At 31.8% G+C, this 72,089-nt stretch overlaps 1 protein-coding gene across 1 annotated transcript; it reads left to right on the plus strand.

The window, feature by feature from the left end:
• Positions 1 to 3,320: 3,320 nt before the first annotated feature.
• Positions 3,321 to 37,512, plus strand: LOC127702296 (adhesion G protein-coupled receptor B2-like). Its single transcript, XM_052206433.1, has 23 exons — positions 3,321 to 3,626; positions 5,400 to 5,702; positions 6,714 to 7,022; positions 8,665 to 8,994; positions 9,832 to 10,031; positions 13,475 to 13,663; positions 15,274 to 15,345; positions 16,141 to 16,249; positions 17,473 to 17,592; positions 19,942 to 20,014; positions 21,179 to 21,293; positions 22,688 to 22,734; positions 23,148 to 23,271; positions 26,296 to 26,399; positions 27,857 to 27,959; positions 28,967 to 29,117; positions 29,763 to 29,832; positions 30,264 to 30,330; positions 31,053 to 31,138; positions 33,288 to 33,414; positions 34,143 to 34,184; positions 35,424 to 35,495; positions 37,210 to 37,512. Exons 1-23 carry the CDS (start codon positions 3,386 to 3,388, stop codon positions 37,228 to 37,230), a joined length of 3,075 nt encoding a protein of 1,024 aa, XP_052062393.1. The 5' UTR covers positions 3,321 to 3,385; the 3' UTR covers positions 37,231 to 37,512.
• Positions 37,513 to 72,089: the final 34,577 nt, after the last annotated feature.

A 72,089-nucleotide genomic window follows, 5' to 3' on the forward strand; every position in this document is an offset into this window, starting at 1 on the left:
AACTTCCTCTTGAGTAAACACAAAAGTATTCCAGTATAAAGTCATCTTACTTTGAATTTAGCAAAATTCATTTGTAAGTGATCAAAAAGGACATGTATATCTTTAGTACGAGAATGTCTATGCGAATAACAGTTTTGAATTTTGAACTGCATGTCTTTTTAAATTATATATTTTCATTTTAATTATGCAATCTTCGAAAACATAAAAACGGTTTTACCACAAGATTACAGCCTGCTGTAAGCATTTTAGTAAGTAGAATAGCCTAGAAAAAAGGATTAAACCTCGATAAGTGAAAAACCAGTTTATTCTTTTTCATTGAGCATGATTTTATCTATTTTGCTGCATGCCATCTAGCATGTTCAGATTTATAACAAACTATGACCATGATGACAAAACTTATCGCGATTAGGTGTAAGTGCAAAGTACAATGAAACCAAACTGTGTTCTGAAATAATTAGCCGTAATCCTTGCAGCTTCAAATTTGATTCAACTAATTTAAACGCATGTTTTTATGTTGATATTATATGTGTTTTTACAAGTAAACATCAGTGTAGCTGATTACTTTTACTTAATATAAGTCAATTCACAAATAACTTGAAGTCTACATGTACATTAATGAACCGACGAAAACTGTTCACTTTGTTAAGACAAAAAGGTTATTCGATCGATTTTCACCACTTGATTTACGATACATGTATAACTGTGCCGTTTTAAAATCATTAATTAAATTTTGTACAGGCCTCCTACAAGTCGCGATTTTAAAACGGCACAAATTAAGATTCAGTTGGTAAATCGCGAAATAAAGACGGCGTAAAAAATTCCCCGTTTTAAAGTATCCTGAACATTCTGGAAGTTATGCAACAGAAAATTCTTGTTTATTTGCCTTTTTTAAATATGTGATCATTGGAATAACACAGATTTGTCAACAATTTGCAATTATTTGATTAATTTCTATTTATTCATATAGTTGATTACGAGACTAACCATCAGGACCACATGCATGACAAAATTCATGACATTGTATAGGTGATAAAAAATAAGTTTATATAAATGAATACCCAAACAGATTTAGTGAATAACATACATGACACATCACTTTAGATTTGACCTATACAAATCACTTACACGGTTCCTCACTGAAGACTAGCACATGCATGTGAATAGTATTTTTTTAGATTCATCCACTCATATTTATATTCACGATCAGTGTAAAAGTCTACTTTCTTATCTACCACTATCATGAATCATTCAATCTATCGACATACAATTCGGTCAATGTATACACTTTGTTTGCAGTCTTTTAAAAAATTTAAAATTTAAAAAAAAAAATATATTTTGAATAGCAAAGTAAAAGTATTATATCACATTCAATTGAAAACGAAATATTTTTTTTACTCCTATGAAAATTTTAATTCTCCTTCTTAACAATTATTTCCTTTTATTTTCATCTAAATGATTTGTAGTGATACCTTCGGTGAATTATATAAGCTCTCACAAAGATTTCAGATTAGAAACACACGTTTTCAAGTTTAAAAAAAAATAATCCTATGCCTTTTGTTCAGTTCATGTTAAAATGTTCTACCTTATACAACAACACAAATGTGTGCTTAACATTCATTCGGAGTTATAGAACATTAAGAAAATAAATAAATCAAGCGAACTAACACCTTCAAGTAGTAAAACATGTTGACTTAACAAAGATCTTATTATGCGGTGATTATGTTTTCTTTTAAAAGTTTTTGAAACTCACTGAAAGTTAATTCATAAATAACACCTATAAAGAGATTATAATAGACCGATTAAGTTTTGACACAGTTCACGACATAAAGCTTGACAGATCAAATCTTTTTGTGTGCATATGTTAATTGACCTGTCAATTCTCAGTTTAAAATGGCTGTTCATATCTATAAGCTATTATACATACCAAGATGAAAGGTGGATTCTTATATGAGTAGCAAGGATTTTTTTTTAAATTTTTGCCATATAATAGATGCTTTTGTATTAATAACAACATACTGATGTTGCCCCACAAGTTGTTAACAGTAAAATTCTGAATTCATATATTCCATGATCATACTTCTGTTGTACAATAGTTTTCCCCTAGTTCCAAGAACATGTGGCATTATGTAGATATGACAAATGGGTCAAAGATATATATACACAGAATGATTGAAAAAACTGTTTGTATATGTCAAAATACATATGTATGGCCCTCGGTTGAATTCTAACAAAATATAGGAATGTACATTCTTGACCTTTGACCTTGACTTAACAGAAATTGCATCATTTTATTTGTCTACAGAAAATAGAGATAATAAGCTTTCGAATGATAAATATTAAAGTCGTATTATGTGGGTGCATTACATTGCTGAACTAAGTGTCTTTTTGAAAAAAAAATCAACTATTCGGTGAAAGATTTATGTTTTCGTTCAGTTTTTTAATTTTCGAGTTTGGAGCTAGTATTTTCTAGTCTTAAAAGTATAACAACTGCAAAATATTGTTTTGATGAGCTTTTCACTTGACAGATCTTGATTACTTAGATTTTAATGCCAATAATAACATATGATTGGTGATTGAACTATAAGAGACGCATTTCTTTTTACTGTATAAGTTAATACCAATGTATATATTTCCTGGTGTTGATGTAATAACGTGCTATGTTAAATCTCTAGCATTCGTTGTTATTGACATCTGTTTACGATGCCGTTCCATTAGCTGGTTTTGTGGCTATTAGAACGAAGTAATTCTTTTTACTTAATACAAGTAATACTTCAAGATAGGTAGCTTATGACAAAAATAAACCACTACCATGTGCAATAACTGAACTATATACTGTGGATTCATTTATTTTCGTGGGTATCAATTTTCGTGGATTCAGGAAATCTTGCATTTTCGTGGGTATTTGATTTCGTGGTTTTGCCAATTTCTGCATACAAAGTCTATAGAAAAAGTGTAAATCGTTGAACATTTGAATTCGTGGTTCACCTGTACCCACGAAAACCACGAAAATTGGTATCCAACGAATAATAATGAATCCACAGTACTGAAAATATTTAGAAATAGGAGAAACATTTACAAGGGAAAAGAATAATATCACTCTCATTCAAATTTTTGGCAATTCTGGTCAGATTATTTTTTTGCATGGGTTTCTAGCAAAAGTATATATTGAAAACAATGAAAATACACTCTAATTTAAAAATTTTAAGTAAATTTCCAAAAAGGACAACAGAACTTCTGAAAATCTTTTTTATCTGGCAAATACAATATGCAATCGTTTTTTTATTGGTTCTTCATCAATTACATATACTCAATAGTTTCACCACAAGCCCCAACTTTGACTGGACCGACCACTTTGACACCAGGACAACAAGGCATATGGACATGTATGTCGGTCAATGGTTATCCAGCTGGTAAAATGACCATGAGAAATCAAAATAAAAGTACTCAATTTACATCTGAGTTTTCATCTACCAGTGTAATAGATCAAAAATCCTATGATGTGACTGGTACGCTGATCTGGATCCCAGTAATTGTTAACAACGGAGATACCATTTGCTGTGATGTTACACATACAACCACGATAGGCAGTACTCCACAGACAGTTTGCAGACTAATATCAGTTGCTCGTGAGTGTTTTTATTTGAATATTTTACAGCTTATTTATCCTGAGAAAAAATGGATCATTTAAGTTGGCTAGTTTGTAAGGTTGACCAATAACAATTATTGTAATATGTGTTCCAAATCTGTAAAAAGACTAAAATGTTATCGGTCAATGATTAGCAAACGTCACAAGGAAAACAAATAAATTCGGTCAGTAGATTTGTATGAACCGTCAACACGTGATACGATAGCATTATTAACTTAGCTTTAATTAAAGTCATGATTATCGTACTGACTTATTAAAACATATGTAAGTCAAAGTAAAACTAGCTTTTTTTATTTCCTTTCTGCAATTTTGTTACTAAAAATTCAATAACTATTCTGAATAACTAAATTGGTAACCAAGCAGTTTCGCTTTCATGTTTATTTGTTAAAATCATTGTCATCAATCTTTAGACAAGTAACAGTTTAAACAGTTATTTTCTTTATTCTAAATCTTTGTTAAAGAATGGATTTGGCTCACCATACAAATTGACAGGCTTAAATTTGAAAACACTAAAATAATATAACGGTTGAAGAGAAACATTTTTTAACATTCTATAACTACTGTATACAAAGATACTCACATTTTTGCAATCTTTACTTTTATTTTGCGTAATCTGGGATTATGCAAAAATTAAAACTTCCATTTTAAATCTTAATAGCTTTATTTGTCCGAGAAACCTTATTGATTACTCTCGCATATTTGATTATCGTTTAACAGTCGCAATAATATATGCTTGCAGCATTTGAAGTACTTATAATACAGAATAAGTTCTACTCTATACAAGTGAATGGATCCAATCATCTATCAGAAACTGTATGATGCATTTTTCAATAAATTAGCGATTAAAAGAAAGAAATCGTTAGTTATTCCCTCATTACAATTGTTTTCATTATCTTCCCTCGGTTTTGGTTTGTGACCCGGATTCGTTTTTTTCGCTTAATCGATTGATGACTATTGAACATTTCATATCGAGTTTGAGAACAGTTGCTTTGGCACCATATTAACAAAATCAGGCTTGCATATATTGTTCTATTTGAGATTCAAATACAATCGTGCGAAATCCGTATGCGCTAACATCGTTCAAACATCACAAACCTCAACAAAATAAGTAAATGTCGCACGATGTCAAGCGGTTTGTAATGATAACCACTGTGTCCATTTTAAGTGTATTTCTCTTGAAACAGCAGATGGATTTCAGTTAGAGTTTACACTAGGAGGTGTCACTAGTCTACCAGGAACGACTAACTCTTCCGGTGTACAGGAGGTACTCCCGGTTTTCGATTGGTCACGTGTTTAGTTTTGAGTGTAGTGCATCCTGTTTCTTGATGATGTTGTCTGTTTTTATTAGAGTTTTTTTTTTATTCCACTTGACTGATATCTTCTTTCTATTCTTACACATATGCAATTTACTTTATGAAATTTTCAAGAATTAGATAGTTTTTTTACTCATCTTCATATCTTTGAAAGAAAAACTTTTTTTTATATATTTTTAATTTGAGGGCAAACAAAAAAAAACGTTAGGTAAACATTAATGTAATAATGTTCACAAACTTGTCACGAGTATTATTTTACACAAAATTTTGTGTACCTAATGCATACATTGTAAACTAGTTCATTTTTTTCTGCACAATGTATACATAGTTAAATAGAATTGCAAAATCTGTCATTTCAACATGTTTAAGTACAGATATATTTGTGATAGCTGTGCAAATGACATCAGTTGATTTTTTTATCTATCACCTTGTTTTCCTAGGTTTGCCTCAAGTCGAAATTTCTCCTACTACCTATACTGCAGCAATTGGAGATCAAGTAATAATTTATTGTAATATCGTCTCTGATAGTGCTGGAGTTAATGAAGTCTACTGGCAGAGAAATTCTAATAATCAGCTACGTATAATTTACAATAGAGACGTAGGGTACCAAGGTAGTACTCCTTCAACACCTTCATTAACGATTAGTTTTGCAACGATAAATGATACTGGAACATACACTTGCCATGCTACAAATGTTCTAGGAACAGGAAACAGTAACACTGGAAATGTAACAATTACTGGAGGTTAGTACTTATACTATCTGAGGGGAATGTCATGACATGCTTATTGTGATTTTGGTGTCATAATTGTTCAATTCACCTCCATTTAGTTCAGTTGGACGGTTGTAGTACTTTCTATATTCACATCTCAATGTCTTTATGTACATAGTCATGTCCTTCAAATAAATCTGCATACAGCTGACCATGTTTCATATGAAGAATATACATGACCTTTATTTCTAAGATCATTTCATGATTGCCTTGGGTATCGTCCAACGTGACCCAATTATTGTTGCTTTATAGAAATATTCCGCTGAAGACAGAAATTGGGAATCATTTGATATAAAGTCGAAGATTTATGGACCTACATCATAGACATCAACTATTTGTGTGTGATCTCCCAATGAATTCAAGGTAGAATCCAACTGATGTAAAAAAATAAGCTAAACCCAACAGGACCATATAAGGAGACATGACCTACCTGTTTGTGAGGAATCTGGACTTAAAACACATTAGTTAATAGAAGATTGCCACTCATATCTAAAAGTGACATCGATACCTACACACAATATTTACCTAAAGGCCATGAGAAACATATGTAGATCCAAGTGATTGTAGTACTGAAGCAGCATGTATTTATTGCGAAAATATGATTGGAAATAGTCAAGCAGAAAATAACGAAATATAGGTTATAATGAACCAAATGTTGCTGTAATTTTCAAAGACGAACATAATACTTCTAAAGATTTGCAAAAATGTTTCCAATGATTTGCCAAAATTCAAATATTTTAGTGACACACCACTCGCGGGCTCATTCGGAACATTCTAATCGACCTGTCCCGAAACAAATCTATTTAACTCAGGTCAAAATAGTAAACGAAGAAATAAAACTGTTTTTTTTTTATTGCACCTTACAATCTATGTTAAATACATGTTAAAATGTTATAAATATTCTCAATGATGGATAACACGACCTTTCTAAAACAGAATTAATGGTTTCAGTGTCAGTTTTAACAACGTACCTTTCTTTCATAGGGTATTTATATGTTTCTGTAACTCCTCGAACTTCAAATGTTGTCCACGAACACAGTCAAAATATTTCCTGTAATGTGACTGGAACACCAACATCAACATGGATTACCTGGCTGTTCACACCAGCTGGTAGCATTCAACATGCAGTACTAAGTACAACAAACAGTAACAAATATACAGTTGGTACAACACAGGAACCTTATTTGACTATACTCAATTTTCAACCAGGTGATTCTGGTCATTATGTCTGCAGAGCAACAAATGCTGTTGGATCATCATCTAGTTATCCTGGTTCAACTTTGATTTACATAAGTAAGTACGCTTATATCGTTTATGTAACCGTACTTGAAGGCTGTGGCTGGTAGATTTCACTACACCACCTAAACTGATATTCTCCCATTGTCCTTGCATATTTCTCCAAGTCTAAATAAAACAATTAGTTACATATCTAGTATACATTTTATTTCGTTGGATTTACTATTGACAACATTGAAATTCTTGGACTTAATTAATCATATATCCGTGTTTTGCAAGCTTTGTCAAATCTTTAACAGGGGCCTCGGTGGCCGAGTGGTCTAAGTAGTTACTACTGTAATCACTAGCCATTCAACACTGAGACTGTGAGTTCAAACCCCTCTCGTGCGAGTGCACTCGACTCCAATCTTAATTGACTAGGATTGTCAGTTTTCCTATCGAAGGTCGGTGGTTTTCTCCGGGCACTCCGGCTTCCTCCACCAATAAAGACTGGCCTCAACGAAATAGCCCAAAAGCGGTGCTTAAAAGTGGCGTTAAAACACCAAAAATCAAATCAAATAAAATCTTTAAATGATTTTGGCTTGTTCTTGTATAATGTTGATTTAAGATTAACCTTGTGTTGTAGGGTTCCTTCGTATAGAAATTGTTTACTTTACATCTAACTTGCTGTAAGTGAGTGATTGCATCTCATAAATCCCGTTGAAATCAAGATTATGGATACTACCGAAACAAGAAGATCTGCTTCATAACTTGATCTTGACATAGATAAACGACTTCAAACTAGCATTTATGACATACGTTATAATTTCAACCGTTCCAATGTACATCATCCCATTCTGCAGCAAGTACATAACCTCTGCCTCGTCTTATGGCGCTGATACATGTATCTCAATAATGTGTTACGCGCTTTTGAAACAAAACTGCTCCAACTGTTTGAAAAAAATTAGCAGTAAATAACTTTTACACTCATCGTCACGAATTGGTTGACCGATACGAAATAAAAAAATTAAGAAGAATTGGTATGATGTTGATGATCGCAAATGAGATAATTATCCACCAATTACGTAATTGCAAGAATCTCTAACTAAATTTACGGACTATATAAACACTATCACTGTAAAATGAGAGCAGGACCTCCATATGTCTCTACTCACTAATGCCATGTTTTGGCGATCTTGAAATTTTTATGATACCAAAAACGTCGGATGATCTGTGGATTTACGGATTGTTTCCTATTCCCTATTGTGACATTTGAAACGAGTGTGGATTCGCCTGGCGGTTGATGCAATAATTGCAGTGGACGCTTATCCTGTCTACTCATATGATATTTCGTTCCTTCAACTTTACTTAAAACTCAGATTACAAAATGTGCGCTCGAAACACCAAATTTAGAAATGTGATTGGTTTAATTCTGAGTCTATATACAATATTGGAACTCTTAATTTTTATGTACGTACGTTCTGGTCATGCGACTTATTGAGTGCATGCATTTCCCTCTGTTTATGTTTTTTTTCCTTGATTTGTATCTTTTTTTTTGTGGGGGGGGGGGGGGGGGGGGTTAGAGACCTAAAAAATTGATGAGAGAGTAGAATGTGAAATTTAAAAATTTTAAAAACGTAAAGTAGAAATTCAAATTACAAATGTAAAAGAAAATAGAAGCAAGTATTATCATCTAACTAGTATCATTGATATCTTTAAGGTGCACCTATTACATTTGTTGAACCAAATCAATATGCAGCAATGGTTGACGCTGCTAGTTTTCAGATTCAGTGTAATGTTACTGCTACACCAGGAGCTTTTGATTGGTACTGGACATTCCACCCGGTAATTGGCAGTGTAGAAACTATAAGCAAAGGAACAAACAGTGAACACTATACTGTAGAAAATTCTGGTACAAACCCTCACTTGACGATTAGGAATATTGCGTTGAATAAAACTGGAGTTTACACTTGCTTTGCCCTGAATACAGCTGGAACAAGTGGTAGTGGTAGTAATGCTAATTCTAAACACACTCTGACAGTCACTGAAGGTTAGTGTCAAAATTCTGCAGCTAGTTCCTTATATTTGATGAAATAGGAGAAATATAAAGTTAAAGAGCATTGCAGTAACAAGTTAGCGAGATAGGGTTTAATTTCCAATGAGACAACTTTCCCCAAAAGGGCAAATAAAATGGATGTAAACAATGTTTGCAAAGAATAATTCCGATCTCATTTATACCAGTATTGTATGCACATGTGCTCAGCATGTATAGTTGCTAAAACAAATGTAAGTTAAACCTTTGAAACTAGAAGAGCCACTTGAAACCCGATTTCGTTTAAGAATTGTGCAAAGAAACATAAACATTCATATACAGATACACGAGGATTGTCCTAATATTTTCATCTATAATATGGAATCTAGCATACATTGAAAGTTCATGCTTCTTCGAATCCATTTTTGTCTATGTATTTATATTCCGTAGTCACAATCATGCGATCGGTGGTTGACGTTAATTTCAAAAATTGATCTTGCTTCAAACATGGTTTTAAGTAATTATGTTTTGCCATTTTTGTAGTTCCATCTTCCACCTATGAGTTTAGATTGTCTCGTTTGTCTTTTCTGTCTCTGTTAACAGAGAATAATAGATTATCTAAATAATGAAAAATACACCACCAAAAAAGATTTAAAAAACCATAAAAGACATTGTAAGTTATGTTTTGCGTCTGACTTGAATCTTCTCTTCAATTCTAATTTAAATACATTTAGTGAATAACAGGATGAAAATGAGTGTTGTATCATTATTTTGTTTATTCCTACTGCCTTTTAGTAATATAACGGAATGTTTGAGAACAAGTCTTGCATTTTATTATGGACTATCTTATTGCAGATTCAACAATTCTTTGTGGAGAAAATATAGATAAATTTAATACTAAATGGGGTATAACAGCAGAAAAAAACCTGCTTACTTTACCTTGCAATGGTTACTACACGGGTAGTGTTTCTAGATACTGCAGCAATGGTGGAAAGTGGATGGAACCAGATTACAGCCTGTGTACGCGTAAAGCAATACAAAATATCCATGCACAGGTAAACAATGTTTTCAGGTTGAATCAATTGTTTATAATTTCCAATATTGTCACAAGCGTGTGCATAGTCATGTAGAAAAACAACGATCAAGTGAATATACTATATGTAAAGCTATAACTTGTCCAGGGTATAGACAAGATGTGAATATACTGAAAATAAAGACAAACGTCCGCATCATGATCCATTGCACTGAAGAACGAAACGGAAATATGTTTTTACAGATAGGCAATGACTTGGTTCCCAACTTGTGACAGGTATAAATGTAGTACACCATATCGTTTTATTATGGTATTCAAATGGACAAATATATTTCTGGTGTTTGGTAAAAAAAAAAGTATTCTACAATGACAATGCTTGCCTGCAGAAAATAAGCATACAAGTCTCCAATTACGTATATTTTAGACGGGTGCCACATGTGGAGCAGGATCTGCTTACCCTTCCGGAGCACCTGAGATCACCCCCAGTTTTTGGTATGGTTCGTGTTGCTTAGTCTTTAGTTTTCTATGTTGTGTCATCTGTACTATTATCTGTCTGTTTGTCTTTTTATTTTTGGCCATGCAGTTGTCAGTTTGTTTTCAATCTATGAGTTTGACTGTCCCTCTGGTATCTTTCGTCCCTCTTTTAGACCATCGTATGTTCACTTATTGGTTTAACATTTTATAGTTAGGGAAGATGTTTTAGGAATAAAACTATTAATTCATAGCCCCATTGCCTTCTATGTTAAATTCTGCAGTTTCAAGCATTCATAGCTTTTTTGTATTAAGTTCAAATAAAGTGGCATTCATTTCATATCAAAACTATACCTTACCCTTACTTGTGCTGAAAAGTTCAGCATTCCTTTAATTTGCTTATTAGAACGCACATGTTAACGTTAGTTTGGTACTACAAAAACAGTTACCTCTGATTCGAACAACAGGGCAAATATGCCCTCCTATTTTAATTTCATATTTCATTTAATTATGTATAGGGATCATTCATCGAGTGTTCTACAGTAATCCCAATTCAAATTCTTTAGCTTTCATTGCATATCAATATTACACCAATATTTTACTTACTAGTATGCAAAGGAACCTTTTTGTTATAAAATATATCCTACTTTCATGTATGTTCTGTTAGACCAGGTCCGAGTTTATAGTTGTTTATACCTTATATATAATTACAGTAATTACTATAGTGTTTATATGACGATATATAGACATATCAGTAAATGGTCGGTTACATATTAATTATTCATCCAAAACTGTACGATGATCGATGATCCATCGCTTTTAGTGGATTTGACGGATATTATGTGATAGCTTTTGTCACAACATTCTGCAATTAAAAAGTCTATCAATTATATGCGGAAACATATATGAGTAAACCTCGTACCAATACCGATCATTTGAGATGAAGTTTTTTTTTTACATTCCAAATGAAAACGAAATGTACAAAAATAATTTTTCACAATGTTAAATGTACCGTAGTTTCATACACTGTTCGTGACGTTCCGCCATGAAATACAGGCATTGATTATAGAACGGCACGATGTCTGATTTTAAATCAGCTGATTTGATATTAAGAGTTAGTTTTCATTTACTTCTGATATTCTTCGAAGAGATTTGTTTTTTGGACTTTTTTGATAACAATTTTAAGGTAAGAGTTGAGAGCTTTTGTTTTTCTACTTTTTATTGTATGTTTTGCATGGTTCTGTATGTATTGGTCTACTTAATGAGATTAAAAGATTGATATTTGAGTTCTTAAGAATCAATTGAAAATGTTCATGAAACTGACTAAATTCAGCTTTACTTTACTTTACTTTCCGCTATAGAGATGATGTTCTATCACTAAATAATTCAAAATTTGGTGACTATGTTGAACGCATTTATCCCATCGAACTTGAGATAAAGGATACAACAGATACAGTTAAGTCTGCCTCATATATTGACTAAAACTGGTATTTTTTCGGGCCCTTTATAGCTTGCTGTTCGGTGTGAGCCAAGGCTCCGTGTTGAAGACCGTACTTTGACCTATAATGGTTTACTTTTATAAATTTTGACTTGGATGGAGAGTTGTCTCTTTGGCACTCATACCACATCTTCTTATATCTATTTACATCTAGAAATTGACAATGAGGGTCGGTTGAAACAAAACTTTACGATAAACGAAATGATTGCAGCTTCCCAATTTTGAACTTTCCATTTCTATGTAGCAACTTTCCAGCAGCGCCTGCATACGGAGTATATATCTCCCAGTTGATACGATGTTCAAGGGATGGTACAATGTATTTCCAATCATGATTTCCTTGATCGAGGGTTGCTGCTCACAAGGAAGCTATTAAACCAAGAGTTCCAAGTGGTGAAGTTGAAATCATCCCTTCGTAAGTTTTACGGACGCCATCACGAGTTGGTTGACCGTTATGGAATATCCGTTTCACAGATGATAACGGATATGTTCTAAATGTCGTAACTACAGAACCGTCCCCTTTTCCCTACCGAATTAGACTTATTACCGGGTTTGTACTAACATGAGCAACACGACGGGTGCCACATGTGGGGCAGGATCTGCTTACCCTTCCGGAGCACATGGGATTACCCTAAGTTTTTGGTGGGGTTCGTGTTGCTCACTCTTTAGCTTTCTATGTTGTGTTTTGTGTACTACTGTTTGTCTGTTGGTCTTTTTCTTTTTTAGCCATGGCGTTGTCAGTTTATTTTCTACTTCTGGTATCTTTCGCCTCTCTACTTCGGTCAATGGCTGTCTCTATCGTATTGGGATGTGATTTTGTTTTTTGTAGGGAATTTGGCGTTTGTAGATATTCTAAAATATCTTTTAAATGTACTATGCAAATTTTATTGCAGGTGCGATTAAGTGGCATATAGTACAGATACCGATCTATTGTTGAAAGCTTTATGTTGATCTCTAAATGATGTTTTGTAATTTTTGATATTAGATTGTTGTCTATTTAATGTATACCTCTAAGTTTCCTCTTACTCACAAATTAATTTCTTAATATTCCCGCCATTTTACAGCCAACACGTGTAGCGTTACCAATATCTTTCCTTCTGTAATTGCAAGGTCAAATAGTTGTCCCGTGTTTTTGGTTGTGCCTATACATTTTTAGCGAAATATTTGTTTATAAATTTGTACTGGTAAGTTACAACAAAGTTTCGGTTCAGACTTCATAGTTACATGGAACTCCGTTATTTTGCGTCTTGCAGACAGTGGCACACTTCTTTCGTCTCGACATATTCTGTTTTTGATAAAGTATCAAATGATAATAAAGATGGTTACAAATATCATATATTCATATATGTATTAAACCCTTCAAACATTCCCAGCTATTGAATGATTTTTTTTTATTTTTTTTTATGAATATCAAAATTTCGAGCATTCATCAAAAATTAGTATAAAGAGAATAAAGTTATCTTTACCGTACAATGTTTGAAAGGTATTTTTTATTATAGTCAGCTAAACTATTATCTGGAGAGAGTGTAGACACGGTTGTGAATACTATTCTTGAGAATTTAGAAAACACAACCAGTGAGAAAAATGAATTAAGGTCTGGTGATCTGGTAACATCATCAACTGTTCTGGATGACATTGTCAGATATGTAACAGATAACACAGAAAAACTTTCCGTTGATCAACTAGAGGTTAGTTTATTGATAAATTATTCAGATAAACATTAAAGATACTTCTCTAGCTGAATTATAAAAGGTAAAAGGCAAATCAGTAACTTGTTTTACTTATTTTTCAAGATACTTAAAAATCTTAGATACCAAATATATAGAACTGTGTTAAAAACCATGTGATTAAATGTAAGTGAGACAACAAATGAATACCCATATTTGATATCTTTAACTAAATTAAAAGATTTAAGAAGTCATTGTACGGTTTTCATCAATAGAAAATTGTCAATATTATTAATCCAAAATGTACGAAGATATAAGCAAAGAAGATCATGGATGAATATTTTAACATGGGACAGGTCCATTCATATTATGGCAGTACACACTTCTTTTTAATACTCAAAAGTTCCCACTTGATCTCGACCAGTGGAACAACGAAAGGCACTGCACTGAATCAAATCTGAAATAAATATTAGGAATGGAAATTACTATAATTGATATGGATATAAACAATAAAGTGCAAAGTACTTTTACAAATCACAAACGGCGAGATATTACTGTTATCTATGATATCAGCACATCAAAATACACATACGGAACCCTTGAAAGAGATGCTGCATACATGTAGCACCGTTTTAAAATGCTCGCAATTCCGTAAAGCAAAATTAATATACTGTTCAAAACACATAGCCTAATAAGACTGAGAAATAAAAGTAAATGTTTTGGAAATGACTCCTACTCATTCGTGACTTTTGCTAGTGATGGAACCGAAGGAAAATAAATGTAATAATATATATTAAGATGTCGCTTTTGCAAACACACATTACTTACATTTATTAACCAAGTAAATAAACAAAATGTTGTTTAACCACCTAAGTGCATTATAGTTAAAATGCAAAGATTTTGAATTTACTCAAATCGAAACAGTGCCTATAACAGCCAACAGGGCATTATAACGTGACCATTATGGATAAAACCAGTCATTATGAAATAATTTTTCTTTATAATTTATTCATACTTAAAACAGTTTTCACATTTTCATATCAGTAGGACTACAATTCAGATATGACATGAAATATGTTAATTTTCTGTGATCGATGATTACATATTTGAGTAGAGCGATCCATAAAAGCGGCCAGCATCTTGAATTTTTTGGAAATTCATAATGACTTGCTTTATCCATTATGTCCCTTATCAAAGCCCTGATGGCTGTAATAAGGACGGTTTCGTTTTATAAAACTGGGCATTTGAGCAATAATTCACTCGGTTGGTTCATTAAAAACATTAAATATTTTTGCCTTTTGCTGTGCTGCATTGAATAAAGTGACACAGTAAAAAAATGCATCATTTCATTTCTTCATTCGTACTGTGAAATGTTTTTCGGAAACTAAAAACTAGAAAAAAAATTAACAACGATATAAGGAATAGAAAAAGACTATAACTTCAATTAGAAGGAAGGTTTTCACGTGAAGTTTTGTATATAGATATTGGCTATCTAATACCATCATTTACATACAATGCATTATTCAAATACATCTTCTTCAAAAAACCTATGTTGTTCACTGCGAATATGTTTAAAATTCGAATCATTTGTATTATTTTTTTCAGTTTAAAGTTTATGTCGTGTGTTTCAGATTTTTGGGTCTGTCTGCAATAATATACTAGATGAACGAAACCATCAGCTGTGGGAAGAACTAAATGACGAGGTAACCTTCTTTTTATGATAAAAACATTTTCGTAAAACGAAAAAAAAAAGAAAAACAGAGTTACCAATGTTATCCTTTATTAAATGGCAATCATATGAAAATCGTCTGTACATGTATGTCGGATTTTTATTAGCAGTTAATGTGTAGATAGCAACTGTAAGTATGTACTAGTGTTGTCAATTTGATGTCATTCTATAAAAACTCGTCATAGATACCATGATTAAAAATGTGTACGTCAGATACTTATTTCGTCATCAGAATATTCAGTGACCCTCGATTCAAAAAGATTTATAAAGGGCAAAACAATTACGAAGTTGAAAACCAGTACGGACCTAACATAACACGTCCGAAAGGTTTTGCCAAATACAGCTAAGGAATATGAGATATGCTTGAAATAAGATTTATTATTTCCAAATAAGGCCTATCGAAAATGCCATTTTTCCTAAGTATATTTGAATAATATTAAAATGATAATTCGTTTTCTACAATCGTACTCTTAATTGTGTTTCTAATGTCGTAATAGAATATATGCACTTGAAATATTTGAAATTCAATCATTTTTGGTGCAAGGACATACCAAGAACGCAAAAAATCATAAGTTTAAAAAGAAAATACAGACAACATAGTGAGTAAAAGCAAAACAACAAAAGTTCACAAAACACTGCACAGAATACTTTGTGTGGGCGAGGTTAATACATTCCAACTCGAGTAGTAACACCTGTAATAGACAATGAAAATACCTGTCAGACGAATGTTCTCTAACACTATATGTATTTGATATATGTTTAACTTCAGGGCTCAAGTGGTGTCCCTTCTGTAGTAAAAACAGTTACCGATTACAATGCAGTGTTTCATAAGGTTATAGACGGAGAATTCGCAATGATTGTTCAAAAGGAAAATATAGGTTCGTTTGTATTCAGTTTTACCTCATGTGCTCACGTGTGAATTTAAAATGTGAGGTACCTGTTTCAATGAGAATGATAAGTACTTTTGTATAAAACTCAATTAGGAAAGCCTAAAAATAAAATAAAATTCATATTTAGTTATATCTTACAAAAAAATAAAAAAAACAATTTCAGTTTGAAGTGCCAATTACACATGTACTTTACGAAATTTTCAATTTCATGTTTTGTCTCCCTTATAGTTAACTTTCTTATAGATGTACAATCATTATTAACGCAAATAATAATAGCTTAAAAACCTAATATGTCTAATCAAATGCTTTTATTCATTCAAAGTTGGTTTTGACAATCATTTTATCTTGTGACTTGTGTCAGCAAAACGATGTGACATGAACTCTTCACTTCAAGAAATGAAATGACAAGACACCAGAGTAAATCTTGTAGCATGAAAGACAACATTCCACATATAATCATCACAAATAGTTGGTTGAAAAGTGTAAGCAAAAACATCACGAGGCCCTAAAAATTGAAAATCTATATTGATTTCTCCTTGTCGGATAGGCAGCTATTATTTTTAAAATATCGGAAGAGGAGTGAAATGTTTTTCCCAGTATTGAAACTCACTGCAGTCCGCTACCAAAAAGTTACATGTGTCGACATGATTTGCTTACAATTATCATATTCGACAAATCAGTAGTGGTATACCGTTTGAAGCGGGTGGTATATTGTGATAGTAGTGTCAGTCTATTCGTCCTTTTGTTTGTGTTTACGTCCTTCCGTCCGACATTTGTATCCGCTTGACAGATTTTCACTCAAATGATCCGAATGAATATCGAAATTTTCTTTAGCATGAAATATCCGCATACAGCAGTTTATGTTTGTATCCGCTCTCCCTTAACATGAATAAGAATCTATTGAATTTTTCCAAAATTGTTGTTTTGGAATATCCTAGGCAAATTATGGAAAAAAGTAAAATAACAAAAATACCGAACTCCAAGGAAAAATCAAATCGAAAAGTCCTTTTTCAAATGGCAAAAGCTCAAACACATCAAACGAATGGAAAACAACTTTCATATTCCTGACTTGGTACAGGCATTTCCTTATGTAGAAAATGGTGGATTAAACTTTGCGAGTGGTAGGGACATCTTTTTGTGAGCTTTGCTCAAACTACGTATACCTCAGTGCATATGTGGAATTTGATTTAAAGTAAAGCCAATTATTTCAGTAATTGAGGTAGGAAAGACTATCTCTGACGAGATCACTGTGCCTGATCGTTTGAAAACATCATTCTCGTGGATAACAGATTCAGCGACTGAAATGAAACTGAAAAAGAGCAAACATCACGGTAAATAAACCTATACAACTATGATAATTATATACATATTTGTGGAATAACATTCCTCTGCTACTAGTATTCTCATGATCAAGATCAATAGTTCGTTAAGGCCTAAACAGAATACATTTGGAGCTTTATAAACAAAACGGACTGAAACAAAATTTCCGAAACAGACTGCGGTTTTATGGTGTTGCAACGTTAATCTTATTACAACTACATAATCTATAAGCTAGAAATAAAGCAAAAGTGTACATTTATTATTTGAAAATTATCAGTACGAAAACACTGGCTACTGGGCCTCAAGGTTGACAATTCAGAAGCGGTACATACCCAGTTATAGCTAGGAAATAAAGGTTTTCATGGAACAACTTTCCACAGTTTTTGTGAACACCAGTGGCAAAAGATATAAAATGTCACACAACCAAAAACAACACGACGCGACATAATGTTTTCCTGAATAACCTTATTAATGCTCGAGACCAACATTTGGAAAGCCAAATATACAAAAATGTTAGAGTGCGTTAAATACGAAAGGACTTTAAAGGGACAACCAACAGTATAACATTGTAGGTCACGTTAGCCTTGGATTTTCAAATCATCATTCTATAGATTAAAAATTGAATGTTTTCATTTAAAGAAGTGAACAAAAACACTTGCAACTTTAATACTTTAATAGTGTTTGTATTATTAGAATATCCCTGTTTTAGCTCACCAGGCCCAAAGGGCCAAGTGAACTTTCCTCATCACTTGTCGTCCGTCGTCCGTCGTCGTCGTCGTCGTCGTCGTCGTCCGTCGTCGTTAACTTTTACAAAAATCTTCTCCTCTGAAACTACTGGGCCAAATTTGACCAAACTTGGCCACAATCATCATTGGGGTATCTAGGTTGAAAAATGAGTCCGGTGACCCGGCCAACCAACCAAGATGGCCGCCATGGCTAAAAATAGAACATAGGGGTAAAATGTAGATTTTGGCTTATATCTCTGAAACCAAAGCATTTAGAGCAAATCTGACATGGGGTTAATTGTTTATCAGGTCAAGATCTATCTGCCCTGAAATTTTCAGATGAATCTGACAACCCGTTGTTGGGTTGCCGCCCCTGAATTGGTAATTTAAAGGACATTTTGTTGTTTTTGGTTATTATATTGAATATTATTATAGATAGAGATAAACTGTAAACAGCAATAATGTTCAGCAAAGTAAGATCTACAAATAAGTCAACTTGACCGAAATGGTCAGTTGACCCCTTAAGGAATTATTGCCCTTTATAGTCAATTTTTAACCATTTTTCGTAAATTTTTGTAATCTTTTATTTAACCAAACTTGTCCACAATCATCATTAGGGTATCCCGCCCGCGAACCAAGATGGCCGACATGGCTAAAAAATAGTACATAGGGTAAAATGCAGTTTTTGGCTCATATCTCTGAAACCCAAGCATTTAGAGCAAATCTGACAACAACAAAATTGTTCATAAGGTCAAGATCTATCTGCCCTGAAATTTTCAGACCAATCAGGCAACACGTTGTTGGTTTGCTGCCCCTGAATTGGTAATTTTAAGAAAATTTTGCAGCTTTTGGTTATTATCTTGAATATTATTAAAGATAGAGATAAACTATAAACAGCAATAATGTACAGCAAAGTAAGATCTACAAATAAGTCAACATTACCAAAATTGTCAGTTGACCCCTAAAGGAGTTATTGCCCTTTATAGGCAATTTTTTACAAAATTCATAAATTTTGTAAATTGTTGTAAATTTTTACAAAATATTTTCCACTGTAACTACTGAGCCAAGTTCATTATAGATAGAGATAATTGTAAGCAGCAAGAATGTTCAGTAAAGTAAGATCTACAAACACATCACCATCACCAAAACACAATTTTGTCATGAATCCATCTGTGTCCTTTGTTTAATATGCACATAGACCAAGGTGAGCGACACATGCTCTTTAGAGCCTCTAGTTTGTCATTTCCTCCAATTTTAAGGGGCAAATAAATGCTAACAAACAGTGGGGTGAACGTATAGGTTGGAGCTTTGCTGTACATTTCAATTCAAACATAGGTTTTTCATTGTTGAAGGTCGTACGGTGACCGATAGTTGTTAATTTCTGTGTCATTTGGTCTCTTGTGGAGAGTTGTATCATTGGCAATCATACCACATCTTCTTATTTTTATATTGTCTAAGTGCCAATGCATTAACACCATAAACAAATTTGTGGTATAAATTGCAATACTAATTGCGATTAAAGAAAAGTTTGAAAATCGGTGTCGTGACATTCTTATTTGATTTTCTCTGTTTTTGACTAATGCGTAAAGTAGACGAAATGAAACAAAATAAAATGTCAATGGACTTTTTTTATAGATTTGACAGGATATAGTAGCACATTCTATCGAAATATTTCAAGATTCTTTCCAAAGTACTTGATGCTAAATGGGTGAGTCATATTTTCTGATTGTAAATCTGTCATCATATATCTTTATTGCATTACAACTTTTATTCTATCAAAACTAACCAAAAATGTTCACTGTATAAAAGTGAATGATGTTAAGATGCTTGTTTGTCATTCATGTTTGAATGAGAACATCCAGTTTCTTTTAGGGCCTCGGTTGCCAGGTGGTTTTAGTAGTCGAGCTACTGTATCACTAGCCTGTCAACACTGAGGTTGAGAGTTCGAATCCCTTACGTGGCATGTGCGCTCAACTCCAATCTTAATTGACTAGGAATGTCAGTTTTTCTACCAAAGGTCAGCGGTTCTTTCCGGGCTCTCCGGCTTCCTCCACCAATAAAACTCTAACCGCCACTACATAGCACGATAGTGCCAAACTTGGCGTTAAATATCTATCAATCAATCAATCAATCCAGTTAATTATTATTTAAAAAGTAAAACAGCAAACATACCGAACTCCAATGAAAATTTAAAACGGAAAGTCCTTTCTCAAATGGCAAAATCAAAAGTTCAAACACATCAAACGAATGGAAAACAACTGTCATATTCCTGACTTGGTACAGGCATTTCCTTATTTAGAAAATTGTGGATTGAAACTGATTTTATAGCTACCTAAACATCTCACTTGTATGACAATCGCATAGAATTCCATCATATTGACAACAGTGTATGAGCAAAACAAACAGACATAATAGGTAAAATTGTCAAAAATTGGGTACAACAGTCAACATTGTGTTATAATCTTAAACACTATAAAAACAAATAACTATTTCAAAAAAGAAAAACAAAATGTCGTATTGACACTCAGAAGACAAAGTACATAAGCAAAAATGAAAGACAAGAATACAAACAATTACCGTAGCACAATAACACAATGGCGGGATGTATAAATACCGAGCCACGCAAAAGTATTATTCAAAAAATGGACTAAATAGTAAAGGGTAAAAATATATAAGTTGCTGCCTAGTAACGTTTATCCTGCATTTTTCATTTTATATTCTTGTTACCAGTAATAATAACTATTTTTAAAGTTTTTTCTTGAAAACTTCTTGGTAATACTGGTAGCTTGGTGCTTACATATTTTTATAGAATAACACCACCCGGATAAATACGTTATTTCAAAGTCTGTTAACTTAATTATTCCATTTACAGGGAATTGCAGTCATTTAATGGAAGTTACGATGTAAAATCTATCATAACTGATTTTACAATCCAATCAACAGCTTCTTCAGATCATACCTTGATTATAAAATTTGACAATTTATTAGTAAGTTGTGTTAATTTTGACAAAACGTGATTTTTTTTCCTGTTGTTTTTTCTTTGTTTGTGAAGATGTCTTCTAAAACTATTAGGGTTCATGAAAACACTATCAGTTGCAAACAGCTATGACAGCGTAACAATGTTTCATTCATTTTTGGTTCTTGCTTGTGTTCTTACGCGCATCGATTGTGTTACTTTACCACTGGTACAAACATCATTGAGTGCACCTTCAAGTGGCATATATCGTAACGCAAGCTAATGGATAATTTTCATGAAAATAACACTTTCTGAATTTGGTGTGTCAATTCGCTTTTTGGGGTTTACCTTGACCAGAAACGGAATTCTTAAAAGGTTGAAAAATTGAGAAGCTACATGACAAAAGCATCCAGATGAAACACAAAATAGCCAAATCTCCCTAAGGTCAACATTAAATATTTTAAAAATGAATAACATGTGAGGTAACTCTGAAGAAATATGCGTACCTGCTAAATGTTTCTTTTTTCGTGCCGAACTACAAATCACCTATAACGTGTTACAATTGGTCCTTTCAGCATGTCTATTGCGGCTATTTAAAACTTATGATTATGAAAACAATTATCAAAATTCATGTTCTTAAATTTCTTATCATAATCCATGAGCTTAAATTTCACGGATATTAAAAGTCTAACTCGTCAAATATATCAGGCTTATCATTTGGTACGCTACATGCGTGTTTCGTCTACAAGAACACATCAGTGATGCTAGGATCAAAACAGTTCAAAACTAAAGCTGAACACAAACACCTAAAATTCACTTTAACGTGACTGAGTAAATTGTGTGAACTACACCACAGGTACTTGTTGACAGGATTTTTCGCCTTCTATACAATAGTTATTTCCCTCAGTCATTTTAATATTAGTCTTTAAGTAGTAAAGTAAGACGAATAATTATAAATTTTTCGACTAAAGTTACTCAAAGAAGCTATTTGTACACGTTTTTTTGAGTGCATAATCATTTCACTTTTTCACGGGAGTAATGAAACAGAAAAAAAAAGTAACACACAACCCGAAGAAAGACTAAACGTTGTACGGTGCTTTTGATCTCATAAAAGTTCGGCGCTTCTTTGTGTAATAGACAAATTTTTGTCTGATAATTGACTGTTGTTTATTTAAACTTTCATGATTTTCGTAATTGACATTATCAGTCTTCTACGGATGCATAGTCATCCATATAAAATTTCCGGCAACATACCAAGGAATACAAGAAAAGATGAAATATGCCTTTATCATTGCTTTTATTCTGTTATTCAATTGCAATAATAGAACAAAGAATCAGTGGATGATTGAATTGTAACATATACAAATTAAATTGCTGAGATTATGATCAAGAACCATGGTTCATTTTGATACTTTATTTTGCAAGGGAAATTACTCCAGACCTTTTTGTGGATTTTGGGATTTCGATGTTTCGTAAGTATAAAGTTTAATATGTTCGTGTCCTCAAAAAGTAGCAGAGTATCATTATATATGTTTTTTTTTTTTTGATTTAAGGTTTTAGACTTTCAAAATAAGACTTTGAACTGCCTTTTGGATGTAAGTCTTTTAACTTTTTATTGTGTTGCTGTTGTTTTTTAATTTAGATTCTCTAATCCTTCTCTTATTCAAAAGAATCATGTAAAACTCTATGAGAATCTCATGAAATTCAAGTCTTCCATATAAGATACATATCATCTTTCAAGTAAAACATTTCGACGTTCCATGTACACACTGAAAATATAAGTTTCACAATTAAACGTTTGTAAAATGTATTAAAGTGAGGTTATAGCCTGCGGAGGAAATTAAAAGATACAGCATTGTTATGTATAAAATCAAATATTTTTTAGGAATACTGTAAACGGAGCATGGTCGAACTTTGGTTCACGAATTGTAGAGTCAACAGATTCTTATACGATATGTGAATATAATCACACCACAAATTTCGCAATACTCATGAGCCCAGGAAGAACAGTATGTTGATTAATTTAGTCTTCATAACTTATTTCAGTGTATAGAAAGAAATCATAAATACATATTTACAATTTATAGTACGATAAATGAAGTTAGTATTCTCATATTAGTAAGGATGTAGACATCCATCTGATGAGTTAAGCCTTTTTCAAATGATTTTTATAGTTGGTTCTCATGTTGAACTGTTACACCACTGTCACGGGTTAGGGGAGGGTTGGCGCCTTCAAACGAGTTGAACCCCACCACATTCTGTAAGTGCCTGTCCCAAGTCAGGAGACTGTGATTCAGTGGTTGTCATTTTTTGCTGTGTAACATATTTGTTTTTCGTTACTAATTTTTTTACATAAATTAGACCGTTAGTTTTCTCGTTTGAATTGTTTTACATTTGTCATTATGGGGCCTTTTATAGCTGACTATGCGGTATGGGCTTTGTTCATTATTGAAGGCCGTACGGTGACCTATAGTTGTTAATTTCTGTGTCATTTGGTCTCTTGTGGAGAGTTGTCTCATTGGCAATCATATCATATCTACTTATTTTTATAATTATTATTCCAAATACAGATTCTTAAATTGCTTAATTTAATGTTTTTTTTCAAATATCTTATCCAAAAATGTATTTTAAAAAATATCGGTAAAGAAGTTCAGCTTAATGTACATTTTGTCAACAGTTATGTCTTTGTGACTTTGTGATTTACTTTTAAATGTTTCTCTCCACCTCCACTTTTTGCAGTTCATTAAAAAATTAATATTCAATTGCAATTTGATTCGCGTAATCAAACCGTTCGACTGGTAAAATGTTTTACTTACTTGCTGTAGAAGAACCACAATCAGGTCATCAATGTTAGAAGGACACAGTTTATGTCGTACAATCCTATAAGCATCGAATTCTACTTCATGTTTACTATGAAAGTGCATTTTATTATTTGTATATACATTTAATCTGAAGTCATTTGAACAGATAGATAGAAATATTTCAATGACATAAACAAGTACAATTTTTTAATAATATCTTCTAAAGTGTCATATTACTTAACATATTGCAGAGTTGGCATCTAAATAAAGTCTCAGATACTCAGTAAAAAATAAATGCTTTGCCGAAATACGTTTTCATGAATTAAACGGGAAATAAGACAGTCAATTATCTCTGTTTCATATAAAAAGGGGATGTATGACATCAGGTGATCTCCCATTGTAACTTCACATATATTATAAAAATAGAAGACATTTTATAAGGAGTAGTATGAAAGCCTTACCTTGACCATGTAGCATTTTAAAAATGACGAACTTACATTTATATGAAATTACGATTGATACAAATAAAGTAACACACTTGTACAGTTCAATACTAAAGAAACGGAATTTATTCCTAAAAGGATTGTTAGTTTGCTTTATTTTTTCACTTTGTACTACTGGACATGTAACATTGATAACTTGACTGTTGTTTTTACAACAGTTTAGTAACAAAAACAATCATTTAATCTCGTATCCACTGGGAAGTGTCAATTTAGATTTTTAACAATCATTTATTTCTATCCTTTGTAATCAACAAACTTCATATCATAATGCTTACTGAAAATATTTATTCGAATGCACTATCTGGCGTCATAATAGTAACCACTTTGTAATATGTTTCACATCGAAAAGTTGTGCGTTCCAGGTGTAATACCACGAAATCATAGTACACATCCGGATGCGTACGAAAAAAGGTCGAAACAAATATTCCCTTGAATTTGACAGCTGTTAGAAATTAATCCTACATTTCATTGCAGTAAAAAAATTCTAAGTCATAAACATATATCTTGGTTGTTTCAAAGCACCATTCATTTTTTATTTTGGTGTTTTTATAAAATATTTTGGAAACTTGAGGTTACATGGTTACTAAAGCTTGTAAACAGGAAAGAAAGGGTTGGAAATTTAATTGGTTAACTTCCAGTGATGGTTATTATCTTATATGCAATGAAATGTTATATGAAATTTTTTCTGTAGTACTGGACAGGATAATCTTTACTCATGCCAAGAATTTTTTTATTTGAAACAAAGATAAATTCTGCACAATTTTTTAATAGTGCAAATTTAAAAAGACTAATACGGGAAAAACAATGATGGTATTACGCCTCCATGATGTTCCCTCAGAAATAACCAAAAGCAACTACGACCAAAGGATACATTCACAATAATGAGTTGGCCAAGATTGTATCCTCTTTAAACTGTAGTTAGCAATAAATGTGTAGTAAAATTATTGATCCTCGTTAGTATTTTCTTTCATTATATCGTATTGTTTCTAATAATTGGATTGTTAAGTGTTAATCTTTATAGTAATTGATTAATTTTTTCACATTTGTTAGACTTTGACATATTGTTTACACACCAATCTACTGATGAAATAAAACTCATCACAGATACAAGGCTTTTAATTTGATATATCCAATGTGCGTTTCGTCTACATAAGACGTATCAGTGGCGCTTGACCAAAACAGTAAGAATGCAAAATCAAAGTTGAAGTGTAATAAAAAAAATAAAAATTCCAAAAAGTTGACCTAATCTGCTCAAATAATATATGCTTAGGCTGGAACAACATTAGCCTGTCTGTCGTATTTATTTTTCATTAATTGTTGCCAAATTGTCAAAATATAAAAAAGAAGATGTGGTATGATTGCCAATGAGACAACTATCCACCAAAGTTCAAATGAAAGTTGGTTTCCTCTTTCTCATTGTTTTACAATTTGTCAAGGGGGAGTTGTATATTGCTAAACGGTTTTGTTCATTGTTCGGTGACCTATAGTTGCATTCGTCCACGTCATTGGGACTTTGGGAGATAATTGTGTTATTGGCAGTCATACTAAATCTCTGTATTTCTATATTAGAGTTTCGAATAATTTCGAACAGTTTTAGAGACAGGAATGTACGTTACCATATTCATATCGTTTGGTTTGATATCGTTGGGTTGATATTCATTAGGCCTCATATACATCGATGTCAGAATCATATTTTACCGCTGATTTGATATTTTTTTCTTTTTTCAAGCCTTTGTCTCACAACTTTGCATTGAGCCTTATATCAGCCGTAGGATGTGGAGTATCCATTTTGTTTCTGGTTATGACAATTCTCATACATTATGTACTTTGGGGGTAAGTTGAAGTTTATTTAGAGAAAAAAAGTGCACAGTTCTAATCAACCTTTACATGTTCACCTCCTGACTGTCCATGTGATAATACCAGATGAATTAAAAGTATCCATCCAATATCAGTCCTTATACTTAGTAGAAAAAAAAACATTCTTTGTAAATTTGATTTTTAATCTTGATAATCTGAATACGTTACTTCTTGAGTATTTTTACCAGAATCACAAAGCTTATTGTGGATCTTTACTTTCTCTAATATTTATTCATATTTGCAATTGAAGTATCTTTATTTTTGGAGCAATTACACACAAGTTATTTAACATGTACGTGTTATATTTTTAGAACAAGAGCTATCAAGTAACATTGTCGTATATTAGCCATACTCGGCAACAGTTTTGAAACTGATTTTGCGATTCGTAAGTAAGGGAATAATTACGCTGGGAATGAGAAATTTATTGCTGACTTCGTATTTTAACTATCTAAACTGCATTTGACAGGTGAGGTACTATACCTTAACTGGTATCTCGATATCTAAGATCGCGATACATGTCGCTAGTAGGTTGAGACACCGACACATCGTATCGGTAAACGAATTTGTGATGGTGGCCGGTAAACTTATGTTATGCCATTTTCAGTCGTTCTTCCTTATAACTCAGTTTTTGATGTCAAAATGAAAGGTTCAATGCATGTTTAGAAATATATAATGATAACCATAACTCAAAATTACATTAATTGAAAATAACAAAAATGGCTATATTGCAGTCAATTCAGTACTGTTCAATAGCTATTCAGCTAATTCAGTATTTTGTTGATCTGTATAGATATATAGCAACTTTTGAACAGTCTGAACATATATTGAACATATCTTAATTGAGTGCAAGCGAATGGTCTGAGCAGTACTGATTTGGCCAAAGTAAATAAGTCTCAAAATTGACTGACAAACTGAAATGACTAATAATTTATTCTGCAGTCTTTGAAGAGCTGTTCAGATCAAAATGACCTCTTCAGACTAAAATTCGTTTACTAGTGATAATATCATGTTTAGGGTTATTTGATATATCGCCAAACAAGTTTAGAACAAAAGTACACACCATACAGCACAAAAGAAACTAAATAAAAAAAAATAAAGTATTGTTATAGGAACAAAATGTCATCGCGTTTGTAATAAAGTGTAAAATGATGATTTTTTTAAGAACTATTTAGTCAAGTTCGAAGAAGTGAACGGTTTTTGTTTAATGTACTTGTAACAATATCTACAGATGGATACATTGTATTTGGTAATTTCATTTAAAAATCGGAAATGAATATGTTATAGTTATGTAACGAAATTCTATTTTCAAGTGCACGACTGAAACCAAAAGTAGTTTCAAACAAATATAGGAATAATGATTTAACATTTTGTATTCAGTGATTTAAAGAAGAAAATAACCACTGAATGCTTTTCTATTTGATTTTTTGTTGTAGATATGTGAAAAGTGAGAGAACACAAATATTAATGAATTTATGCGTGGCTTTAATTCTGTCTTATACCATATTCCTTGCTGGTATAACACGGACAGAAATCAAGGTGAGGACAAAAAAAAGACAAACATTCTCGTTATAATTTATCTACATGTACACGATGTAGTAATTATTTTGATTTTATATTGAAAATATTTCTTATTGAAAGTTTCTACAACTTGTCCCAAAGTTTAGTATATTCAACATAAACATATCATTCCGATTTCGTTGCACAAGACATGGGTTGACATAACCATCAGCAGGAACGCCTGAGAAAAAAAAATCATCGATTTACTTGTATTTCTTGAAATATTCCAGAACAAAACGATCTAAACCAGAATAACCAAAACTGCGGGCAATCAATGTGAATGCTAAGCACAATAATAAAATTTATTCATAGTTCAAAATTCGTAACCATAACCATGTAAATATCGCAAAACTAGCTATAAGACGAATTGCATAATTTAAAAATACAGTCCAAAAAAAAAAACTGAACAATAAGAACATAAGGTAACGATTTCGGTTCGTCTGATAAGAATTTTTAAGAAGTACATTTTGTACTAGTACTCTTGTGGCATAATACACTGTAGACTGAATATTACTCATATAGCAGTAGATTGCAGTAGATCAACGCCTACAGGATCAAACAAGTAAAAAGAAAAAAAACAACAAAAAACAAAAAAACAAAAAAACAAAAAAGACAGTTTTTTCTGAATAACTCTATCATACAAAGTACTATGTATAATCATATCGGTACTAGAACTATTGACACTCATGGAAATTAACCGTCTGAAAAATAAATGAATAATGCATTCACTAAATTGCGCCTGTCAACGGTTAAAATGCAAACAAAAATTTGTAATTTTGTGGCATTTTTATTCAAAAAGCCTTCGTGAAGAAACTTTTAAGTAATTTAAAGAAATAAATGTTTTACTGACGCCAAACATATGTACCATGCATTTTTGTATGGATAATGCCAATGTGACTGAAAATGTAAATTACAACAGTTTTAAATAAAAACAAAAATGATTGATTATATAATAGTAAATGGTAATTGGTTTATCTTATATAAAGGAAGTATGTACAGCGATCGCAATTGGTTTACACTATATGTTCTTAACAGACTTTTGTTTGATGCTAGCTGAGGGAATTCAAATAGTGAGAATGGTTGTCATTGTTTTTTCAACTAGATCTATTGTTCGGTGGCTATTACCTCTTTGCTGGAGTAAGTATGTTACCACATGTTTTAATAAACGGTGACTATTCTTGATATTTTGTCCCTGCAGAATTTGGCAGTAATCTGTACGGTTTGATAGCATGCATATATATTAAAGAAATCTTGTTTTCGTATTTAACTAAAACACAGCTGAGGAGAACTAGTTTTTATATGAAACAAATAATTATTGCGAACAGAACATGTTTTTGTTAAAAGAGATAAAAGCAGATTTCTAAAATAATAAGTCAAAGGACAGACAGCTTCTAAACCAAAATGTTTGAAAACGAATAAAAAGGTACCTTACAATTATCAAACGAAAATAAAAACGATCAAAATCAAAACTATTGAGAACAATGGTTTTATAAAAAAAAAATCTGAAAGGGTAAAGGTTCTTTCACCATACCTTTTTCACATGTTTCTGTGTTCAACATGCGTTTGTTGAAGATGTCGTAGCAAAATTAAAAACAGCCGTTGTAGTGATATGCTACAATGATATTAAATTCAATAGAGTATCATCCTGCAAAATATATATATAGCATGTGGAACAGATTTAGTGTCTTTAAACTTGATTTTTTTTTAACATTCACTGGACTTTTTTTGGAAAAGCCTGGACCAAGTAACTTGTATCTTTTAAAAACAAATCTTTATTTTCAGTTGTACCTGGTATTGTCGTCGGAATTTCTGCCGGCATCACACAACTTAAAGGCTATGGTAACCAACAGTTGTATGTTTCTAATAACTTTCAAACATTTTTGTTTTTTGCTATTTTTTTAAATAAAATATTATTATGGTAATGATAATATCATAAAAAGAATGGAAATACATGCACTTTTTATTTATATATTTCTTAATAGAAATTAAACAAATCAAAAATGATTTTTCATAACAAAGTCTCGTCTGTCGTATGATTAATATATTGTATGTTATAACCATACAAGAGTAAACATGAATTAATTAAAAGAGCAAATTTGTAAGAATACTAAATTTGTAATATCAATGATTGAAAAAGTAATCTTGAAAATATATGGATTCATATGTTAATCATCTTCTGCATAAAAGTCACTAGTACTTACAATTCAAGCTAATATACTAAGCTTATAAGTTGTCTGCATGATTCGAATATGTGACTCAAAGATTTTTCTTTCATTAATTCAGTTGTTGGTTGACCCTTGAATCAAACCTTATCTGGGCGTTTATAGGACCGGCATTGCTTGTCATTTTGGTACGTATTGGAATTATAGAAAGGTTATAGTCGAGAGAAACTCGCAACGCCACGGTGAAAAACGAGACCACAAATAAATAAATAAATTCACAAAACACTACATAGAAAACAAACACTAGCCAACACGAACCTCCATAAAATGCTCCTGAAGGGTTAGAATATCCAAGGGTCCACTTGTGACACCCGTCTTGGCTAGTTCCATTTGGCGATGAATCAAAGAGTCGAGGAAAGAAGAAGACGGTAGTGTGGTTACGACAATGGAACATATACTTCATCATCTGTGACACAGATATTCCATTACGGTCAACCAACTCGTTGTGGTATCCGTTAAAATTTCGAAGAAATGACTGCAACATTAGCACTTTGAATTTTTGGTTCAATAGCTTCCTTGTTAGCAGCAACTCTCTATCAAGGAAGTTATGAAAGGAGACGCAAGCTCTGGAATACCGTTTCAAATGGGAGATCAATACTCCACACGCAGACGCTGGTTGGATGTTGCTACATGAAAATGAAAATGTCACTATTGGAAAGCTAAAACCATCCCTTTTGTAGTCGAGTTTTGTTCTCAATCGACCCTTATTGTTAACTTCTATATGTAGAAAATAAATAAAGATAAGAATATTTCAGCAACACGTGACCCCAAAATACGATTTAGACTTGTGTACCTTGGAAGTTAAAAGAAGCTTTGTTATCTGTAATTTTCGAACTATTGTACATTGCAGATTAACTTTGTTATATTTATCATAATGGTATATAAAATAATGACCAGTAGAGGAATAGCTGGGAAAGAACTAAGAGAAAAAATTTGGTAAGTTTATAATATTTACTTTTCCTTTTTTCTTTTATAATTTACCTTTTTTGATATAACGTATGATAAGTTCGCTTAAAATAAAAAAAAATTTAAATAAACCATGCACAATCACAACAAATCATCAGACAATATAAGTCCGTTTAAAAATTTTGAAATTATAAAGAAACTAAGGTTTCAACTCCCTCAGACAAAGTTGGCCTTAGATGGATTTGGCTATTTTTAAGGTCTTTTTTAGTTATATAGCTCTTCAACTGTTTCGGTTTTATCCATCCTTGACTTTCAAATATTCGGCTTTGGGCGTTCTTGATGAAGGTAAATCCAGAAAAGCGCTTCGGACGCATGAAATTTATAACGTGATGTTTTCATTTTTTACATCACTTGGTCGATACCTCTGCTACTGGACTATCAGTCCCAGAGGGTATCATCGGCTCAGTAGTCAGTACTTTGGTACTGACATGATTTATAACAAACTTTTCAAAAATTGTCCGTTTAAAAAATTTGGAATTATAAAGAAACTAAGGTTTCAACTCCCTCAGGCAAAGTTGGCCTTAGATGGATTTAGCTATTTTTAAAGTCTTTCTTAGTTATATAGCTCTTCAACTGTTTCGGTTTTATTCATTCTTGACTTTCAAATATTCGGCTTTCCTGATGAAGGTAAATCCAGAAAAGCGCTTTGGACGCATGAAAGTTATAACGTGTTGTTTTCATTTTTGTTTCAGTGTGCAAACGTGCCGAAAACAATTTCTTATTGGAATATTGACAGGAAGATGATTGAAAAACAATTTTCCACAAGAAAAACAGAATAAATAGACAAAGTTTCTTTTTTACACTTTCAAATAAAGAGATAAAATAATTACAAAGGATTTCTAAAAAATCTTGAGACACGAACAAATGGAAATGGACAAACAACATCGCCCTTTAACTTGTAATTGAATACTTAAATCAAAAACAAAATTTGGAGATGAAACTAAAGGTTGAACACGCGAACCTCAGGTAAAAAATAAGATTGCGCATAACACATGTTACCAGTTCCACCTGACAGACGAATTAATAAATGTTGTTCTTCAAAACTGGGAACGAATAAAACATCATCTCAGTCCGCATACTAATGATAAACACTGATAATTGTTGACAATAAATAGCTATCCAATAATCACCATGTTATAGTAATTTACCCAAACCACCTTAAGTCTTCGTGGTTTGAATTGTAGACCAAAAAACATGGCTTGAAAAATATATAATCGAAATTCTGCTGCATTGAAAGATTGATTTCATCATGAATATTGTATGTTGTAAAAATGCGTTTCTGTAAGATTAAGTATATAATTATGCAGTTTCTATTGCAAGTATTCACTTTAAAAAATTTACAACAAACAATCCAATAGTTTTGGTTTGTTTTCACATCTTACCATAGTTCTATATTACTGAGTAACGAATTTTTATGCTTTCACAACACATTGTATTCTTATAGTGCTTTTTGTATAAACTTTTGTAAGTGCAAATATGATATAAACAGTAATAAACAGTTAAGTATTTTTGTGTTAACAGAGGTTCCATTTGAGATTTTCCATTTATGCTATTTATACGTAACTTCGTGACACAATGATACGAGCTCATTACTCTCGTATAAATAACTAGATAGATTCCTCTATATCATATATATTGACTTATTGACAATGTTTGGAATCACATTTTTCTCTCGTATTATATTCCAGTTTTTTTGTGACTGGATGTAGGTGCTGCTTGTTATATGAATTCGTCAGTTCGTTCGTTCTGTTAATTGTACTTCAATAGTATGTCCGTGTAACGATATTTTTCTAAAATACAATTAAATTGTTTAAAAGAAGGAAGACAGTTTATCAGGGAAATATGCAATCTTCATCAGTTTATAAGTGGAGAATCTCTTCGTAAAACGCATAGTATGATTTTGCACATTTTGTACACTTCTTTTATAGATAGACAGAAATAGAAAGAACTTAATGTCAATTCGTGCTTTATTTTCACTTTAAACACTGTTCGTGTTACAAAGGAAAACAAACATTAAAACGCATTATAGCTATGTATTGGTAATTCAAACATAAACAATATATATTTGTATATTTACAATAAAAACACTTTTCTGTAATGAATTTATTGTCTGCTCTAGGATTGGTTTGAAAAGTATCTGCATCATTTTACCATTGTTTGGAGTAACATGGGTACTTGGTGCATTTTCGGTAAACGATGATCTGGTCATGTTCCAATACCTATTTGCTATTTTCAACTCCCTCCAGGTATTTTTATATTTCTACAAGTGTTTCTTTGAACAAGTGCGTTTTATTTTTATGTTAATTTATATTATGTCAATTCTAACAGAAAAGAAATTTGACAGACCTCTCAACTGATACGTTACGCTAGTGCATGTTCATGCTTTAATGACTTCGTTAACAAAAACAATGCTCCAACAATGAGGAAGAATGGCTGAAATCGTCACTACATAAGTTTAACAGTTATTACAACAAATTGGTTGTACGATACGATATAACTGCCTAAATTCACTAGCGACATGTTTTCGTAGTGTTAGATTTTGAGATACCAGAATAGTCTAATGTGTAATCAACCGATAACGTTTCTGGTTTCTCAAAATCTATTCCTGGTTGTGACATTTCGACTGCGTGTTGATTCACATGTCAGGAGATACATGTATAGCAGGCGACTCTTATCTTATGGTCGCTCATTTGTCTAGTTCCTATTGAAGTTCATGCTATCCCATCAATTTTTGGGTGTTACTTTGGTTAGTATCACATTAATCGATTTTGAGATTTGATCATCTATAAACTATTTTTGCCAATATTGATAGATGTGACATGCTAAAACACAACAACTCTGTGCTAAAAGTCGATTTTGTATGACCGTCAGTCATCGTTGATTGTCCTATCTTAAACACATTAGAATTGAAATAATTCTTTCTTTCTGATAAATAATAGGAGTAACAATTAAAATCTTTTTTTTTCTTAAACAGGGTTTCTTTATTTGTTTGTTGCACTGTTTCTTTAATAAGGAGGTGAGTGTTATTCTTAACGGTGAATAAAAATTATAATTGAAAATGAATAAATTACAAAGTTTAACATATACAAATAGTAGTATGACCGCAATCAAAACATGCTTAGTTATATCATTACATCCTCTGGTATGATCGATTTGCTTTATTAAAGCATCATTTACCTACCAACTATTCCTATTGGTATATTACGAAGTGACGTGAAAAAACAAAAGTATATATGTTCATAAACAAGGTACCATAGAATTCCATCAAAGTTGCATTAACATATATAACAAGTTTTAATTGTCACTTAAGTCTTAGTAGTCAGTAAATCGGTATTGACATAATTTATGACATAATTTTCTAACATAACACCGTTGATCTCTAAAGAGTGCAAATCAAATGTTGTATCACGGTCTTACTACGAGGTTCATCCATAAAGCGATTCATGTATATGAGTCGGATCGACAAATGTATTCAGACAGATAAAATGTAAATAAACTGTTCAAAGAAAAAGTGTTGTTAGCAAATAGATAAAAATGCAAAAATATAATGATTTGTTATTGACATATAAAATAAAGTATAACAATTTTTGAAATTTAGTTTTTTTGAAAATCTTACATTATAACATTTATCTCTTGTATACATATATATTCCACATTGTGCGTAGGTCAGGCAAGGTTATTGTTGTGTACGTCAACATTCGAATCGAATGAATCAAGAACTATATAAATGTACCAAATAAAACAAATCTAATATGTATAGAATATTTGTCAGAAGTATACAATAACCAATTCTGTTCCTTATTTTGACAATTTGGATGCGTCTGGATTTGCATTTCGGGTTATGCATGCTTATCTTGATACACTAACCCTGTCAAAGCATCAAATCCTTTTGAAATTCCTGTGATTCATTCAGTTGTTGTAACTTGTTTACTTTTTTTCTAAATGGATTTGCGTGGTTCCACTACTATTACCACTAAAACAAATTTGTAGAATATGCATGTATGAATGTACAAAGGTTAAAACAGGATTGTTAGTCATACCGAAAAGCAATGCTTATCAAATAAGAAAAATGGCCTAGGGCAAACGTTATATCTTGATATTCGAAATATGATAATGAGCTTCCATTAGTGTTTGTATGTATCAATACTATCATTTTTTCTAAAGATTAGCTTGTAGTACTTTGTATTATATATCACTTTGCAAGCTTTTATTCAATTCTTTTTAAATAAATATTTTCATTTCATACTATGTTTAGGTCAGGCAAGGTTACAATCATTATCAGACACGCCGTTTGGATTTGAAACTATCTTCAAATTCTACTAATACTGTGAGTATATGAATATCAGGAATGACAAAACTTGAAAACAGAATCGTGCAATTAAAACAGACACGAAATAATTATATGTATGTATGTTGACTCAAAAACAAATAAATCTACTATACTCAAAACGTGATATTTTCAAGTGCTGCCATTTGATCAAAAGTTTTATTTTAGAATTGATGAAAAATACCCTAATGGTAACATTGCTATAAGTATCATTTCTTCTTTTTCCCGAGTTTATCACCAAGCCATGGCTGACCAGAAGTAAGTATTTCCGTTCTGGCATAACAATTTGGATATTGTTTGAAAGATTTAAGGACATCGCTTGAAATAAAAGAACGATCACAATCATGCATAACTAGTCTGTTCTTTAGTTCCTTTTCTGTTAATTCTGTTCATCAACGTTTACCAAATAAGTTTTTGGATTTCCAAATATTTTGGAATCAAGTTTCACTGAAAAAAAGTAAAATAAAAAAAATACCGAACTCCAAGGAAAATTTAAGACGGAAAGTCCTTTATCAAATAGTAAAATCAAAAGCTCAAACACATCAAACGAATGGAACATGTGGAAAACAGCTGTCATATTTCTGACTTGGTACAGGCCTTTCCTTATGTAGAAAATAGTGGATTAAACCTGGTTTTATATCTAGCTAGACCTCTCACTTGTATGACAGTCGCATGCAATGGAGACATTATTTGTCAAAACGCGCAACTGACGCATTAAAGCATTAACCTTTCTACCGTTTTAATGATATCATTATTTGTATATGATATTTTAGTAGAGTTAATCAGCAATATTCATGATATTGTAGAATCGAATTCTAAATTACCAATAAGTTTAAGTGACTATGTTTAATTTCAAAATATAATAATATTTGCTCGTGTGCCTACATGGGAAGGGGGAGAATGGACATTAAACATGTTAAACATTACAAAATTCGGATGACAGGAAGATCAATGCGCTACACATTGGCTAGAGGTTTAGGGGAGGGTTGAGATCTAACAAAACATGTTTAACCCCGCAGCATTTTGCGCTTGTCCCAAGCTAGGAACTTCTAGCTCTTGTTAGCCTTGTATGTTTTTTTATATTTCGTTCATGTATATGTTTCGGAGTTTAGTGTGGCGTCCATTTTGCTGAACTAGAATACATTATTGTTAAGGTGCCAGCTGAAGGCCACCTCCTGGTGCGGATTTTTTTTTTTGCCGCGATGAAGACCCATTGGTGGCCTTATGCTGTTTTTTTTTTTTGCATTTTGGTCGGGTTTTTATCTCTTCGACACATTCCCGTTTCCATTCTCAATTATATTTCAGCGGATACAGGAGTATCGATATTAATCCAGGTATTTTTGGGAATAATTTTCCTTTTTCAATATCTCTTACCTATACAAATAAAGACAACAGTAGTAAACCGGTGTTCAAAAGTCATAAATCGATTGAGAGAAAACAAATCCAGGTTACAACTAAAACCGAGGGAAACACATCGACTATAAGTGGAAAACAAAGGAACAACAGGAACACTGAAGAGCAACAAAAACAAACGTTTTATAAACCCAATACAATAATGAAAAACGATGATTAAAAAATATACTTAATTTATTATTAATGTATATTTGGTTTCAAAACAAATTAAAAATTTCTTTTGTAAAGTTGTTCATTGTTTTGTATAGTATTTCAATGTGTCTCTTTGTCACCAATAAGTAGTTCTGCTTTTTCAATGTAGGACAACACAAATAGGATATAACACCATCAACAACAATATCTGTACACGGAGGAAGAATCGCAGTAAAGAATTAAAAAACCCATCTCAACCGTATAAGGTGCATCCCAATATGTTGTGCATTGATGATACAAATACCAGTTGTATATATTTTATAATTGTAAGAGAGAGAGAGAGAGAGAGAGAGAGAGAGAGAGAGAGAGAGAGAGCTATTTACGTGTTTATTGTTTACATAATATGACACACTAATTTGTTTGATTGTTTTACGTTGTACCTTTTTATTCTCATAAAACTAATAAAACATATTCTATATATTTTCATTTAGTCTTAATATACTATGAAGACCTCAAGTTTTGAAATCCAGATACATCTTAAACATTGTTAAAGCATCACTACATACATGGGATAAAAAGTACAACATGTAATGGCCAATTAAGGGCATACGATACAATTATAGGGGAAATAATGACGTTACTACCGTAAAATATCATTTTTCGCGATGTCAAACTGTGACATCTCAGGAAAAGATGCATTTTTCGACTGATTCTTATCATTCAGACTGATTTATCTTGAAAACGAGTTCATTGACATCTCTTTTTATTTGTGCCAATTTTTATGATAAAGTCACCGATTAATGTTTTTTGAATTAGATAAATATACAGCAAAAAATGCCGTTTTTTGTCTACAATTATTGAACTTTGATAAAAGTTAATCATTTCCAAAGAATAGCTATAAAAATTTAGAGCAATCTTATGTAAAGAAGATTTTCCAAATGTTTTTACAAAAATCCGTTGTGTTTATCTTTTGAAACAAATAAGTTAGGTATGTCTATATAAGGATAGAAATGTCCAAATAAACTAAATTTTGAGTAAATACCTAAAACTTCGACCTCATTTCTCTCTTAACGAAAGATACCAGAGGGACAGTCAAACTCATAGATCGATAACAAACTGACAACGCCATGGCCAAAAATAAAAAGACAAACAGACAAATAATAGTACAGATGACACAACATAGAAAACTAAAGACTAAGCAACACGAACCCCACCAAAAACTGGGGGTGATCTCAGGTGCTCCGGAAGGGTAAGCAGATCCTGCTCCACATGTGGCACCCGTCGTGTTGCTTATGTTATTACAAATCCGGTAAATAGTCTAATTCGGTAGGTCACATTCGTGAAAAGGGAAGGGTATTGTAGTTACGACATAAGGAACATATCCGATATCATCTGTGAAACGGTTATTCCATAACGGTCAACCAACTCGTGATGGCGTCCGTAAAATTTACGAAGGGATGATTTCAACTTCACCATTTGGAACTCTTGGCTTAATAGCTTCCTTGTGAGCAGCAATCCTCTATCAAGGAAATCATGATAGGAAACACAAGCCCGGGAATATCGTATCAATTGGGAAATATATACTCCGTATGCAGACTCTGCTTAAATGTTGCTATATAGAAATGGAAAGTTCACAATTGGGAAGCTGAAATCATCTCTTTTGTCGTAAAGTTATGTTTTCAACCGACCCTCATTGCCAATTTCTAGATGTAAGTCAAGATATGAGACAGACTTAACTGTATCTGTAGTGTCCTTATCTCTAGTTCGATGGGATAGATTCGTTCAACATAGTCACCAAATTTTGTATTATTTAGTGAGAGAACATCAACTATATAGCGGAACGTAGAGTTAAAGGATATTGCTAACTTCTTATCTTAAAGTAGCACATGAAGGTATATGTTTTATTACATACAAAAACAAATGTATTTGAATTGACGAGGTGAAAAATAGCCTGTATGCAAATTTTCGTAAAAAAATCACCGTGGGATCAAAACTGTATCGTATGCCCTTAAGCTCTGTCTAGAGGACTAGCAAGTTAATTTGAGAACGATTCCTTAATAATAAATTATTGTTTTTGTATTATGCCAGTTCCAATCTGCTCTTTAAAAAGATGAAAAAATGTTGAATAACAACCAGATTCTAGGGATGGCAAAGAGTACCAAAATGATAATGATTAATTGGTTTCCTGTTCGAACATTGCCCCTTTCTTTCAAATAAGTTTCTGGGAAACGCCTTTCGGAAAATTGAAAAAAAATCCCTTCATAAGCATGGCGTTACTTTTGATTGCTCGAAATTTTGGTATGAAATGTCTTCGAAATGTTTTGAAATACTTGAAAAGAAGCATTTACAGTAAACTTTGTGAAGCTGAACTGAAGTATTGGTGTGGAACTACAATTATGTAACACCATATTACAGTGAAACAACATAACGTTTAAACTGAAAATCGGGCATCATATCAGTGACTTCTATTTATATAACACCTAATGTAATGTGTTTCCATTACGATAATGTTTGATTTTGATTGGAGTAATTGTTATTTATATTCAAAAGGTGTTTTTAATCATGAATTGGATTATTGTTTAGTACTTAATTATTTAATGTAGTAATTGAACTATACTAGTCAACAAAAGTAACGATACACAAGTTTGAAGTCCAATTTATCATAGAATAAAATAGGAAAACCTGTTAAATTATCCAATGAAAATCATTCATTTGTAAAGCAAATGCATATGATTAAAATAATCTGCCCAAATTGGAAAGTGAGAAAATACCGTGTTATTGAACATAGGGGTCAAATTTATTTTGCGGAAAATGATGACAAAAGTCGGCGCTCTATTTCGAAGATGGGAATTAAGTATTCAAATATCTGCAAAGGCATTCAAAATTTTAAGCAGACCATGTTAAAGTTTAAAGTTTAAAGTTCGAATATCGATTTTTTTTATTTTGGGTGAAAATACGATTTTTGAAATAACTAAAATTGCAACAACTGAAAATTCGCGTATTTGCCTTAAATAAATGGTTTTGATAAGAAAATAACACTCTGTAAATATTAGACCAAATAGGCAATTATTTATCTTGGTACAGTGTATTCAATTTTATTATATATTGAAAATACATTGCCTTGTATCGTTTCTTTTGTTGACTAGTATATTTGTGAAAATACATAATCCATATCATTCTTAGTCCCAGAAAATAATGAAGGGATTAAACGTTAATATCATGATATGTTTTATTTAATTTTACTTGGTAAAACTGGTAAATAAAAGCTGTCATCGTTTCTTAATAGTAGATAGTAAAGTAGAGTAAGCATTTTCCAACGTGAAAAGCGAAGATGCAAAAACAGATTGAAGAAATAGGATTACTATTTTCGTCCTTTTTAAAATTCATTAAACTCAATTCGAGCATGTATTATTGGTAAATTTTTCAAAAGGGAATGTAAATAGCCATACAAACTGCAGTTGATAATGCGTAGCTTGAAATTTGTTTTTACTTTAGTTAAGAAGCAATCTTATTTAGTATATTTTCGCGCCAAAAAGGAAACAAATTGATTAAAGGTATGTAAACACATTTACTTTCTTAAACAACCATATTGCAGAAATCCCCTGAAAATGTGCAAAGAAGAGTACAAAGCGTACATAAAAAGATATCCCGTCTGGAGTGATTTTATTGAAAAATACTTATTTGTCAAATGTTAGTGAGCAAGGTTGTAAAAAACGCCATTATACACGCAAAATTACAAGTATTTGTTTGGATTCTCTGCTTAAATCTCGTTTATAGTGAGCCTCAAACAAACTGTATGATAGATGTTAAATCTCTGTACTCCTTCACGGTTGTATCTTTTAATTTGTATAAGAATTTGATTTTTTTCAAATATTTCGACCTCCAGCATTACTGAGGAAACATTAATTGTACATTATTCATGTTATTGGATTGATCAATTGTGTCAACATTTACGATTATAAATTTACATTTTTATTATTTGTGTTATGTACATCCTCTAGGGATGTTAATTTCATTTTCAGTATTATTTGCATCTCAAACGAGTGATATTCAATATTAAATGTATTCTTATGAGACAGATGTAAGATTTACTAACCTTAGAATTATATTTATTATTACAAACGAAACTGAAGAAGTGGATCTGCCTGTACACTGTATTTTTATGTGGAGAGTTCCTCAACACAAATAGAAGAGCTTAGTGTTATTCCTTAAGATTACTTTTCTTGTGAAATTGTTGTCCTTCCACCAAATTATCTAAAGATTATTGACAGCATTATTTGCATATAATCCTCTTGAACTTGAAATAGAGTAATTCACAATACAGACAGCTCTGGTTTATACCTTTGATTATAGCTAGAAATAAATTGAAGGTGTCAACAAGAAATAATTTCAATTATGGTGCAGTCCTAAGGCAATAAAGCATGAATATTGTATTGTGCAGTGGTATATAGTGTATGAGCGAATAGTATTTTGTGCATTGGCGAATAGTATATGATGCATAAGGAATGTTGTACATTTAAGTCCGTTTCAAAAAGAGGTAATAGAATTTGCTAAACACTTTTTATTGAAATCACTTTAAACTCTATCATGTTGTGACCTTATTTTTTTTATATGTATTTTCACTATAATTCCTGAATTCTAAGAATCTTTCGTTTAACACCATTCTTTTCTTTCCACTTCTCTAAACTTTTTCTGCTATTTGAACGTCCTCATGTCATGTTGCAGTTCTTTGTAAAATGTCCTTTCCATTAAATGCAAAGTAATTGTATTCAATTAGAATTTTTTTTTAATTTCGAACTACCAGTATTTCAAAGTACATATAAAGGTTACATAATGGTGAATAGAAGATTTTCAAAATTGTGTTAAAACCAATAACCTTCATTCTATAATCGCATTGGTTCATTGGTATGCTTCGTCGATTAGCAAATAAGATGACGTTATTGATTTCCTTATGATGCAAAAATGAAATTCTTGTTTTGCTGGAAGTATTTTATATGATTCTGTCTCAAATTTTGATGTATGGTATGTACTTCGTTTAACAGTAAAATTAAATGACATTTTGGATGTGCTCTCTAGAAGCTAAAATGACTTCACGGTTAAGAAATGAGTTATGTTATCATTAGTTTATATATGTCCTTAAAGTTTACACTTTAAAAGTTATGACAATGATTTCAATATCACATTTGATGACCTCTATAAAGTATTATTTAAACTTATACTGGTGCAATATTGTCGCTGCTTGGACTGTCTATTCCCGAGAGTATAATCCTTTAAGTGGTCAGTGCTTCAGTACTGGCATGATATGTAACCTACCTTTCTTGAATTCAGCGTTGATAAATTTATCAACTATTCAGAAGCTACGGTTCCAACTCCCCCAAGGCGAGATGCCATTATATGAATATGGCTATTTTTGTCGACCCTTCTGGTCCTATAGATCTTCACGTTGTGAGGTATATGTTTGGCCTTCAAATCTTTGGAACTAAACGTTCCTCACGCGGGTAAATCCCAAAAGCGAGGATTTTATAAAATTTCCCCACCATGCATGCCCTTTCAACACCTAGAAGCTTTTTATGTTGATGTTTGTTAGATAATTATATAAAAAAAGAAGATGTGGTATGATTACCAATAAGACAACTTTCCACAAGAGATCAAATGACATAGAAATAAACAACTAAAGATCATCGTACGGCCTTTGACAATGAGAAAAACCCATACCGCATAGTCAGCTATAAAATGTCCCGAAATAACAAATGTAAAACAGTTCAAACGAAAAAACTTACGGCCTGACGTATGTAGAAAATAATGAACGAAATACAAATATGATATACAGCAAAAAAAAACGCTGAAGTACAGGCTCCTGACTTGGGACAGGCACATACAAAATGTGCCGGGGTTTAACTTTTTTGAAGGCGCCAACCATCCCCTCACCTGGGGCAGTGGTGTAACAGTTCAGCATAAGAACAATCTATAAACATCAGTTGAAAAAGGTTTAACTCATCAGATCGATACAAAGCAGAAATACATCTAACAAAAACACAGACCGGACGTGGCTGGTACTTATACATACCAATGTTTATACGTGGTCCATTACAAATGTGTTGTTGTAATTATGTCAGTATAAGTTTGTGAGCATCTACATTTTTTAATGGTCATGTTGCATGTATTACTCTTAGCATTTTGATATCTTTATATGGCTTAGTTGACCCCTTTCTTCCCTGTGTATGATTGTGAAACATATAACACAGCTTCTTTTATAACTAAAAAATGTTAAGATCACATTCGAACTCAGTCATTAAGTAAATAAATCGGCTCAGTGAAATTTGCTTCTTTGAAATCTTTTACCAAGTTGAAATGAGTGATCCACCTGTTTGAAATAAGTAAACAGAGTTCTGGCTAAAGGTGCGGTTAACGATACTTTTAATTTCGATAATTACTAAAAAACAATTCTTCAAACTGACATACATATGTATTTATTTTATATCTTATAGAACAATATTCATTTTAGTAATTCTTATACTAAATCCCATTTATTTTTGATTTTTTCTGAATTTATTTATTAATTTCGTAAACAACATTTTTAATTTCTGTATAAACATTAAGCCCGTCTATTGTTTGACACTTGTTGGGTAAACGTGAGTTGGATTTTTCAAATGTTGGAGAACCGTGAATAAATAAAGGCAACAGTAGTATATCGCTGTTCAATGGTCAAAATAAGATTAAGCAAAATCAAATCCGGGTAACAAAGTAAAACCGAGGGAAACACATCAATTGTAACATATAAGAGGAAAAAACGGGACAACAGAAACATTGAGATACAACAAAAGAAAACACCAGTATACATAGAAACGGACTGTAGATAACAACTGCCATAATCCTGACTTGGTACAGAACATTTTAAGAAAAATGGTGGGTTGAACCTGGTTTTATGGCTAGCCAAATCCCCCGCTTATATGACAATGTTAAAAATACCGCTAAAATGACAACACTATGTGACAAGAATGCAGTACAAACAAACATAAAATTACTAAGCACAGAGAAATTTAAACAATAAACACATAATTGAAACGTTTCATTCCCTTTTTACTAGAACAAAGCATTCTGTCACTGTTTCAAGCAAAACACAGAAATACATCACAAATATATATTTATTTGAAGAACAATAATGTATAATGTTAAGAAGAAAAAAAGGCAAGTTATTTTAATAACTATTTTTATGTTGACGATTGAAATCTTTTTATAAATTAGATTAACATATAATTTCCACTTTTTACGATACCTTTTTGAGAGCCTCTTATGTTAAGACAAGATAAAGTGTTTTGATTGGTCAGTTATATTTGGATGCTCCGTAATTAATTATTCAGACAGAAAGAGGATCGATACTATTTATAATCAATAAGATTTTTTCGATTTTATATATTCATCGAACATTAAGTGAGCAATCTAAAGGATGTAAATTTTGTTTCCAGGTGGTTGTTGCATGTTTTTGATTGTTAATCTATTTCAAGCATCAACAAAAATTGATGATGCTGTATGATGGAGAATGGACATTCGGAATCCGCCATCTTTAATTATTTATGTAAACAGATATGTGTCTTCTACATTATCTGGAATACACAGTTACTTCGATAAAAGTAATTATTTCTGATTGACATAACAAGAGTGAAACGCAATATTGCACAATAATAACTAAACATCTATAAAAGTTTCAGACAACCCATGATTTTTTTCAGTTTAGAACCTCATGACATCTGTGCTGAGGACGATAAATATGTTCTACTTATTGGTTCTAAGTAAGTGTAGTCATCTGCAGGTGTATTCATTTAATGGCTGTTTTCTTCAATATCTTCTGCTGTGTTATATACATGCTTCTCTTGTATATTTGGACACAATCCGTCATAATTCTTGAAGATCATACAACAATAATATCAAATCTTAAATTTATCTTAATTCTACATAAGTGGGTTTTTTTATTTGATTTGGAAAATCTTCATTGAAGGTTGGTTTTCGATGCTCTTCAAATTTGTAACTGATTTTGCCTTCCACTTCCATCGTTTATATACAAGCGCCACTGGTGATTCGAATTAAGAGACTCCCGCGTCTGGCGTAATGTATTATAAGTCTTGTATCTTTTTTGGGGATTTTATCATTAAACAAGGACAATATACTGAGTTTATCGCGTTCAGTAAGAACGCTTATATACTTTAATTATGAAGAACTTTGATGGAAGCCATAAATTGAGTTAAAGATCACCACAGAACAAATGATGTTTAATCATGAATAAGTTCTTTTCAAGCCAACAACATAATTCGTGTTTAATCATAACTGCATTGTTTCATAATAGAAAGTTGTGATTTTTTGTTATGATAATACTGTTTTACAATAAAGAGAGAGAGAAGATACAAAGGGAAACAATAAGAATCATAATTTCAATATACTAAGTAAATAGTCGATACAAGACCAAAATGGAAAACGACGAAATGACCTTAAACATAGCAAAACAGTATACAGACAAATAACGATCAAACAACATCAACCAAACTAAACTTCTTCAATTTATTACATAACTGACTGCTTATAAAAAAGTTTTAAATTTTTTTTTACTATGGTTTTCATCTACTGTTTTAATACGATTTATAACATGATGTTTTGTCAGGCATAGATAAAATTAAGAAAGGTAAAGGTTTTTTCAGGTGTTTTGCTTCAGTTGGACATAAAATGGGAATAACGGACGACTAAAATAAAAGAGTTTGTTTTCATATAATACATCAAACCCACGAATATATGTCACCTAAACACGTTTTGATCGGGTCAGTGAAACCTAGTTGATCCTATAGATGTCACATTTATGCTTTTTAATACGATTTTATTCATTGAAGTTTGCATGCATAGTTTTTATTTAAAAAAAAACCAAAGCAAGATCTATTAATTAATTGGACTGAATAGACAACACTAATTATTTTGCATTCTCATGTAACGTAGTGTAGGAAAATTACAGAATCAAAAAGGAATGAACATTTACCGGATGAATATTGTGAAGGACCTTATGCATCTAGGTCTGTTCGATTAAAAGTTCTTAAACAAGCTGTTTAAAAAGCTAATTGATGGAAGAATTTACTTACTGTTTTCTTAGGTCTGGTCTGTTTCATGATTACTGACAGATTGAAAACATCAAATATATATATAACAAGAAGTTGTTGTGCAGAATATTCATTGGTCAGTTATAAATGAGGTATGTATAGGGTTTTGAATGCCTCATTTATTAAATAAGAAATCGTTATTTTGAAAAGTTGGATTCAAAAATATAAATTTACCCCCAAATTTTGTAAAACTATCATTTGGTGTTATTTTAATGCTAAACAAAATAAAACAAATGAATAATTGAATTATGAACTGCCATTTAATCGGTCCGTTTCCGTTGCAATTTGGTAACTGTTAATTGTATATATCAGTCTGAGTACTGTTTAACTATCATTTAAGGCGAACATATTTAGACTCGTCTAATTCAGGGGAATTAGGTTTCTGCGAGTGCTTTTTGTGTACTTTTCTTATGTTTTTGACGTTTTGTAAGTCAGTAAAAGTTCAATGATTAAGGTAATATTGACATTAAAAGACCTCCTCACAAAAAGGGATGTTCAAATCCCTACGCCTTTTTTTTCGGAGGTCTTTTTATATCTATATTAACTTATCATTGAACTTTTACTATTACTAAAACAATCCTAACATAACAAATCTGCAAATTTCTTATGACTGTTGAGTGTCTTGAATTAATATAGGAAAGGGTGGCACTCTAAATTAAAGCAGACAAACTTGATTAGTCATTGTCTACTAATATTGCTGACATTGATATGACACAAACAATCTCGAGTTACCATATTCACTGATTTAAGATCAAGACATACAATTTTCATTATGAAATACAAATATGGCCAGATATGATTGATATAAACAAACATTTTTGTTATATAAACAATCCTGAGATTTTAAAACTATCAATTTGAGGGCCTGTTCAGAATTGTGAGTCAAAATTGAAATTTTTTATATTCTTGATTTAAGCCGGCAATATTTGGAGTCATTGTGTACTAATATTGCTGCTGAATATTATACAATAACATAAAATAAAATAATGGACCAGTGTTGAACGATGCGAGCAAATATTTTTGTTATACAAACCACCCCGAAATATCACAACTACGAATTTAAAATGACGTTAAGTATTTTAAATAAAAAGAGAAAATGTTGACACTCTAAATTGAGCATATATACATTGAATAAATGAATGATATTGCGTCAGCACGGCAATGGCATCAACCATGTGGACGAATAAAGTATCAAAGATACAATAATTTGATTATTCAGACAAGCGTTAAGCATAAGCTCCATCAGCACTCCAATGAAAACAGAAAAGCGACAGTCGAAGAAGTTTGTTCCCAATGATCATATCCCTTATCGAAATCCGGGTAAGATTAATGTTGTGCCTCATTCAAGTAGTTTCATTTTATATATTCGATCGCGAGACGTCTTCGTTATTGTAAAAGAAATAGTGGTTTAGATGCAGGGAAAACACAAAAACGATTACGAATCTCTGGTCAATAACGGTAAATAACATGATACTATGATGAAAAAGAATGAGTTTAATTCTGCCTCATGGACAAAAATATTGTATATAATTGTATAGTTGTATTAGTCAATATGTTTTGTCGTTTTGCAATAAAATTATATTCCTATCTATACTTGTGTATAAAATGACGTTATATCGTTTAAACGTTATTTTACGACAAATAATGATAAATAAACTGCATTACATGAATGTGAATTAGCACAAGTCTATAGCTGTTGTATCTATAAGGAAAGAATGCATTCAAATTTAATGAATGTAAAACAAAAATATAAGGTTCTTGCGGAAATAGTACATGAAGTATTAGTTGATGTAGTTTCTAATGCATACCAAACACCAGGCGCATGTAAAACAATAAAACACACACATCTCATTTCAAAATTATACACCAAAATAGACTGAACAAACGGATATATAATATATTAAAACTGATGGTATCAGCATTCCCTGAAAAAAAAAATAATCACTTGTTTTTTATTATAGCAAAACCTGCACAAAACGAACAATGTTTGCTTGAAATTCCATTAAAATATGCAATTCACAAAAACTTCAGGGTACTTCGACTAAATCTTTTAAAAAAATAATAACTTTTAAGCATTTGAACATAGAGATGAAATACTCAAAAACAATCCTTTTATTTAACAACCATTCGTTATGTTTTATTTTCAAGTTATATTAATTCATTTCTTGGCAAACAATGATTTGATGATGCCACCTTTGACTATTGTAATTGTTATTAAAACTTATATGATTAACATTTTCCTCTGTCAGCGTCTTTCATTTGATTAAATACTTGTAAAAATCTTTGCCTTTACATGTTTATGTATTATCAAGTTGTTCCGATGAATAAATTTTTGAGAACCTGAGAGTAATGTGAAAATGGAATTTCGCAGACCTGTATTGCACTGAAAGTCCAGGGTCCAAATCTGACATTTGAGGGACCATATCCTTTATCTATTTTCTAACTTTTCAGAGGTTTGTAAAGGATGATTTATGAGACGTGCCTAATAATAGTTTGCTTATTATAGAAAATTACGTAAATATGGGCATGTATACAGTCACTTAAAGTGTACTGAATGTCCAAGATCCCAGTCATGCACTTAAATGAACATTTCATTGGCACTAATCTTTCTTGATTGTGGGGATTAATTTTGACATAAGGATTTCGCAAAGAATAACGAAGAGTACTAAATGAGTGTCTGCTTATGAACTGAACATAATTTGAAGTTGGTAGATTAAACATAGTTTATTGCTCTTAAGGTCAAGGATGTCAGTCATTCATTTGAGGAAACAATGTCAATGGACAATGTCCCACGATCAACTGGTGGCTTATGATTTGTCGTAAGGATTTGGCAAAAATAACCAAAAAAGAGTTCGGTGGTTACCCTAAAATACTTTGTTAAGTTAGAACGTTTGAAACCTATAATAAACGCTCTCGGCATCTTTAACTTTTAAATGTTGAAACAGTATCCAAAGAGAGTGTCATATCATTTCACACCTCCTAGGTTTTAAATTTTCTAATGCTTGTCCGTCTTTCAAGCGAGATATGACCTTGTAAAAATTACTTCACGTAGCCATTAGTGATTAAAATCTGTCCTTGGGACATTGCCGAAGACTACTGAACGAGGATGTGCTGATGATCTGTAAATCAATTCGGATGAATCAATAATTGAATGGATTTTTGTCTAGATTTTGGTAATCAACAAAGGAGTCCTTAAGCTGACATGTTTTAATAATATAATCTTTGACTGATGATCCGTGGATCTGTATGTAAAATGATATATACTTTCGTTCTTAATGACTTCCGTCTAGTATTTAAGTTATAGCACCACCACATCATTGGTTGTTTCGCTGGTTTGTAAAATTACTAACCGCTTTGCTGGTACATGAATTTTGATTTTTATTCTAGAAATGGTCGTATTAGTAATCCTATTATGAATTTCGTAACTGTTGTAAAATTTTGATACATTTATTTAACATTTATCAAATAAGAGTCAAGAGATTTGTTATCAAATTTCCTTAATTTACACCATGATTACATTACGATAAAAGACCATCTTTCATGATCAATTTTATAACATGGCTATACATATCATATCTCACTTCGATGTTTCACAGAAGGGGCATAATTGACGTTTTGTATAACTGACGTATATGTAATAAAACAACTTGCAGCTCATTCTTTACTTTAACAAAAAAAAGTGTGAGTGAAAAATCTTAGTACAGAAGGCTGTTTTTGTTTATTTGAGCAATACGTAAAATATATCTTCATGAACTTCAGACAACAATTAGAATATTTATATGTGGATGTAAAAGAATGTCCTTAAATTGTTAGTAAGCAATAATTGTCTGCAGTTGCGGTCAAATACTGATCATTATCTCCATTTTCTTGTTCTGTGTTAAATGGCTACATCTCATATCTGTTTGGATTCAGTCATTCGTAGTTTCTGAAGGATAATTTTATCAATATAATTGTATAACAAAATAAAATATGTAAATTCGTCATAAAACTATCATACGAGTTTTTGTAGTGTATATCCAAATCAAAATGAATGTAAATTTAACAACTAAAATGAGCTTTTATCATGAATATCCCAGAAGTTCATATTTAAGGGGGCTCGAGGGTATAAATACATTTTCTTTTTAAATATAGGATTTCGCTATTATTTTCTATAAATGAACTTTATCATATACTCAATAGAAAAATGAAATAAAAAAGTGGGGTCACCGTTCATTTAAGCTCACAATCTGCCTTCGAAAGAAGCATGCATTTTTGTTAAGGTACTTTTATTCTGTTGAACTAAGAAAAAGAGGTAATATCGAAATAAAAAAAGAACTAAATTACAGAAATCGCTTAAATTTTACAATTGTTTAGTTTAAGTACAGCTTATTTAAAAACAATAATAAAAAATATAGGTCACCGATGAGTTAAAAAAGATATTTGAATTTTAATGCAAAAACAAATCGATTTTTTGGGTTGTACCATATCATAAAGTAACAACTAATAGTGTAATAAATAAAATTTGTAATGAAAAAAAAAATGTTTAAAATGTTGCTAAAATTTTTGTACCCTCGAGCCTCCTTAATGTTATAAATCACAAATCACCTAAATAATTTAAATACGTTCTTTCAAATTTAATACAAATGACTACGACATGGACAAATGTAAAAATGCAAAAACAATTCAGCTTGAAGTTATGCCTGTTCATGACAGTCTCATTTGACTAATTTGTAAGTATTTAAGTACCCTTTCATACTGTTAATCTAATCATTGTTTACCTACCGGATTGGGTGTGGTTAAAAGTGACTGAATTTGATATTTACATAATTAAAAAATGATACTATAAACACATGAAATATAGAAATAAGAAAAAGTTTTAGAATTGCAAATGATACTACTAACTACTATAGTAAGTACTCGAGAATATGATTATAGAAAAACAAACGAATAAAAAAAGTCATTATAACATTATGAAATATAGTTCTAGTTCTTCTGCAAATACACCATTTTTAATCAAACAGCAGATAATAAGTATATAATTTCAAAACAACAGTATCAAATTACTTACATTCATGCAGAAGTTCGCTTAAGTTTCACTTGTGTAAATAGAAAATGCAATATCTCATAGGACTCGTTTTAGTAACAACACAAGCTGGATACCGTTCAGCATCTTCTTCAGGAGGTTAAACATCTACCACCTGGTAACAATAAGTTCAATAACTACTTTTTTTCGCTAGATTATTTCTTAGCAATAATGACACACTCAAAGGGAAGGTTAGGACAAAGAACCACAACAACTGGTTGGTCCAATTATCAAATCTGATTTCAGCATGTTCAAATAAATATGACAGAGGGGAACTTCAATACAGCCTAACTCCTTTACTCTGTAACACAACGGAGGTACCAACAAAGATATCCTTGGACAAAAGGCAGCACAAGACATAAAGGGTTTATAATCTTCCATGTAATCACAAAAACTGGACAGAAAAGCCTGACTCGCAGGACATTCTAACGTGTCGGTAACAAGGGATGTCGTACAAGCACTGGACTTTTGTTTAATATCTCTTTCATTCTTTTTTCTGGAGTCTAAAACAATCCGTCATCACCTGACCATTGTTCTTACAATATGAACAATTCGGTTACTGTTGGGTGCAGACCAAGCATAACATAAAGTAAACGCACGTTAATGCCGCGTGCACGCATTTCATTTGTTAACTCCAATTTTTGCGTTTACTAGTAAACGCGCGTTTACTATAATTATGGAAATTTTTAATGTCTTCTCGAGTTAACGCGCGTTTACTCTGTGTCCGTTTAGTCAGTAGTTTACGTGCGTTTTCTACAGATTTTACATCTTAACCTGTACGTGCACTAAGAAAACACGCGTTTAATCTTCCTGTTAAATATTTGTTGAAATTATCAAAATACTTTTTTTTCTTTGATTGAATGATTTTCGATTTTAAAGTTTGAATATAGAACCATAACTTTTTTTAAAGTATGTTCTATCAGATTCTTATGAACTATGTTATTCTTGTTTTTCTTTATTTGTTCTTCTTCTCAAAAGGGTCAAATTTTGGACTAGACATGGTATAACTTGTATAGCTAGACTGAGTCTTATTCTGTACAACAGGCTTACTATCAGCACGCTCAGTACTTTGATCTTTGTAATTCCCGCTCGAAGTACTAACATTTTGTCCTTTGAAATTTCTTTTATGTGAAAGATAATAATATTTATCGGAAACAACAGCTGCATCTTGCAATGTCTCAACAGTTTTGTCATCTAAATTTGTTTTTAAGTCTAAATGAACACGCTGATTGAACTCTTCTAATAACATTAACTGACATCTTTTATCAAAATTTTTATGGATTTTCTTTGACGTCAGCCATTTACCAAATAGATCTTCTTTTTCTCTAGCAAATTCAACATAGTTTTGTGATTCGAACTTTTTATAAGACCTAAATTTCTGTCTATATGCTTCTGGCACTAGCTCATAAGCTTTCAAATCTTCCTGTTTTACAGTTTCATAAACAGACTTTTTTTCTGAAGAAAGTGCTTAGTAAACATGGTAAATGTCAGCGGCCTTGCCCACAACAACACTCTACAGCATCGTGATCCAATAAGTCTTTGGTCATTTCAAATTTTGTGTAATTTTCTTAAACTGTGGAAAATATTTCTCAACTGTTTTTTCATAACATCTGGGAACCAAACGTATATTATTTTGCGGCCTCAAAATGTTCTGATTTTGTTTTTTCTTCTTTAGTGTTGCGCATGCTGTTTACTTTGACCATTTCTATTTTCATTTTCTTGATCTGTAACTTTTCCCTCATTCTAAGATCTGCCCGTCTTTCTTCGTTTTCCAATTGTTTTAATTTAACTTCTATTTTCAATTGATTTAATCCGAATTCATGTTCTAATTCTAGCTGTTTTAATTTGATAGCATCAATAGTTTTGACATTAAGTTAAAGAACCTCTTCACTTAAAATTTATGTGTCAACTAATTTGTCTTTTTCCGATTTATTAATATTTTTTTCTCGTGGTTACTTTTAAATCTATTTTTAGATGTTTAGTAAGCAACACTAAATATTTTTCCTTTAATCAATTAAACCCCCACGGGTCTGTCGCATTTAGAAATTAACTGGCATCAAATGCCATTTTGTTGAATTTTATTGATAAATTTTAATTCAATAAAATATATTTACTTAAAAAAATTTTAATCTTATATTGACGTTCTCCCGGACGAGCCCACAATTCACCTTGAAATTGAAGCCTACAAAAGAAAAAAATCAATAAGAAATTTAAGAAGATTTATTTTACAATTTTACAAGAAATATCATACAAATAAAAATATCTGAATTACCGATTTTATTCTTTTCTGTATCCGGAATTCTTCTCTTATCTGTTGTGGAACCAAACGGAATATGTATATGTCCAATAAACTCAAAAACTAGTATGATGTTGTTAACGTAAATAAAAGCATATATCAACAACTCCAGAGATTTTCTAAAAATAAATTTTCTATTCTGATAAGTCTAGTTTCGGTGTCTGTATATATACTTGTCATGGGAACTTCTAGAATACTACAGAAGGGAAACTTATAGAACATTGTTGAAATTTAAATAACGCATGGTAGATGATGGTCATTCAGGAATTATTATTAGTCAAATAGAAAGTTCTCATGATTCCATCAGTATCTACGATTGTTCCAACGATTTCTAAACTACACAATACCATTATTTTGTAAGCAACTATAAGCAGATCCCAACTCAATAATATAAACATCTTATTAGGCCACTTTAAACAAATTAGACCAAGATAAATAATCATTGTAATTACAATCTTATAGCAAAAGCAAAGAATGTTATAAAAGATAAAAAAAAAAACGAAAGAGTAGTAAAAAAGGAAATAATTACGAATAAGTAGCAAAAAAGGTATAAATAACGAATAAGGAATAATTAACGACTAAGGAATAAGTATCGACTAAGGAATAAGAAACGAATAAAGATAAGGAATGATTAACCAAATCCACGACCTATGATTTGGTTGTGTTTATTCGAGTGTTACCACGGTTTTTATAGCGAAATTGATCAACAATATAAACAGACTTCCTTTCTGGACATGAAATAGATGCTAGGACCATACACGGTAAATTATCTGTGCCTTATAAATAAGAAGATGCGGTATGAGTGTCAATGAGAAAACTCTCCATCTAAGTCACAATGTATACAGAATTAACAATTATAGGTCAAAGAACGGCCTTCAACACGGAGCAAGCTATAAAGGGCCCCAAAATGACTAGTGTAAAACAATTTAAACATGAAAACCAACGGTCTAATATACATAAGAAACGAGAAACAAGAAACACGTATGAACCACACCAACAAACGACAACCACTGAAAAACATGCTCCTGCCTTAAGACAGGTGCATAAAAATGCAGCGGGTTTAAACTAGTAAGATGGTGCCAAACCCTCCCCTATTTCTCCGATCTCGATTTGCTAATATCACGTCGTTATAAAGCCCATAGCCCCGTGTGTATCTAACTCATATACCCGGGCGTTGCTACCTATTACCACGGGGAAGATCACGCACGTTTTCTTTTATTTTCGTGGTTGTTCCCAATGAAAAAAAACCCTGCAGGTTATCTAGGTTGTCTTTCTTTAAATAATTTTATGTAATTCAGTAATTATTTTATCCTATTATATTCATCATTGGCATTCATTTTAGAAAATGCATTACTTGTACGTAGATGCACCAAAGTTAGATTTTTGTTAATTTGAATTCATGTATTTTGGCCTATATATTACGTATCATTATTTATTGTTAAGTAGCAGCTAAACGGAATGGAACATCATCTTGAAGATTAGTATATGAATCGGCAAACACTTTGAAAATATCATTCAGATACAAACATTGTTGTTTTTTTTTTTTTCTTTTTTTTTTTCATTATCCCATTGCTAGAGAATATTGCCCCTTATTGTTCCACATTTCAACATTGAACCGCACATAAATGAGGATTTTCGTGTCTTGCATTTTTTTTTATTGTGAAACTAGTCTATATTTTATCTACATATATGCGATGCAATATGGAACGAAAACAAAACAAATAATTTCCCTTTAAACCCTATTAATCAATGATATACACATTTGTTTATTTGAAAGAAACCTCTCACCAAATATTTTTGAATTCTTGTTGTTTTGTTAAAAAAATACATTCCTTAAACATGTTAAAGCAAATACTAATTAAAAAACGTTTATTTGTAAATCAGCCCACAATAGCTTGTTTCCAGACTGGTAGTAGCTTGCACTTCTGTAAATATATACAATGCAATTTCCCATAGGAACTTCCTTTGCGGCTAAAGCTGTGCCACTTTTACTATGAAGTTTCGTAAAAAATTATATCCTAGAGCAGAAAGTTGATATGCACTACTTTTTTATTCAAAGGTCGAAACTTAGGGCTGTGCGGCATATCTTCAACATTTATATGCCCCGAACTTCTAAGAGTTTAAACTTATACTAAAATTCTGTACTATCCCTTCCTCCACTTTGAGTGTCCCTCAGAATTCAATTATCGCCGCTACCATACTGGTAACATTGCCAATTTATTTCTCTATGAGATGAAACATAGAGATTATATCTGGGAACCAGTACGTTAAAAAATTAAATATCTATGAAGATTATATATTTCCCCAAAAGAGGCGTGGCTTGTGAAACAGCTGTATTTACAAAGTGCAACCTATACAAACATTTATTCAAATTAAAAAAAAATCTTGAAAACCACTTTTTCTCACAACAATACTTATTTATCAGAATTATAACCTAAAGGAAATCACTGCATATACTCTAACTTTTCTTTAACAGTACATTTTATACCCCCACCCCCGTTTCAATTTTTGAAGATTTGAAAACAACACTTTATTTATTGTCAGCTTACCCTATGTGCATGTTTGCTGACATGACATGGCTAGAACCTGTTTGAAATTATTCTGATAACAAAGCATTTCAGAATAATATAAATGTAAAGTTTAATAGTTAATTATTCCAAATTTCAAGATAATATAAAATATCTAATTCTGCCTCTGTGTCCAGTCCACATCTTACTGTATGCCTATTTGTCAATAAAAGTTCACAATTTCTGCCTCAAATGGTCAGTTTAGACATCTTGTCACAACAGTATCATCTCTAAGCATATATCTAACATAATTTAGCTAATATATGAACTAGAAGTGTTTAAACAAAGCCATATTTGCAAAAGATGTATGTACGAAGTTACCAGTATGATGTATGAATGCACTTAAAGTTTTGTACAACTGACTGCTAACATTTGTTTTTTGCATAACTTCCAAGCACAGTTATTATTTTCTATACAAAAAACCTTTAAAATAATAAAATCATAGCATTTACAGGTTAAATTATCTGTTTTATAACCCTGGGGTAGGCATTTTTTCTCTGTTTTTTGCCACTGGGGCCTCAAATCTGCTAAATTATTCTGCTGTTGCTGTGAATATGGAATATTTCGTACATATTTAGGATAGAAAACACTATTGTTAGTTTAAATGAGGTATTTTTGTATTTCTAGCTTTTTTTTTTTTTTTTTTGCCGCAGTCACATAAAAGCAAATTCCAGTGTTACAGCTTACTTTTGGGTTATCGAAAGGACAAAAAACACCCCAACAACAATATTCATCAAGGATCTATGAGTTTCAATGACTGCGAAGAGTAAATATAAGCACTTCTAAACAATTTGAATTCCAAATATGCATATATTATGAATTTATTTTGCATTCAGGGCTTTAGGTACACTATGCATATACTGTAAACTGTGAATTTATGCTGAGTCATCATAATTGAGGCCCAGAATTTTTTTCAATCTTCATGAAATCAAATATAAAACTTTATTTTTGAGTTAATTTCATTAAAATCTCTGAGATAAACCAGATTTGGTGAAGTTCTATATGTTCTCTTTTTTCACCCAATAAATGTTGCACTTCTGTAAATATAGACACTGCAATTTTCCATTGGAACTCCCTTTCCGGCTAAAGCTGTGCCACTATGAAGTTTCGTAAAAAATTATATCCTAGAACGGATAGTTGATATGCACTACTTTTTTATTCAAAGGTCGAAACATATAGCTGTGCGGCATATCTTCAACATTTATATGCCCCGAACTTCTAAGAGTTTAAACTTGTACTAAAATTATATACTATCCCTACCTCCAATTTGAGTGTCCCTCATAATTCAATAATCGCCGCTACCATCTGTTTTTATACTGGTAACATTCCCAATTTATTTCTCTATGAGATGAAACATAGAGATCATATCTGGGAACCAGTACGTTAAAAAAATTAAATATCTATGAAGATTATATATCTCCCAAAAAGAGGCGTGTCTTGTGAAACAGCTGTATTTACAAAGTGCAACCTATACAAACATTTATTCAAATAAAAAACTCTTGAAAAACACTTTTTCTCACAACAATACTTATTTATCAGAATTATAATCTAAAGGAAATCACTGCATATACTCTAACTTTTCTTTAACTGTACATTTTATACCCCCACCCCCGTTTCAATTTTTGAAGATTTGAAAACAAGACTTTAATTATTGTCAGCTTACCCTATGTGCATGTTTGCTGACATGACATGGCTAGAACCTGTTTGAAATTATTCTGATAACGAAGCATTTCAGAATAATATAAATGTAAAGTTTAATAGTTAATCATTCCAACATTCAAGATAATATAAAATATCTAATCCTGCCTCTGTGTCCAGTCCACATCTTACTGTATGCCTATTTGTCAATAAAAGTTCACAATTTCTGCCTCAAATAGTCAGTTTAGAAATCTTGTCACAACAGTATCATCTCTAAGCATATATCTAACATAATTTAGCTTATATATGAACTAGAAGTGTTTAAACAATGCCATATTTGCAAAAGATGTATGTATGAAGTTACCAGTCTGATGTATGAATTCACTTAAAGTTTTGTACAACTGACTGCTAACATTTGTTTTTTGCATAACTTCCAAGCACAGTTATTATTTTCTATACAAAAAACCTTTAAAATAATAAAATCATAGCATTTACAGGTTAAATTATCTGTTTTATAACCCAGGGGTAGGCATTTTTCTCTGTTTTTGCCGCTGGGGCCTCAAATTTGCTAAATTATTCTGCTGTTGCTGTGAATATGGAATATTTCGTACATATTTAGGATAGAAAACACTATTGTTAGTTTTAATGAAGTATTTTTGTATTTCTAGCTTGTTTTTTTTTTTTTTTTCCGCAGTCACAAAAAAAGCAAATTCAGGTGTTACAGCTTACTTTTGGGTTATCGAAAGGACAAAAAACACACCAACAACAATATTCATCAAGCATCTATGAGTTTCAATGACTGCAAAGAGTAAATATAAGCACTTCTAAACAATTTGAATTACAAATATGCATATATTATGATTTAATTTTGCATTCAGGGCTTTACGTACACTATGCATATACTGTAAACTGTGAATTTATGCTGAGTCATCATAATTGAGGCCCAGGATTTTCTCAATCTTAATGAAATCAAATATAAAACTTTATATTTGAGTTAATTTCATTAAAATCTCTGAGATAAACCAGATTTGGTGAAATTCTATATGTTCTCTTTTTTCACCCAATAAATGTTGCATTTCTGTAAATATAGACACTGCAATTTCCTATAGGAACTCCTTTTCCGGCTAAAGCTGTGCCACTACGAAGTTTCGTAAAAAATTATATCCTAGAACGGAAAGTTGATATGCACTACTTTTTTATTAAAAGGTCGAAACATAGGGCTGTGCGGCATATCTTCAACATTTATATGCCCCGAACTTCTAAGAGTTTAAACTTGTACTAAAATTCTGTACTATCCCTTCCTCCACTTTGAGTGTCCCTCAGAATTCAATTATCGCCGCTACCATACTGGTAACATTGCCAATTTATTTCTCTATGAGATGAAACATAGAGATTATATCTGGGAACCAGTACGTTAAAAAATTAAATATCTATGAAGATTATATATTTCCCCAAAAGAGGCGTGGCTTGTGAAACAGCTGTATTTACAAAGTGCAACCTATACAAACATTTATTCAAATTAAAAAAACTCTTGAAAACCACTTTTTCTCACAACAATACTTATTTATCAGAATTATAACCTAAAGGAAATCACTGCATATACTCTAACTTTTCTTTAACAGTACATTTTATACCCCCACCCCCGTTTCAATTTTTGAAGATTTGAAAACAACACTTTATTTATTGTCAGCTTACCCTATGTGCATGTTTGCTGACATGACATGGCTAGAACCTGTTTGAAATTATTCTGATAACAAAGCATTTCAGAATAATATAAATGTAAAGTTTAATAGTTAATTATTCCAAATTTCAAGATAATATAAAATATCTAATTCTGCCTCTGTGTCCAGTCCACATCTTACTGTATGCCTATTTGTCAATAAAAGTTCACAATTTCTGCCTCAAATGGTCAGTTTAGACATCTTGTCACAACAGTATCATCTCTAAGCATATATCTAACATAATTTAGCTAATATATGAACTAGAAGTGTTTAAACAAAGCCATATTTGCAAAAGATGTATGTACGAAGTTACCAGTATGATGTATGAATGCACTTAAAGTTTTGTACAACTGACTGCTAACATTTGTTTTTTGCATAACTTCCAAGCACAGTTATTATTTTCTATACAAAAAACCTTTAAAATAATAAAATCATAGCATTTACAGGTTAAATTATCTGTTTTATAACCCTGGGGTAGGCATTTTTCTCTGTTTTTTGCCACTGGGGCCTCAAATCTGCTAAATTATTCTGCTGTTGCTGTGAATATGGAATATTTCGTACATATTTAGGATAGAAAACACTATTGTTAGTTTAAATGAGGTATTTTTGTATTTCTAGCTTTTTTTTTTTTTTTTTTGCCGCAGTCACAAAAAAGCAAATTCCATTGTTACAGCTTACTTTTGGGTTATCGAAAGGACAAAAAACACCCCAACAACAATATTCATCAAGGATCTATGAGTTTCAATGACTGCGAAGAGTAAATATAAGCACTTCTAAACAATTTGAATTCCAAATATGCATATATTATGAATTTATTTTGCATTCAGGGCTTTAGGTACACTATGCATATACTGTAAACTGTGAATTTATGCTGAGTCATCATAATTGAGGCCCAGAATTTTTTTCAATCTTCATGAAATCAAATATAAAACTTTATTTTTGAGTTAATTTCATTAAAATCTCTGAGATAAACCAGATTTGGTGAAATTCTATATGTTCTCTTTTTTCACCCAATAAATGTTGCACTTCTGTAAATATAGACACTGCAATTTCCCATTGGAACTCCCTTTCCGGCTAAAGCTGTGCCACTATGAAGTTTCGTAAAAAATTATATCCTAGAACGGATAGTTGATATGCACTACTTTTTTATTCAAAGGTCGAAACATATAGCTGTGCGGCATATCTTCAACATTTATATGCCCCGAACTTCTAAGAGTTTAAACTTGTACTAAAATTATATACTATCCCTACCTCCAATTTGAGTGTCCCTCATAATTCAATAATCGCCGCTACCATCTGTTTTTATACTGGTAACATTCCCAATTTATTTCTCTATGAGATGAAACATAGAGATCATATCTGGGAACCAGTACGTTAAAAAAATTAAATATCTATGAAGATTATATATCTCCCAAAAAGAGGCGTGTCTTGTGAAACAGCTGTATTTACAAAGTGCAACCTATACAAACATTTATTCAAATAAAAAACTCTTGAAAAACACTTTTTCTCACAACAATACTTATTTATCAGAATTATAACCTAAAGGAAATCACTGCATATACTCTAACTTTTCTTTAACTGTACATTTTATACCCCCACCCCCGTTTCAATTTTTGAAGATTTGAAAACAAGACTTTAATTATTGTCAGCTTACCCTATGTGCATGTTTGCTGACATGACATGGCTAGAACCTGTTTGAAATTATTCTGATAACGAAGCATTTCAGAATAATATAAATGTAAAGTTTAATAGTTAATCATTCCAACATTCAAGATAATATAAAATATCTAATCCTGCCTCTGTGTCCAGTCCACATCTTACTGTATGCCTATTTGTCAATAAAAGTTCACAATTTCTGCCTCAAATAGTCAGTTTAGAAATCTTGTCACAACAGTATCATCTCTAAGCATATATCTAACATAATTTAGCTTATATATGAACTAGAAGTGTTTAAACAATGCCATATTTGCAAAAGATGTATGTATGAAGTTACCAGTCTGATGTATGAATTCACTTAAAGTTTTGTACAACTGACTGCTAACATTTGTTTTTTGCATAACTTCCAAGCACAGTTATTATTTTCTATACAAAAAACCTTTAAAATAATAAAATCATAGCATTTACAGGTTAAATTATCTGTTTTATAACCCAGGGGTAGGCATTTTTCTCTGTTTTTGCCGCTGGGGCCTCAAATTTGCTAAATTATTCTGCTGTTGCTGTGAATATGGAATATTTCGTACATATTTAGGATAGAAAACACTATTGTTAGTTTTAATGAAGTATTTTTGTATTTCTAGCTTGTTTTTTTTTTTTTTTTCCGCAGTCACAAAAAAAGCAAATTCAGGTGTTACAGCTTACTTTTGGGTTATCGAAAGGACAAAAAACACACCAACAACAATATTCATCAAGCATCTATGAGTTTCAATGACTGCAAAGAGTAAATATAAGCACTTCTAAACAATTTGAATTACAAATATGCATATATTATGATTTAATTTTGCATTCAGGGCTTTACGTACACTATGCATATACTGTAAACTGTGAATTTATGCTGAGTCATCATAATTGAGGCCCAGGATTTTCTCAATCTTAATGAAATCAAATATAAAACTTTATATTTGAGTTAATTTCATTAAAATCTCTGAGATAAACCAGATTTGGTGAAATTCTATATGTTCTCTTTTTTCACCCAATAAATGTTGCATTTCTGTAAATATAGACACTGCAATTTCCTATAGGAACTCCTTTTCCGGCTAAAGCTGTGCCACTACGAAGTTTCGTAAAAAATTATATCCTAGAACGGAAAGTTGATATGCACTACTTTTTTATTAAAAGGTCGAAACATAGGGCTGTGCGGCATATCTTCAACATTTATATGCCCCGAACTTCTAAGAGTTTAAACTTGTACTAAAATTCTGTACTATCCCTACCTCCACTTTGAGTGTCCCTCATAATTCAATTATCGCCGCTACCATCTGTGTTTATACTGGTAACATTTCCAAGTTATTTCTCTATGAAATGAAACATAGATATCATATCTGGGAACCAGTACGTAAACAAAATTAAATTATCTCTGAATATTATATATCTCCCAAAAAGAGGCGTTGCTTGTGAAACAGTTGTATTTACAAAGTGCAACCCGTAAACTCAGGTATAAACGGTGTAAACGTAGCAACTTAGCATCCTGGCATATCAAAGACTTTCAAAGTGTTTTTCACTCTTTGGAAACAGATAATTCCGCTATTGAAATATCTTTATAGTAACTAACATTACACTTTTGATACGACTATCATCAAGATTTTAGCATTTCTTCAAGAATGAATCCAACAGATAGAAGATACAAACATGTGTTACATGTATTATTGCCAGATATAACTATTCATTAACGACAAAATAATGTAGTTGTAAGCAAAATCCATACCAAATAGTAAGCTATAAAGGTCCACAACATGACAAAAATGTAGAACAATTCAATCGAAAATGTTAAAGACTATAACCAAAAAACAAATTTGAGGTGATCATTTGCACGAGCAAGTAAAGTCGATGAATAAGTTATGACAATTAGGTCAACCTGTGATCATTTCCAATTGTTCAAGAGATCAAAGATAGTATACGAATTTCGTTTGCGAATATGATCTCATCACAAAAAAACTAATGTTAAATAATGATACATACAGTTATAAAAAAAGAGTCAATGTCTGATTAGCGACGGACGACGGACATGTCCTTGTATTAATAATTTAATTGAACAATAAATCATAAAATTCATTGAATCTTTATTAATTTAACAACAATCAATGATGTAAATTGATACAACTTTACAAATATTTTAGATAATGAAGCTCTATAAGTAGTCAATCATCCAACCACATAATTATGTATAAGGAATGTTTAAAGATTAAAACATAGTCACATAGTTGCGTTGGTTTACTCTATATAATTCGTTTACCAAGACACTGTACATAGAAGTATAAGCAATATACGGCCTAGTGTTTTTTGAAATGGACTTTTTGTATTTATTGGCAATAATCTATATGATTCTGATGCTCGGTAAGTATTTCATGTTTACGACCGTATTTATAACCACATAAATAAATCCTATTTTACTCTGTTAGTATAGTTTACATTCGAACGGCTGTTCTATTTCTATGTAATAGAACGAAGGACTCGCTTACCGAACTATTCCATGGAATTGTGGAAAGGGATAATATTAATATTTTTTAATCTATGTTACAGTTTGAAATTTTCAAGTTGAATGATGATTTCGGAAAACGATTATAAACGGGTTAATCAAATTATTACTCGTCATTTAAACTACAGTGATGAGAAAAAAGCCAGTTTAAAAGTTTAAAATAACTGAAACACTATACTCTTGTACGTGTTTAAATGGAAAGGTCAACATTACATAAATACCTTACTGAAATATTTTACATTGACTTGTCTGACATGCCGGTTTATGAAATTTACATTCTAGATAATGCATATTTTAAAGTTGTTCTTGTCTTAGTCAATCCAGACACTCCAAGGTGTATTAGAGATTTCCAATAAAATGACATTACTCGACATAACCAACCTATCTGAACGTATCTCATCCTATTGCATTGAAAGATGACGGAGGGGAGCATGGACTGTCTGAATGTTTGGCTCGTTGAAGACACATACTTTGTTGGAATAGATGCTATTTAAAAATTAGCACAAACTACTATTTTATTTTTTTACATGTTTTGTTATTAAATTTGGGATGATTTCATTGACAACAACCTTTAAAGGGAATAATTAATTCAGTTACCGTTAATCAAATGCACCGATCATTACTCTGTCATTTCACTTGACCCATATATTTATCACTCAAACGATGAAAGCTTAAAGCTTAAAATTAAGTTTGAAAAAATAAAAAAATAATGGAATCTGAAGCGAGATCATATTCTCATTTTTTATTTAAAAGTTATAAGATTAAAACAAGAGTTTCAAACACGCCGGAATGTAAAAGCTGTACACGACTTGCTTCTTCTTCTTCTTTTTTTTTAGCATACTTCCATAATTCATTTCAAGATACTTTTGTCAAAGGTAAAAATTCAGATCACTAATGCATCTTTCTGATACTTTGTCACCTTTCCGTAGAACTTTATCGAATGGAATTTATGAGGCCGTATCTTCAAGAAAAAATATGATTACACTTTACTGAATCAGTTAATCTTTTATATCTTGTCTTCAATTATAATGATGCATGGATTCTAGGAAGAGCCCGTACAAACGTATGAGTAATTTAACGACATTAAATTGTTTTTCTAAAATGTTTGGCGTTTGATTTATACAATTACGTATGAAAAACGGACATTTACGAAATATTTGATTGAAGTTTTGTTAAGTAGGATGATGATTTTAGTTTTATTACCAACTTATGATAGCAAGGGGATATTATATGTAGTGGTATGTGCATCCGTCCTCTCTTCCGTTCTGTTCAAAATATAAAACGTTTAAAATTATATACCAAATTAGAGTTTGACCCGGATTAAGTGGTGCACTGAACATTGAAATATGATCATGTGAAGAGGCACGGTGTCTTAATGCCACAAATTCTTGTAGCAAATGTTTTGATTAATACACGTATATGTATCTTCCATATTCATAACTGTCTCTTTGGTCGCGCGCTCGCCTCGTCAGTAACCCCTCAAAGGTGATCGGAGGAATAGAAATATTGTTACTATTGGTCTTGTTCCGATCAGCAGTTAAACCATTGCCAAAGTGGGGAGTCCGTTTGGTTGTGCGTGATGTATAAGTACGCAGTCCCGTCCGGTCAGAGTGGGAACGTTTGATCCGATGCCTATTGTAGAGAATGTCACGTTCTCTACACGTTAATTATGCATGAAATATTTGCCACTGGACGTTAGGCAACAAACAATCAATCAATCGACAGTAGCGTAACTTGAATTTTATTTCTGGTGAGGCGAATGATATAAATCTTGGCAGCAAAAACCTCACCTTGGTTAAAAGACGCAAATGCCAATAGGGAGTAGACGGTTAATTGAAAATATGAATCGCAAAATAGGTGTAGGTGATCATACTCTTAATAGGTCACACACTGGCAAAAAGATCCTTTCTATGAAAAATCCCGATTTGTGGAATTTTATCATGAAATAATATTCAAATCAATATATTTCAATGAAACTGCTGGTTAAAGGTTTATTTCTGAGTATTCAGTTACAGACAGGTCCTGATCAAAAGAAAAATAATTGACAGAATTATATGTATGACCTCCTCTAAAATGCTTTTGTACAGATTTGGGGATATTTAGTTTGATATCCAATATGTCTTTTAACTTTATACGTTTATCTTTTGTCAAAATGTATGGATGATAATAATATGGTGAACTATGAAGTCTTGCTTATTTTAACCAAGGTAGAAGAGTTCTACATAAAATGTAGGAATGGGAATGCCAAGTGTCTGTTGAAAGCTTTGTCCACCAAAAGTAACAAGTTCGTTGTCAAAAAAAAAAATCAAGCATCATATCAGTTTCACAGTTATGACCTCTTGTTTGAATAAGTTTTTTGCGAGGTATACTTTGTCTGTTACTTAAAAAAGATATTTGCATCTACCTTGTTCATTTTATGAAAGAAAGTTTCAAGACGTTAATAATGACGAATGAGTGAGTAAAGAGTAAATCAGTCACCGTTTAGAACCGTCGTCACTCAGTATACTTTATACTATGACGTACATGGTATATAATTCTCTTTATCTCTCTTTTTTATTTGTCAAAAATTTGTTGAGGCGGTTGCCACATTGCGTCAATGAAAGCTATACCACTGCTCGAGTGCGGGAAGTTTTGGGCTCGATCCTCGTCCGTATCAAATCGAAGATTGGCTGCCTCTCTACCAAGCAAGCAATATTTAGGAGTTAGAGCAAAGATTGGTCGGTCCGGGGTCAAAATCATGTGTCCGGGTAGGATGACATGTCTTCCTGCGATATAATACGTAGTCTGGTTCATATTCATCTTCTCGTCCTAAATATGCATATGTAAAATACATATGCAACGAACACTTATATATATGGCCCTACATCCTATTAATACTCCTATTTTTTGTTCCACTTCTAACGTTGCCTGATAACCCCCCCCCCCCCCCCCCCCTTTTCAAAATCCTTGATCCGCATCTGGCAACGAAATCTTTTAAATTATGTTGTTCAATGTTACTCACCTTACACATTTCCGCTAATGATTTATTCAGTAAAATGAATTCGGTGACCCCCTTTTAATTGTTTATCAATAAAATGGATAAAATACTAAAAGTTAATTTAAATCAAGGGATATCCAAAAACTATTGAATAGAAATGTCTTTTGTATGTGGACTCCGATAGCATTCCCCTTAAATAAATTAAAACAGAACAATCCTAATCGAACACACCTTAATTCTGAAAAACAACATATATAGGGATTTTTTTATCAATACATTTTATAATAATTAGATGAAAAATACTTTTGTTTAGAAATTAAATGGAAGCGACAGTTTTATCTCAATTTTCAACTTTTATAAAAAGACAGATTCAGACAAAGTCTGGTTTCGATATTTCTTAAATTGTCAGAAAAATATCCTTCTAAATATTTTCCCTGTAACAAATATAATAAAAAGATAGATAAACTATAAAGAAAGACAGAAAAAAGGTATAATGGGCCGTTCATCTGCAAAGTATATTGAAAAATAATTGTCATAATCAAAACCATGAAAGATAACTCAAATCGTACGTATGATAGGTATGGGATACGTGTGTTTATACGTGATCTTATGTCAGTGAAAATAAAGGCCTGAATCTGAAAAACCACGTGATAAATAAAAATGCAAGATTTCTATCATTTTTCGTCATGATAAATTTATTTTATATGGACCAAAATTCCAGTGTGTGATTTTAAGTCTTGGAATATTTTGTTTAAACTTGAGCAACGTATTTAATCAAATTCAATGATTCGCAATAACCAGTCCCATAAGGTCCGTACGTCGAGTTACGCACGTATGTCATTTTATTGGAAATCTCTAATATGCTTCCAGAAAACCCTTAAAGTATGCATTGTCTGACTTAAGTAACGTAAAATTTTCTTCAAAACTTTGCATGAAATTGTACCCCATTTTATCCATAATGTTTAGATAGGAGATTCTTTTGTAATTCATGCATGAATAACCATGCTCAAAGGCTCAATTGTAAGGTTGAATAAAGCCTTATATATAGTCGTTATTAATCACTCCCCACATGGCCCAGTTATATTAAAAATGTTTCTTTGGTAAGTAATTGATAATATTTACTTTCTAAATACACTTATCATAGATACCAGGCTGATTAGTGTGTACTACACGTATGCTTTTCCCTGGTTTCGTGACATCTTTATCTTGGAAAAGATTATTTTGGATTTTTAATAATTGTTTTCTCTCAATGTAAAAAGGTTTTTTAAACAAATGAGTATCAAGATAAAATATCATCATAAATTATGTGGTATAAATAAGATTTAGTAATTGGATCGTTTAAAAGGTAAAAAGCACGAAAAAGCAGGCATATAGCACAAAAATCGTATTGTACATGTTACACGAAAAGACGAGCTTTCATAGGTCATACTATTGTATGTCAAATACATTGTACATCAAGAAGGTTTTATACTTTTGTTTTTTATGATCCCTGCGCATGAAAGTAATGATAGTTTCCCTGTCCTAAAAGTGTTATGAAAGAGATGCAAAATATACACAAAGGGATATTCAAACTCATACGTCAAAGACAAAATGACAATGCCATGAATAGCATTATTCATTTATCAGGCTTAATGTCCCTTTAGTGTAGCTCATCTTCGCTAGCAAAGGGAAACAATCCAGCCCCCTCCTCTCCACCCTTGGCAGATTTTTATTGAAATGCTACGCCTCCATCTATAGGTAGATAAAAGTCACGTCCATTCTGACTACATCATTCCTGACCAAAAGCAGGACTTGAACATGTTGAACTATCTTCAGTGTAGAGGTGTAAAAATAGTTGTGTCTAGTGTGGTCAAATTTTGTGAAGCAGGAACCGAAAATATACGTTGACACTCCAAGAAACATACTCAGGAACTTCAATGAGTTGATTACAACTTTAACAGTTTCACTAAATATCTATCTATGTTTGTTGGGGTAAAGACTTGTTGCACAGTCAGCCCGTGGCAATTGTTTATTTACATTTTCTACATTTAAATATGATCATCTAAGAGACACTTTTTGATTGGATGCAGCCAGTTACAACTGCAACCAATGTAAGTCATTATTCCGGAAATCCGAAAATATATCTTAATCTGAAACGAAACACGTGGAGAGGAGTGGATCATAACCCTTGGCTAGTGAAAATGTAGTGTAGCTATACCTTACAGAAATGTCTAAATATTGTTGATATTCTCATATATTTTTTTAAATAGATTAAAAACAAAATTCAAATACTCGCAAAGCCTTTTGTGTTCTTACCGACCAACAAGGCAGCCAGCACTGTGTTGGGGGTATGACGTCGATACTACACAGAAGCCCTTAAGACTGAAATTATAAATTCATCTATAGTCAAGGCCGTATACATGAAAATAAGTAGATGTGGTATAATTGCCAACTAGACAACTCTCCACCAGAAACCAAATGACATAGAAGTTACCAACTATAGGCCACCATACGGCCTCCAACAATGAGAAAAATCCATACCGCAAAGTTAGTTATAAAATACCTCGAAATGACAAATGTAAATCAATTCAAATGAGAAAACTAACGGCCTGATGTACGTAAAAAAAACAATGAACGAAATACAAATACGATATACAGCAACAAACGACAAACACTGAATTACAGGCTCCTTACTTGGGACAGACACATATAAAATTTGGCGTGTTTTAGCATGTTAGTGGGCGCCCAACCCTCCCCTAACCTGTGGTGTAACAGAACATATGTTGAACAAACTATATAATAAATCAGTTGAAAAGGGCTTAACTCATCAGATCGATACAAAGCAATAAAACAAGTAACAAAACTACATACCGGACGTGGCAGGGTATGTATACATCCCTACATCAAACAAGACACTAATTATAGATCTGAGAGTATTTTCAGTTACTGGCAGCTCACAAAGAGTGATATAGTGAATAATCATGTCACTACCACTGCTCAGCTTAAGATTTAATTTGAAGGTCCCTACCATACTTTGCCTACCTAAACTACACAACAACCCGTACACATTTGTTTCATCTCAGCTTCTAGTAAGTGTTCTACGACTAATCTTTCTGTACTGTTGACTAGTTTCCTTGCTTCTATTTGAATAAATAAAGGCAACAGTAGTATACCGCTGTTTAATAGTCATAAATCGATTTAGTGAGGGAAAAACAATGCGTCACAAACCAAAACCGAGGGTTACATAGAAAAGGACTATTTGATAACAACTGCCATATGTCTGACTTGGTACAGGACATTTTAAGAAAAAAAAGGTTGGTTGAACCTGGATTTATGGTTAGCCAAACCTCCCGCTTATATGGCAATGTTGAAAATACCACTAAAATGACAACATTGCGTGACGGGCATACAGTACAAATAAACGGAAGAACACTCAGGACAAAGAAATACATAAATAAATAATATAATAGTACATTACAACATGTTAATGAATTACAACGGACATCACCTCCCATGTATATACGACATGTAGTACACCAGTACACAACAATAGAATTATGAACTGTGCGTCACATGAATATATCATCGCCACAAAACGTGACGTATTTTTTGTGACGTTTATTTTATCACATATAAGTTTCAAAAAATAGAATATAAAATTGGGATTGAGTTTATTATGGTTATATTTTATGTATTTTATGAAATAGTTATTTTAATGTGATAAAACTAACGGAATTATCAATTTTATGTATTTCTGGAGTAAGTGTTTTGAGCTTTAGATGGTTCGTTCAATTCAGATGACAGTTATGATTTTCCAACTTTAAGTTGAACATAACAACCCAACAATCGTATCAAACAGAAGTTTAATTAAATGGTTCTATGAAAAATATGGTTTCCGGTTTATTTGCTGCAACTGATATAAAGCCTTCCTCTTTAATGAAAAGGGGAAATATGCTAGATATACTTCCATAACTGTGATTTGATGATTAAAGCTTTATAGTTTCTTCGTGACAACAGTTATGTACATTTTGGCAATACAGTTTATCGTCAGGTTGTTGGTATTCCTATGGGCACCAATTGCGCTCCTTCAATATCAGACTTGTTCCTGTATCATTATGAATCGTAGTTTATGGCCGAACTCAGTAAAGATCCGTCAAAATTACATTTAATTGAAAAATTCGAAAACACGTGCCATTACTTGATGATTTATTTGCTTAAAATAATCAGGGGTTGTCGAATTTTACTGCTAAAATTTACCAAAAGGACCTTACTTCTAAATATATCTAATACATACAGCAATAATTGTCCTCGTCAAGATTTGGATATTTCAGTTGCACACAGGATCAATATACAAAACATTACGACAAAAGCGACGATTGTTGTTCCCGGCTGTAAATTTTCCCCTTTTGACGATAATGTTCTTTTATCCCCTTCGTGTGGTGTATATATTTTACAACTTGTTTTATATGCCCGTGTCTGAAGTCGATTTTGACTTCAATGAACGTAATTTATGGATAACTGAGAAATTATTAAGTCAGGGATATTCTTAAATTAGATTTATAAATTAAAACTTTTACCAAGTTCTGTCATAGATATATGTTAGGAAGTTTGGTGGTACCTGTAGAGTTGTTATAAAAACGGGTTAGCATATCCTAATTCTGACGGTGATGTTGTTTATAAAGCTCGTAAATATAGCTACGATGCATATCAACTAATTGATCATGTAAATAAACTTCTTAAAGATAATCATTAAAACACAGTAGTAAAATCTTTAAAGATTATTTTCATTGGTACTAACATTATTTTGTTTTTCAAAAATTTAAACATAACTTAATATATATTGCTATAAATATAATTGACTGGAAATATATATATGTATATATATATATAGGGAAAAAAATAAGGTTATAAATGCACTAAATATTTATATTCAATATGAATATTCACATTTTGTCTTTTTGGATATCAAATTGTTCCAAAATGTTCTCCATGATTTCCTAACGGCTTCATCGTTTCAAAGATATTCATGGATATGGCTGCTAGCGACGTCGCCACGGGCAACGTCAGTTCCACTGTTTCACAGATATTTATGACCATGACCATGATTTATTTATTAGTTGGTATTGGCTATGAACTAAATTTCAGTGTCTGCAAGTGCAACTTCGGTGCTGTATGTCTATTGTTTTAATCTTAGTTGTTTTGTGCCATTTACCGATCTGTTGAGTTAAGTCAATTGCTACTGATTTTTACAGTTTTTTCTTATGTTGTGCAGTTACAACACTGTTCTAGGTTGGAAGAGGGTTGAGCGCTCACAAACATGTTTAACCCCGCCTTATTCTGTGTGTACCTGGCCAAAGTCAAGAGCCTGTAGTTCAGTGGTTGTCGTTGGTTCATTCATTTCACATTTGTTTTTTTCGTAAATTGTTTTGTTATAAATTAGGCCGTTAGTTTTCACGTTTGAATTGTTTCACACATTCCAT

Source organism: Mytilus californianus, unplaced genomic scaffold (genome assembly GCF_021869535.1).
Source record: "Mytilus californianus isolate M0D057914Y unplaced genomic scaffold, xbMytCali1.0.p SCAF_5, whole genome shotgun sequence".
Taxonomy (NCBI): Eukaryota; Metazoa; Mollusca; class Bivalvia; order Mytilida; family Mytilidae; genus Mytilus; species Mytilus californianus.

Bases quoted from the DNA above. Each gene is read 5' to 3' on its own strand.
- LOC127702296 (XM_052206433.1), top strand. From the start codon at position 3,386: ATGTCGGTCAATGGTTATCCAGCTGGTAAAATGACCATGAGAAATCAA. The intron at 13,664-15,273 runs GTTAGTTTATTG...CGTGTGTTTCAG, and splicing joins TTTCCGTTGATCAACTAGAG to ATTTTTGGGTCTGTCTGCAA. The intron at 23,272-26,295 runs GTATGTTGATTA...TCTTTTTTCAAG, and splicing joins TCATGAGCCCAGGAAGAACA to CCTTTGTCTCACAACTTTGC.